Source organism: Podarcis gaigeae (genome assembly GCF_964106915.1).
Source record: "Podarcis gaigeae genome assembly, chromosome: 4".
Classification (NCBI taxonomy): domain Eukaryota; kingdom Metazoa; phylum Chordata; class Lepidosauria; order Squamata; family Lacertidae; genus Podarcis; species Podarcis gaigeae.
Window position 1 is genome coordinate 66856448 of NC_139677.1, and position 61298 is coordinate 66917745.

Consider the following 61298-nt stretch of genomic DNA (forward strand, 5'->3'; position numbering starts at 1 on the left):
CAAAACCACTTTACCTTATTGTTTTGTCCATTATCTTATTATATCAAAGAGATTTGGGGGAGGGGGTTGACCAATCTAGCCAAATACATTTGACTCCTGTTTTACCAAAGGACTAAATAAGCAATTTCTAACATCAATAGTTATACTGTGAATTAAACTTTTTGAAAATTTTAGTATGATTCACCCTTTAAAAATGTATCCCATTCATACACCACTTACAGTTATGCTTGTTGGATTTACACTGCATTTGATGCAATTACAGCAGACTAAACCTTAGTACTCTGATATACAACAGTCACTGTCTAATCCTACACATAAGCATGACATACCAAGTCACTGATTTCCATGAAATATTTATTTGGTTGTAGTTCATTCACACTGTGGGAGGCAGTGGAAGACAGGAGTGCCTGGCGTGCTTTGGTCCATGGGGTCACGAAGAGTCGGACACAACTAAACGACTAAACAACAACAACAAGTTCATTCACATCCAAGCCAAAAAGAAACTTACCTTGAAGAACAAGTATATAAACCATTGACAGGACAGGAAAAATAGAAAATGCTTGAGAGTTCATTTTGGTAGGATGCTGTAGCAGGTACATCAGAACACAATATCCTCAGAAACATCCCTACTGTAACAGATCTTCCATAGCATTGCCTAGAAAAAATAAAGGGCTGTTCTATCTTGATTTTAAACTCTTCCTCCTAGGTTCAGTGTAATTTGTCAAAACAGAGAAGCATGGGAAAGTCAGTTCTTCAAAACAGAAGCAAGGTGGTTTCAACCACTGTAAGAAATACTCATGCAAATTGTTGGTAAATGTGTTACTCACATGTCTGAATGTACAGAAATAGTACCTTGTAAGGCAAATGCATGCAAGAGCAAAAAATAGAGATCAAAGATAAGAGCTACAAAGAGCAGAGAGATGTGGACGACCAGTCCATGATTCAGAGTGGGGAACCTGAGGCAAGTGTTGAGTTGGGGTATAATATTTAATGAGACTTTAGTAATTAAAGTTACAGCCACAGCAGAGCTTTTTTACAGCAAATCCCATACATGCCTATATAGAAGTAAGTCCCACTGAGTTCAATGGGGGTTATTTCTAGGTAAGTAGACATAGCATTGATTATATAGATTCAAACTCCAGTGCATTGTACCCCAAACTTGTTGACCAAACTGGAATGGTGATGTGTGAAACAGCAACCATATTGAGATAGCTAGAAAATAATGCAATGTACCCAAGAGTAGATTCAAATATTAGTTTTCTAATACAGTCACTGACTCCGAGCAGACCATTTATTTAATATATATTGAACTCTTCCTTCCACATAACCAAATTCCAGGCAATGTACAGCTATTAAAACATATTCTATTATAAAGCCCTATATGGCTTAGGTCCAAGCTATCTGAAATACCACATTCCCTCATATGAAGCTGCCTGGGTTTTGAGATCTTCAGGGCAGGTCCTTCTCTTGGCCCCATCACCCTCATAGGCACACTTGGTGGGAATGAACAAAAGGGCATTCTCGGTGGCTGCTCCCAGACTCTGGAGAGTCTTCCTCCCTGGAGAATACAGACTGGCTTCCTCCTTGTTGTGCTTCCGCCATCAGGCTTTTGGGAATTGACTGCTCTAATAAAGGGGCTGGTGCTGTGCTGTTTCTATTGCAATTGTTTGTAGTATTTTAAACAAAATTTGATTATTTTAATGTTTGATTGTTTTTTAATGACTGCCCCCCCCCCAATGTTTCTACGTTTTTACAGATTTCTTGTTTTTATGTATAAGCTGCCTTGAGTCCTGTCAGGGGGAAAAGGCGGGGTATGTGTATCTAACTAACTAAATAAATAAATATTAAATAAATAAGCAGTAGTAGTAGTAGTAGTAGTAGTAGTAGTAGTAGTAGTAGTACAGTGATACCTCGGGTTACAGACCCTTCAGGTTGCAGATGCTTCAGGTTACAGACTCTGCTAACCCAGAAATAGTACCTCGGGTTAAGAACTTTGCTTCAGGATGAGAACAGAAATCGTGCTCCGGTGGTATGGCAGCAGCAGGAGGCCCCATTAGCTAAAGTGGTGCTTCAGGTTAAGAACAGTTTCACGTTAAGAAGAGACCTCCAGAACGAATTAAGTACTTAACCCGAGGTACCACTGTAGTAGTAAACAATTACAGTAAGAGGACCATTCAACAAGAAGAACAGGTTAGACAACCCTAATTATGAACAAATTCCTTGATATTCGAATCTTTAAAATACAGACTTCCATACTTCCAGCAATAAACTAACCAGTTGCAATCCTGTACCCACGAGAATAAGCCCCACTGAACTCAATGGAACTTATTTCTGACTGGACATGCAGTGGGTTGCACTATAAATCTAATACTGTGTAAGAACCCGGACAAACAAGAAAACCTATGAGAAGAGAATAGCTTAAATTAACCTAGGGATATATGAATGATGGTAAGATATGTTTACATGGTTGCCATCTAGAGGCCAGAAGGCAAAAGTGTGGTTTTTTTGAGGAAAAAGTTGGCACTGAGCATGCTCAAGGCCTGTGTTCTTGGGAGCGGTTCCAAGATGGATGCCAGTGTAAAAACTGTATAAAATAAACCAAGAAATAAAAGCAGCTCTAGTTCATCTTATCACTGTAGCTTGCATTCACTGTTCTGCCCTGCTGTCCATTTTGGCATACTGTTGTGGCTGTCTTCAGGGAAGCCTTTAGCGCTCCCTGGCTTCCTCTTGGAATTGCCCCACTTCTGCCCAAACTATCACTGTAGCATTTGCTGACGCAATTGATTCCTGCCCTGTGTTCATATTATTATGAATGCAGCGCTTGCATCTTACTGGCGGTGCTTGGAACGAAATCTAATTTAGCTAAAGCTTAATTCTGAGCGTCCCCTGGGGAACCAACAGTAACTGTGTGTGTCTGTTACAAATGGAACTTTCCCCCTTACTTCGTTACTCGTTGCAAAGAAGTACAGGACAGGCTGCCATATTTTTCTCAGCATGTAGGGCACCGTGAGGTAGATTCAGGGGTAGATCAGTCTCGGTAGTGAAGTAAACACTGAACATCTTAAATACACTTGTGAGATTAAGAAATAAAGGAAAAAATACAAGCAAGGGTGTGCCTCAAACTCAGTCTGGAAAGTCCCCATGAGCTGCGTACACAGGATAAAGAAATCCAAGGGGCGTAGGCCCATATCTGATAATAGATGAAGTGGTTAGTGTAGAGTGGACAATGTATTAGAAATGTGTTGAACTCTGATAAGTAGATTGTAAGCCAAGCCTCTGAAAGAGGGGCGGCAGCTGTAGGGATAAAACTGCTGCGCTTATGCCTGATCGAGGCTCTTCGTATCTACGGGTACGGAGGGTCCGCCTTTGCAAACGCGACTAATAAAAGGGTTAACCTTATATTGAAGTCCTTTGTCTGTTTGTTTCCACGAACGACTTCTCACAATTCTGGCGCCCAACGTGGGGCCCTTGACGGGTGGCTCGAGCGATACTCGGACCCCGGGCAGGCGCCCCTCCATCCTTTCGGAGTGGCTCGGGGCGGGATTTGTTCATAGCAATCCACAAGGGCTAAGACAGGACTCAATATAGGTGGGAGAGACAGTCTCGATTATCAGCGGTCAGGGACCGCGAGAGCCCAGCGGGGACGCCCGCCTGTTCACTAGTCGTGAGAAGCGGCGCTGGACTGTATTGGGTGAGTAGACGTGAGAATTTTTGTAAACTGTGTTACGGGGCGGGGGTGAGAGACTCGTCTCTTGAGTGAAAGAGAGGTTCCATATGGACGCGTGAGTGTGGATCAGGGCTCTGCCCTGACGAGAGGATTAGCTTGCGGTTCCGTCTATCCCGCGAGGGAAGCGGCCAGGCGATTCCGTGTGATTGTGATAGAAAGTGAAGTTGGAGACATTGTAAACCATGGGTAAGGGTCAGAGTAAGAGACAGAAGGAGATAAATGTGAAGGGTCCTATAGACCCTAATAGTCCATTAGGGCAAGTATTAATACAATGGAATGAGGATTATATGAGACAATATACAGCTGGTTTGTCAAAAGTGACTATGATTAACTTCTGTAGGGTGATTTGGCCAAAATACCCTATAGGGTCGGACAAAATGTACAACTGGAACCCTGAGGGGGAGACTGAAAGGTATTGGATGACACAATTGAAAAAGTACCTTATAGAAAATAAGAGAAAGAAAAAGAAAAAGAAGTGAGGCAGGATTCTATAAGATTATTGAACTGGTTGGGAAAATTAGGAGTAAAAGTGTCAAAGGAAAAACTGCAGTTCGTGCAAAAGAAAGTAAAATATTTAGGGCATCTGTTGGAGGGAGGAACAAGAAAACTAGACCCAGAGAGAGTCAAGGGAATTTTGGAACTGCAACCCCCAAGAAATAAAACAGACGTGAGGAGGATGTTAGGACTACTGGGATATTGTAGATTGTGGATAGACCAATATGCAAAATTGGTTCAATTTTTAAATCAAAAACTCATTGGGGACGAAAAGGTAACATGGGAACAGGAGGATGGATTAAAATGGGAAGAAATAAAAAGGACTCTGATCGGGGCCCCGGTCTTAGCACTGCCCAATCTTCAGCAACCGTTCCACTTGTATGTAACGATCGGTTCCCAGACTGCTGTAGGGGTCTTGGCCCAAAAGAGAGGGGGGCGATATCAGCCAGTTGCATATCTTAGCAAAACCTTGGAACCAGTAGTACGGGCATGGCCCACCTGCATCCAGGCGGTGGCAGCAGCGGCTGTATTGGTGGTTGAGAGTAGAAAATTGACTTTTGGTGGGGCCCTAATAGTTCATAGCCCACATCAAATATCTACTGTGATGACGGGGGCAGCCTCCACCTGGATGACGGACGGTCGCTTAGTAAAATATGAAACTATTTTGAGGACAAGCCCCAATATTACTCTGGGAACCGACCGAAATTTAAATCCAGCTGAGTTTCTGATCGGGGAAAGAAAAGAGTGGGAGCCAGATGAACATGACTGTATGAGTACTATACAATTAATGTCAAAAGTCCGGGAAGATTTGTCAGAAGTGCCCCTGGCGGAAGGAGAAAGATGGTACACTGATGGTTCTAGTTATGTTGAAGACCTCCACACACCATGGCATCCTGAAAGCAGTGGGAAGGTAGAAAGGGCGAACGCAGAAATTAAAAAAACACTTAACTAAATTATACTTGGAAAATGGGCTACCCTGGACGAAAAACCTTCCCCTGGCTTTGTTAAGAATACGAATAGCACCAAGAAAGGACCTGGGAATCTCCCCCTTCGAATTGGTGATGGGAAGACCATACCTAGCCCAGCTGGGTCAGCCCCTGGTAGAATTTAAAGATTTGTTCCTAAGAAAATATTTGCGGTCACTCTCCCAGTCTTTGTTGTCTCTTCATAGACGTGGCGTTTTGGTCCAGCGTCCTCCACTATTGGAACATCAGCACACATTTCAGCCTGGTGACCGGGTCCTGATAAAAGCGTGGAAGGCGGAGAAACTACAACCTGCTTGGGAAGGTCCGTTCCAGGTACTGCTTACCACCGAATCTGCAGTAAGGACCAGAGAGCACGGGTGGACTCACTATCATAGGGTCAAGAAAGCTCCGCAAGATTGGAGGGTATCTGTTGATTCAGACAACCCACTAAAGGTGACGCTTACCAATCAGGGAACCAGGAACCAGAGAGGACTCAAACGCTGACCTTAATGTGCCTATTCTGTGATTGCAAGTGCTTCTATGAATGTTGTTGTTGTGTCCATTGTGAGTGTTGTGTATTATGCGTGCATTGTACAAGGTTATGTAACATAATCTTCATAGAGGACATAATTATCCAATATTGCACAATCACCTTAGAAGGAGAGGTCCATTGTAGTCTGACTAGAACCCCTACAGTGGTGCAAGCAGTGGACCAATTAAGACAGAAACAATGACAAGGGAGGGAGTAAAGAAAGTAGTGATGGGAATTGGCCTGTTGATTATGTTAAGGGGTGTCACGGCCAAAGAAATTCAGAATTGTGACCAGTGCATCCAGACAACTAAGACTGGGACTATGATTACACGAACTCTAATGTATTACAACGTTGCTCCAGAATGTGTGAAAAAATTAGATCCCTGTGTCCATAATCAGACCCAATATTTTAGATGCAAAACTAGAGAAAATAAGACAGAATGTTACGAGCCCCTAGCAATGGGACCCATTACGTCCAGCATATATGTATATGGATATAAAGGGGGAAATGCAACCCTGTATGTTTATGGGCTAAGGAACGTCCTTCCACTAGCCCCAAATATATTCATTTTGGTTTAGGGATAGATGGAACCGGAAGGGATCCTTATGGGTATCTGGTCATAAAAATACATACCACAAGAGTTAGCAAAAAGCCCATTTCAGTATATGAGAGTTTCGAGGAAGAAATACAGCAGTTAAACAACTTACCCCTACCCTCAAGAGCCCATAACATGTTTTTAAGCCTGGCTGAGACCATCGCCAAAGAGTTAACTGTGAGGAATTGTTTCGTGTGTGGAGGGACAAACATGGGAGACCAATGGCCTTGGGTGGCTCACGAGGTAAATTACACTGAGGTCTGGAGAAATGAAAAGAAATACACATACCATCATCCAGGCAATGAGGTCTGGCAAATATCAAATAACCTGGTGGGAATGGAATGCTTTGTCAGGAACGCGCCAAGTACACAGGGGAGCACCAAGGTGGGAGATACCCCTTGTGTGGGACAGTGGAATGATAAGCAATGGTGGAGTTCAGATAACAATACCAGAGAATGGCCACCTGCATTAGCTAACATGATTAACATGACCTTTCTCCAGGACCCCCAAAACACCTCGAAGGAATGGACAACCCCAGATGGATTTTATTGGGCATGTGGGGGGTATGCATATAACAGGCTGCCTCTAAATTGGGTAGGGTCCTGTGTATTGACCACCCTTCGACCCAGCTTCTTCTTACTCCCTTTAGAGACGAAAGCTAAGCTGGGTATGCCTGTATATGAAGAAATTGGGCCCAGGAGAAAGAGGGCGATTCACATAGGGACATGGCAGGATAATGAGTGGCCCCCCGAAAGAATAATTCAATATTATGGTCCCGCGACTTGGGCTAATGATGGAACAGTGGGATCTTTTGGGAGGGACCCAATTTATCTATTAAATCGTATTATTCGCTTACAAGCTGTAGTAGAAATTATAACTAATGAAACCGCTGCCGCTTTAACAAAACTCGCTAAGGAAAGTGCAAAAAGCCGTACCTATATTATGCAAAACAGATTAGCGTTCGATTATTTATTAGCGAAAGAAGGCGGGGTTTGTGGAAAATTTAATCTAACAAATTGTTGCATTGAAATAGATGATAGCGGAAGGGTAGTAAAAAAATATAGCTGACCGAATGATAAAGTTAGCACATGTTCCTGTGCAAACATGGGAAGGCCTTAACTTCAAGGAATTATTCAGCTCATGGTTTCCAAAATTACCTGGATTACAAGCCATTGTAGCTTTAATTGGGTTAATAGCCGCTGGATGCGTACTAATCCCCTGTGTATTGCCCATTTTCGTTAAGACTATTAACAACTCACTCTCCCTAATAGCCCAGCGGCATGTAACCACTCAACTAATGGCAATGAGATACGAACCCATACCGACAGATGAGGAGGAGAGAAATCACTGGGAGCAGCTACGTGAGTTTGAGGCAAGGTATCAAAGAGAGGGGGGATTGTGAGATTAAGAAATAAAGGAAAAATTACAAGCAAGGGTGTGCCTCAAACTCAGTCTGGAAAGTCCCCATGAGCTGCGTACACAGGATAAAGAAATCCAAGGGGCGTAGGCCCATATCTGATAATAGATGAAGTGGTTAGTGTAGAGTGGACAATGTATTAGAAATGTGTTGAACTCTGATAAGTAGATTGTAAGCCAAGCCTCTGAAAGAGGGGCGGCAGCTGTAGGGATAAAACTGCTGCGCTTATGCCTGATCGAGGCTCTTCGTATCTATGGGTACGGAGGGTCCGCCTTTGCAAACGCGACTAATAAAAGGGTTAACCTTATATTGAAGTCCTTTGTCTGTTTGTTTCCACGAACGACTTCTCACACACTGGACTAAAGTTGAGCCACTAAACACCAGGGACTGAGCTCTTGTGCCTCACCACTAGGATGGGGAATCCACATCCTAATCTCATCTGTCCTACAGAACTGTTAAAAAAATACTGCGTTCACACTGTGCACACACGTAGCTATGTGTATTTGGGGGGGCAGTTTCTCTTTACTTTGGGAGGGGAGCAATGCAGGGCTGGGCTTTTTTTCTTGGCAGCAACAGCTCCCTGTCTTTTTGTGGCTGTATGGTTCAAAATACTCAGGATTAAATATGTCTTGATTCTTTATTGGCCAGGAGGTGTTGGTGCAAATAAAATAACTCTTCAGTAGGGAGCCTCTGAATGTAGAAAGGGTTGTGCTACTTGGCATGATTGAAAATATTTCACTGGCTCCAAATCTGGACAGTACCTACACAAACCAACTGAACTCTGTGTTGCACCTGTGTGACATCTCTTCAGAGACAGGATTCAGCCTGTCCACTTGCTTGGGGAAAGGTCTTTGTTAAGTTGTGCGTGAACATATCAGACGACACAGCGATTCTTCAAACAGTTCTTGTTTATTCACAGGCCAGAACAGAACAGAACTGAAGGGTTCAGCCAGCCTGCTTATATGGAGCTCCACTACAGCGCAAAAGTAACCACTTTCTGTAACTATCCAATCACTGAACGTCACTTTCAATCCCCTATTTGCATATGTGGACCTGAGTGAAAACTATCTACAGTATCCCCTGCTGGCCCAGGGTGAGAACTTCAGTACATAACACCCTTGAGAAAACCTAAGCAGGAGCAGTGTCCCAGGAGACATCCAGAGTCTGTATGTTCTGAATGTGACAAGAGCTTTAAGTTGGAGCATCTGGCTTAGTCCTGCACCGGAGGATGCATTCTGGAGAAAAACTCTTTAAGTGTATTGAGAGCTCACATCTCACTCGGCCCCTGAGAATTCACACTGGACAGAAACCATATATGTGTCATGAGTGTGGGCATAGCTTCAATCAGAGATCCAATCTTACCAAACATTGGAGAATACATATGGGCCACAAGCCCTGTGCATGTGCAATGTGTGGAGAAATATTCAGCGCCAGCTCTGCCTGTAGCAAAGGATGCACACAGGAGAGAAGCCATAAAAGTGTCCAGAATGTGGGAAGAGCTTCAGCCAACCATCTCATGTCACTCATCACCAATGGATCCACAGTGGGGGAAAAGCCCTAAATGTGTGTGGAGTGTGGGGAAAGCTTTGAGCAGGGCTCAGATCTCATAAACCATAGAAGAACCCACACTGGTGAGAAACCCTATAGCTGCAACCAGCTATACCTCAGTGGGTATTCCAGCCTCATTAAATGCCAGAGAATTCATACAGGAGAACATTCGTATATGTGTGATGATGCAGGAAATGTTTCTGGTTCCAGCCCAAGCTTCTGTGACATCAGAAACACTATGCTTGACATAATTAAATCTGAATGACAAATGCCCTTTGGTGGTGGGCAAGGGGTGCTCAGGCAGTATACAAAAACTAGAACTGAAACATAATCCAGACAAGGTGGAGTTGATCATGCTGGGTAGCCTAAATACCTATAAAGGGATGGAAATGCCTGTGTTGAATGACTCCTCCACCACCACTAATAGATCGAGTTTGTAGCTTGTGAACATTCCTGGATCTAGGCCTCATGGATGAGCAAGTCAAGGCAGTTTTATCAGCTTTGGCTGATTTACCATCTGTACCCTTTTCTGGGACAGAGGGCCCTGCATACTGTTGGGGGCATGCCCTGCTAATTTACCAACTGGAGTAACATGATGTCCTCTATATGTGACTGCCTTTGAAAGCTGTGCAATTAGTTCAGAATGCGGCAGCCAGATCAATCATGCTGTTAAAACTGCATGTAGCACTCCAGTTCTGCAATATGCTGAGATATGACTGAACATAGCACATCTGTGATCTGAAACCTTTCTTGCAGAAGAAAACAGGTGGACTAACACTGGGAAGAAACAGCAGGTCAGGCAGACTCACCATACTGATCAGCTGTAACAAAAAGCTGGGTTTGTTTCTTCATGCTAATGTGCTAAGTTCTAAAGCTGTGGCATGGAATAGAAAAATGAAGGTGAAGCTCATCACCAGGGTTGCTCTTAATATTGTAAATAACAGTACGGGGGCGGGGGATTGCATTATAACTACTTAGCAAAACTCTTTGAAGTACAGTGGTACCTCGGGTTAAGTACTTAATTCGTTCCAGAGGTCCGTTCTTAACCTGAAACTGTTCTTAACCTGAAGCACCACTTTAGCTAATGGGGCCTCCTGCTGCCGCCGGAGCACGATTTCTGTTCTCATCCTGAAGCAAAGGTAATATTTCTGGGTTAGCGGAGTCTGTAACCTGAAGCGTATGTAACCTGAAGTGTATGTAACCCGAGGTACCACTGTAAAGCTGTTATGTACTGAGCTGAATCCTAGAACAATAGGATCCAGAATGCAGCAGTCTGATTGGTCCGCAGGAGCCACCCAATCCAGCTCCAGGTAAAAGTGAATCAGTGATCTGATGGGCCTGCAGGAGCAGCCAATCAGGCTTCTGGAGGAGGTAAATCTGCAACCTGATTGGCCTACAGGAGCAGCCTGGAATTAGCCAATCACACAGGGCCCATTGTGTAAATAATGTATAACTACCTGTAGCTAGATGTTTTGGGGAAAAGATTCATTCATTGCTACTATGAGCTGAATAAAGAGCATGAAATTCACACTCGACTCCAAGTATATTTCACTGGCGACGAAGGTAGGATTCCGCTGAGCTGACTGCCACACACAGCACTGCAGCACCACCGCCTGCCACGCTGCTGCCTCGCACCGTGTATCCAGGCTTCAGCTCCGGGACCCAAGGAACTCAGAATGGCAACCGACAGCAGCTTCTTGCCGTTCAACCCAGCATCAGGAGACTGGGAAGGTACGCCACCTGTTTCAACTTCCTCCTAGAAGCTAAAGAGGTCACCAATGACGCCAAGAAGAAGGCAACATTCCTCAGCGTCTGTGAAGAGGAGGCATTCGAAATTGCCCGGGCTCTCCTTGCACCGGAAGACGTCGCTACTGTTTCTTACAAAACAATAATGGAATGGCTGAAGGGGCACTTCTCGCCGCAGCCCTCGGTGGTAGCTTGCCGAAATGCCTTCTACGCAAAGCGGCAAGCCCCTGGGGAAACCATAACCGGGTTTCCATTTGATAAGAGAATTATGGCTTCGAGACAGAAGGCCTTTTCATTCATCTCTTCTCCTGCAATGTGTAGAGATGGACTGGCATCGCACCCACTGACTTGCACCTTACCGTGAGTTCAGGATCAGTGAGAAAGGCTGCAGACTTCATTCAATGTGTGTTCTTAATTTAGGTCTCTCAATCAATTTCTAAAGGTTCTGTGATAAAGGCTTTCAAGCACCAAGAGAAACAGGAAAGGAGGGCGGGAGGTGGGCAAGACCCCTATCCACATCACAAACACTGGATATCAATGCCCCTTATTTTTCACCTGGGAATTCTTTCTAAAACTACCATAGTAGTAATTTAGCTCAACCCTAGGACAAAATGCTTCTGCACTGCATTGTCCGGTACTGGCTTTTAAGCCACTCTAGACGCATGTAGCAATTTCCCCAGCACTTACACCAATCTTCAGAGCCATGGTTAGCGTTTCTAAGCAACAAATGTCAGGAAATGGTAACTTATTTTACAGCTGCCCCTCTTAAAAGCAATGAAAAATGCTGGCGTGATCCAAACTATATATTTACTTATAGGAATGCCGTATTGATTTCAATGCAACTTACTCTTAAGTAAGTAGACTTAGGATTGCAACCTGAATACTCTGTCTGTCACACTAGAAGCAATGTTAAGATGCCTCATGTCCACAAGATGGTGGTGTTATCTCAAGAATGTATTCCAACTGTGTGTGATAGTCAAGGCTACACAGGAAGCAAAAAGCTTCTCGTGGTCACTGGAGAGAATATAGCCAACATACCTAAGGCATTTGTTGCAGTATTGGATAAATACTTCCCCCCCCCCCAATGAAACATCTTTCTGGTGAACATTGTAAGCATAGTGTTGCAGTTAACGTGAAATATGATCGCCTGCAACATGGCAGGATCTGCCATACCCCACATATTCTATCAGTTTATGACAAAACCAAATCAATCTGTGGCACAAAAAAGAGGACAAGAGCTCAGTCAGGAATAGAAGTGGCAGTACACAACTGTGTTGTGAGCAGGCTCTTCAGGAGCCTGCACAAATAGCCCAGCTATTTTTGTAACATTAGGTTTTGGCAGGATTGAGAAGCTGCTGGAACAGAAACAACAAATGCATTTTTATATATTTGTTTTAGATATTCTGCCTTCCTTCCACAAGCACTTTCAAAACAGCATACATAGGTTTTAAATGGTAATATCTTATTAAAGCACTGAACAGACCCAGACCTATTTAGCTTCAGCAAGGTTCCTGTATTGTGTGCTTTCAGCCTATGCCCTAAGGCTAGAATGATAGCACCAGAAACATAAAATGCAACCAAAGGAACCTCCCAAATACTCCCAGACTAAATTGTTGACTAACCTGCCTTTCCTGCCTCTTATTGTAGTCGCCTAAACTAAGGTTGTAGTCCACTAAAAAGGGGTCGCAGGTGGGAATATTTGTTTGCAGGAAGCAGACCAAGTGTTTTAAGTATTCCTTTTCATGCTGCTGCTGGCCTGAGCAATGCCACTTGGGACTGGCCAGCTTCAAGGAAGTATGAAATACCCAGTTCAGTTTTGGCTTCACTGCTTCCTCAGAAGTGCTAGAGCCCAGGCAATGGTTACAGCAGTCAGACATCACACTCAATTTTGACTACTTAGCCCAAGCATAAAACAAGTTCTTGAGGATCATGTGCCACTTCTGAACTAGATCTGCCTTCCCAGCATTGTGGCAGATTCTTGGGCTATTGATGCTTTAGAAGAACAAATTGTGAACAATGAAGTAACTTTCAAAGCTGGTGTTTCACCCAACCTATTTATTGTTCAAATTTTCTGTTGCCTTATTGAATGGCCGTAGCCAATTACCAGAAAAGGAGCAATATTGGTCCTTGTAGAAGTATAAAAGCAATGGCTATTTTCCCCTCTTTTGCACCCTGATTTTCTCATTCTAGGTCTGTTGTTGTCTACTAGTTGGCTTTATTAAGAAGAAAAAATCTTTGTCAGCAGAACCCAAGCTTGAGCTCTGCTTATGAAAGGACCAATCAGCAGAACTAGCTGAAGCCTTTTATGGCTATAGTTCAGCTGTAAGGCAATGCTGATACATCATATCAGACAACAGTGAAATAACATGGCACATTCTCATTACACCAAAATCTACTAAGTTTCACTTTCAAAACAAAACATTAATCTCACTGGTGGCTCCCATTCCTGAATGAGAAGGACATTTAAAAAAAAAATTTTACAGGAACTCCAATATGTTCCTCAATATTACCCTGTCCTCCTTAGTGCAGTGCCCTAGATCTCAGTTTGGGATCATTTCCAGATAGGTGTAAAATTCATTTTGCAGTATTTCTTGAAAATGCCATTTCAAGAAGTCTCAGCATGGGAAGAAAGAGCAAATGGTAAGAGCCCCTTGAACCTGTGGCAACTTTCCCTGTCAAATCTAGGATGTAGAGCAGTACAAGTGAGAAGTCAGTCATATTGGGGAGGGAATATATATCATACAAGAAAGCAGCTCCCATAATACTGTGGGTTCAAAGATGACTGAGGATAAAAATATGGAGACACCATCTTTGCTGGGAGATCAGAAGATGAGCTTGGCAAAAGAAATCTTCTCCATGTTTCATTTCCTTGTCAACTGAGCTTCCCATTTCCAAGGGGTTGACTGGATGAGAGCAACTGGTTGGAACTAGCTTCTGCAGAAGATCTCTATTCACATGATGAAACAGACAAGAGTCTGAATATTATCAGGTGAGAACACACATCTTGGAAGCCTGTGTGACTCAGCAGTATCACTGTTTCTGTTTTCCAAGTCCATTAACACAACTCTTCTGCAACAGCATCACACCACGAGGGACATCCTTGTTGGGAACTCATTCTGAGGGGGAAAAGAGAGGCAAACACTGTGAAACACTAAATCACATCTCTCATAACATGAAGAAAAAAATGTATCCTCAGCAAGGAACAAAAACTGGGTGCTTGGCTTCTGCATTCAGAAGCTTTAAGGTAGCCTCTTACAGTGGGGCTTCCCTACATGCTAACTAGCTTCATGGTGGCATTTATCAAATCTTTCTATCTTTAACCACCTGCCCACCAATCTCACAACCTCAATATGAAGGGGCCAATTCGTACCTTCTGAAAGCCTGCTGGAAGACCCCTTGTTTTCATTCCTGGTTCAAACCATGTCCAGGGTAATTGTTCATTTAAGTGCTTCATCATGAGCTCAGGGTGCAGTTTCTCAAGGCTCCACACAACCTTTTTGTGGCATTGTCTATATTCAAAATTAACTGCTCATCCAGATTTCCTTTTGTGCTGTACTTTCCATGCACAGGTCCACACTTTAAAGCTCTGTGTCCAAGTGGTGTGGGTTTTTTTGGGGGGGGGCGGTGTCCCAGTGCTTTCCCTGGGAAAACCCACATTTACCACTGAATTGACACAAACAGCAATCTGCGAAAAACCTGGTTGCCATTTGCTTCAATTCAGTTGTAAAACACAAGTTGTTCTGGGGAAAGGACTGGGTCAAAAGAAAAACCGCTAGGACCTGGACCTGGAAAGCCAGGACCTGTACCCAGAAACGTGGCACAAAAGGGAGTCTGGATGAATCTAGATAAAAACCAAAAATCTCACCACAAGTACAAGGGTCACAGCAGCTCCTTGTAAGCTGCCAGATGGCACTTGGACCTTCCTTTCTCCATCACCCAAGCCAACATAATTGCACTAACTGATCTTCCTCAGATCAATAATTCTCTAGTTATACATGTGTTCTCTCAGTACTTCTTTATGTCCAGAGCTGCCATGAATGTGCTTCCTTTAACTGAGTGATCAGTGGGCAATTTTCTGACCGGTCAATCACAAACTGCACCAGGCAGCCTTCTAAATTAATTTGGAACATCAGTGGATTATCAGCTAGTGCGAATACACTTTTAACTACTCAACAAGTTATAAGCAACAAGTTATTAAGAATGAAATATATAGGTTTTCAACTTTCCCATCCAAACACCAGTAGACAGATAGTTAACTGTTCCAACTGCTCAAAAAATAAGGTGAACAGATGCCACTTCCAAATGTTGTCTAGACTCTGAACTTTGGAAACTTTTAAAAGAAGTGCCTTTCTACTCAGGTCACTAGGATCAAATCAAGCAACTATTGCTTTCACCCATCATCAGTGACCCAGAATTCATTTACGATTTACTAAAATTAGATTATTTTGCTTCCTTTCTTATTATCAACCCCTAACCTGCCACCTTCTGCTCAAGATATTCCTCTTTGTACTCCTCAGTTCTCTGAATCAAGGCAGATTTTTTTATAATGCATTTTGTACTCAGATTCCAAGGCCTAAGACTGAAACATGAAAGTGGCCACGATTTTCAGGCTCTCCCTGCAACAGGTGTGCAAGCAGGGCTGAGATCTTTCCCCAGTTGCAACTTAAGTAACAGAACCAGAGTACAAAAAGATTGACTACGAAGCGGCCCTAAGTTGTTGCCCCATCAGCCCAGAACCTAGCCACCCTGCCTGGTGATTCTTGCTCAGCCCATTTGGATCAGGAGTGTCAGACATGGCCTCACTGTTTTCTTGGGTTCTTTCTTCCTTTTCTTATCTGAGTTATTCAGGCTTGGTTGTTCTCTGCTTCTGTATGAAGGGCCTCGGCTCAACTCCCTTTCGCTGTATGGCGGCAGAGTGTCTTCCCCTTCCTCTTGCTGTGGAGGTTGTTGTTGTTGCTGCTGCTGCTGCTGCCCTGGTTTGTAAGTGGATGGTGGCGACCAAGCATAGTATGTCCCTCCTCTCTGGCTGGATTGCGAGCTAAACTTTGAAGGTGTCCCACCATGATCACCACCTTCATCATAGCTTCGTGATTTCCTCTCAAGGGCACTGGTAAGGTAGGAGTGGTCGTACTTCTGACTCCCTCCCGGTGTCCGACACACTAGCCTAGGCAAGTGTTTCTCTTCGTGGGCACGTCTCCTGGGTGGGCTATACGTCCAGCCCCGATCCGAATCTGTCAATGGCTCACGGTTTCCTGCCCTGTGCTTGCCATAATACTCATCGGATGAGTTTTCTGGGTGTTGTACTGCACCTCCACGTACTCCTCTGGATCCTGTCCTCTCAAAGCGCCGGGGCTCCTGAGGGCCTTCTGTCCGACAGACGTGCTGACTGTAGGACTCGGCGAAGGCTGCAAGTTCATCCATGGAGACAGCCGGCACTCCCATGGAGAAACTCTTCCTTGAGAGCATTTCTGACTTGCATCTCTGCTGGCTGAAAGAGACGGGAAATGGTTCATCTTTTCTGTTTCAAATCAGTAAGCCAGTCTTGTAACTAGACTTGCCTGCTCACCTAGGGTGAACAAGCAATAAACCCCAAGCGAAGCACCTGAATGACATATGCCAGCAGTCTAATATCCTTCTGCCTAGCAAAGGATACACACACACACATATATATATATATATAGAATTGCTATCCCACCCTTTCTGCCAAAGGAGCTTAGGAGAACAAATAATGGAGTAGTAAAAAGAATACAATTAAAATAAAGTAAAACATATTTAAAACATTTAAGAACAATGAAGAATATTTTAAAGCACGTAAAAACAGTCATATAACCTCACAACAACTAATAATTCCAAGGTTGTTGCAAATAGGATCTTTCACCCGAGAGGTGTTTGGGTGAACAGGCATTTTCAAAAATTCCTTTTCAATGTTTATAATGAGGGAGTGGGGAAAGAGAGAGAAATCTCACCAGGGAGGGCCTTCCCTGGTTTGTTTTAATTCATGCTGGGAGAAAGTTGGGATAGAAAGAAAATAAATAAAGGAAATTCCACAAATGGGAAACTACTACTAAGAAGGCCTTGCTGTGGGTCAGCACCAAGAAGGCAACATCCAGCGGCGACAGCATCAACCAGGGCTCCCCGTTGATCGAAGGACATTTTCAATCACCTTTTATATTAATCTCTTCTCTGGACGTAAACACACCCAGGTCCTTCAGCCTTTATTCACAGGATTTTTTCTCAAAGCTCCTCACCATCTTTGTCACTTTTGATTCTTACTCTCTTCATTGTCATTCAAGCACCTCCCCCTGCCCCCTCCTAAAAAAATTGGACCGCAATAATTAGAAAGGAAAAGGAGGGAAATCAGGAGAGCAAAAGGCATTCTCCCTCCCTTCCTTTTTTTCCCCTTCTCCCAGGAGCTGCACTCACCTGAGCCTCAGGCTGCCCCTCTCTGCCCTGTAATCAGAGCATGTCTGTGGCCTAGATGTGCCACCTCCACTGATGACTCCTGCCCAGTATTCTGCATCACCATCCATGTCTCCTGAAGGGGGAAGCGGCTTCCTGCGCACCTGGCGGTAAGATTGGCGGAAGTTGGCATCTTCCTCATGCAAGGAGCTGAGCTCTGAGATGGTGTTATTGTCTGGGATGAAAGAAGGCACAGAAATGCTGGAAACCATGGAGATGATAAAAATAACTCAGAAGACATTAGGAAAAATAGCAATCTAACACTCATGGATTTTTGGAGAGCCTTCACATACCGGAACAGAATTAATTCCTCAAGAGACACTAGATGTTGTATAGAATATCTAAATATTGTATAACAGATCCATCCTTTCTGGGTGGATGATTACCTGTAGAATTTTTTCTTTTATGAAAGTAAACATTGTGTGAATGGGTGAGAGAGAACTATAAAAATGGTGAGGGGGCTATTGGGTTGTTGGTTTTATTTTTATTATGTATTTGTGTAGTTTTATATTTTGATTTTATTCTGTGAACCGCCCTGAGACCCCAGGTATAGGCCTGTATATAAATTCAATAAATATAATAATAATAATAATAATAGTGGTGGAGTAAGACTTGTCCCTGTTAAACCAACCTTATCAGAAATGTGGATTTAGTTATCAAAAGCAATGCTAAAACTGTTTTTCCTTTACCCTTTTTTAATTAAAAAATATAAACCAATAAAAAAAATCAAAGCAGTGCACATACAATAATTATCAATGCTACACAGATAAAATCTGCAATTTTAAAAAATGAGGATACATGACTAAATTATTTTTCATTTCTGGGTAGGTTTGCTGAAATAAAGGCACTAAAAAGCTGTAATCTAAAACAGTATAGTGAGGGCATCTGCCTAATAGGCGGGCAGTTCCAAAGCATAAGTGCTGCCACAGAACAAGATAGACTACAGAACAAACATTAAATGGCACTTGTAAAAGCACCAATTCAGGAAAACATGAGAAAAAAGTGGATCCAAAGAAGGCAAAAAGGGAAAGGGAAAGGACCCCTGGATGGTTAAGTCCAGTCAAAGGCGACTATGGGTTTATGGAGCAAATCTCGCTTTTCAGGCCAAGGGAGCCAGTGTTTGTGTACAGACCAGCATGATTAAACTGCTACTGGCACATGGAGGACCGTGACACGAGCAACGCCATTTACCTTCCCGCCACAGCAGTACCTATTTATCTACTCGCACTGGCGTGCTTTTGAACTGCTAGATTGGCAGAAGCTGGTATAGAGCAATGGGAGCTCACCCCGTCACACAGATTCGAACTGCCGACCTTCCAATCAGCAAGCTCAAGAGGCTCAGTGGCTTAGACCACAGCGCCACCTGCTCCCTTACAGATCCAAAGAACCACAAGGCTACCTCTATGTGTCAGTGAGAGATATAGTACTGTCTCTCACCATCAACAGTCTTTCATGTAAGAAAGTAAGAAGGTCTTGGAAAAGCATTTCTAACTTGGCGTGAGGGTCTGCTGCTCAAAAGGAAAAACGTACAGGGAATCAACAGGACATGTTCCAGCCCCTGAGTGCAGCCAAGTAGTTTTTTTGGATTCTTAAAGCAAAACCAATGTAAACATTGTATTGCTCATAAAGATTTCCATATGCATTTTTTCACAGGTACTCCTCCATAGCAATAAAACATAGGAGAAGCACCCTACTGTGTGTCAGAATTATATGCATTCTGTCTCACTCTTTCTGGAGTGGGAGATAGACCGGCTCTGTGTGATTCACCAAACTTAGCTTTTTAAAATGACACGCTCTTTCCCTCCCATCACCCCCATTGCCTAACCCACTGCACATAGTGACATCTGGATCCTAGGCACCCCAATCTGGAGGAAACCTTTTTATAGTATTTCTTGTGGGTGGAAATGGCAGCATGTTCAGTGATGACTGCTTGAGTACACCATGTAATTTTTTAGTTTTTTTCCCTCAAAGCTGTGATTAAAGTCATTCCTTGAGTCTGTCAAGTGATTGAGGCAGCTTGTGTATCTCTGACAGCCAGGACCAAGTGGCACTAATGGGCTGAATCTATTGAATGTGTATGCTAAAAATAGAGGGCAGCATTTTTATCGGTTGGTGTTTTTTTTTAAAAAAAAAACTGTATTAGACGTATCTGAATGGACTTGATGAGTCAGTGACTTGGACCACCTCAGTGTGTAGCAATTTATTTCCTGCCGTCTTTTGCTAGAAATGATGGATGTGTACAGACATACATAATGTGGGGGTGAGCCCTATGTGGAAATGCACGCACTGTGTTTTTCTCTCCCGGACTGAACTCAGAAGAAACCATTTCTGTGTCTTTACAGCAGAAGGCAATTGTTCACCCTGCTGGTTGGTGGAAACTGATGGCATTACTAACTCACATTCCACCCCTTTCCTGAAGCACTTTTTTCCAATATTTTAAAAACTGTTTCCAACTTTTAAAAAAATGGCAGGGAGGGAGATGAATGTGCATGTGGTGCAATTAAGAAAGGTGGATGCCTTGTTGAAGAAACGTGTTACTTTGCATCCGGTTAGTACCCCAGTCTTCTGCATTAACATTCCATTCTATTTTGAATGAAACATTGTTGGGTTTTACTAGAAATAGCTGAACAAGTTCCATCTCTTACATCTCTCTCGCATCCTCCTCGATGGGTCAAACTGAGCCAATTCTTTCTCAACATAGTACAGCACCTTCATAGAATCTCTCTCTTTGTCAGCCTGGATTCGGTAGCCTTTCCGCACTATTGGAGAAGTAGTAAATAACTGGTCAGTATGAATTCTTTCCAAAAAATAACTTTCAAGTCCTCCTAAACTAAGAATCAAATCAGGATGCCTAACTAGTTCCTGATTGCAGGGGAGAACAGAATCTTATGTGTTCGTTAACTCAAAAGCCATAGGGAAATTCACGAACAATTACACACTTCCAAACCCTGAAGATTTTAGTGGAAAAGTCAACACATTCTTCTCTGGCACTGAAATAAGTGGACCTTTAAAATATGGAACTATAAAGTGTGGGATCATGCCTAATTTGAATAACAGCAGTGAATGCCAGTTTCCTCAAACATTGTGTTTATTGCCTCTTCCCAACAAGACTGTCTATGACGTGGTGCTTCTTCCAATATGAATGTCTCTTTATTATTACGATAAAACTTTATTCATCTTATCCATTTATGGAAGTGACTTTTTAACTGCTAGTGACCTTGATGGAAATTAGAGTGGCATTATACAGTCATCATCTCTTGTAGACCCAGAGGTTATTTTGGCCTTTGGATATCTATTTGGGTAGCTTGCATAATTTCTGTAATTGACAGGGAAATTAGTCATCCTTCCCCCCCCCCCCCCAATTGCAGCTGTGTAGTAGGAAAAATTTATACCCTATTTTGTGGAATGTAGATATATTAATATCAGAGTGAGTTTAGATCTGTTGACTGATCCCAAACAATTAAGGAACACACTCCTATAATAAAAAATGAGCTTAATGGGACTTACTCCCAAGTAAGTGCAACATATTTGCAACCTTAAAGAAATGTCTAGTGTGGTCAGTAAAGTTCTTGTGAGTCATCCAGTCAGGATTTGATTCCATTAGCTATTCCATATACATCAGAGATGATTATAGTAACCCATGCAACAGTATTTATAACAATTGCCCATGCCTGGTACCTGAGAAGTGAGAGGGTGGGAAGGATTTAAGGTAAAGGTAAAGGTACCCCTGCCCGTACAGGCCAGTCATGTCCGACTCTAGGGTTGTGCGCCCATCTCACTTAAGAGGCCAGGGCCAGCGCTGTCCGGAGACACTTCCGGGTCACGTGGCCAGCGTGACAAAGCTGCTCTGGCGAGCCAGCACCAGCGCAGCACACGGAAACGCCGTTTACCTTCCCGCTATAAAGCGGTACCTATTTATCTACTTGCACTTAGGGGTGCTTTCGAACTGCTAGGTGGGCAGGAGCTGGGACCGAAAGACGGGAGCTCACCCCGCCGTGGGGATTCGAACCGCTGACCATGTGATCGGCAAGCCCTAGGTGCTGAGGTTTTACCCACAGCACCACCCGCGTCCCGGGGAAGGATTTAGCTGTGCTTTATAATGTATGCAACCAATTTAAAGTACCGTATTTTTCGCCCTATAGGACGTACTTTTTCCCTTCTAAAAATGAAGGGGAAATCTGTGTGTGTCCTATGGGGCGAATGCAGGCTTTCGCTGAAGCTTGGAGAGCGAGAGGGGTCGGTGCGCACCGACCCCTCTTGCTCTCCAGGCTTCAGGAAGCTATCAGCAAGCCTGGGGAGCCCACGGGAGTTCCCGCAGGGCTCCCTAGGCTGCGGATAGCAGCCTGCTGCCCAGAGTGTGCTGAAGCAGAGCGCCCCGCGCTTCGGGCAGATATCCGCAAGCCTGGGGAGCCTGCAGGAGTTCCCATAGGGCTCCCTAGGCTCCGGATAGCAGCCTGCTGCCCAGAGCGTGGGGTGCGCTGAAGCCGTGGCTGGGGGGGGGAATAACTTTTTTCCCCTTTATTTCCCCCCCAAAAAACTAGGTGCGTCTTATGGGCTGGTGCGTCCTATAGGGCGAAAAATACGGTAGTTTCAGAGAAGCAGACCCAACACCATGTCCGATACCAATGAAATGAAAAATGCAGTGGGTTGTTGGTTTGTTTTTCAAAGTATGTGTCGATTGAGCATCCTAGTTCAGTACAGCCATTTCTGTGCAGTGACATTTAAAGCACACACACAACATGTTGGGTTGTTTATGATACTTTTCAGTTCAGTATAATTCTGCTTTTGGTCAAGTACTGATTTATCACTCCTGAATCTGCTCCAGATCTTTTTGTTAATAATGAAAGAATGTTTTAACAGTTCCCCTTAACTCATCCATTCTTATTTTCAGTGGAGGAGAGCAGAAATGCACAGATTATTTAAACCCTTTTTTCCAATGACTTTTCCAATGATCCCTCAAAAGGTCAGCACACTAGTACAAGGACACAGGAGCTTTATTGCCAGCATTTGGTCATCAATTGCTTTTTCAGGAATGTCATCTTAGTGCAGTGCTGCTATTACCAATTAGATTCTTCCTTCCGAAATGCCACATGCCGTTTCAAGAGCTAGTAGTACAAGCATTTGATCCTAAAGTATTGCACAGGACTGTTGATAAAGAACACCTGCCATTTTCTTTGGCTGCCTATCACTGATAAGCAAAAAGGCATGTAGCGCTATCCTAAGCACGTTCCACTACGTTCAGCAGAACTTGCTGCTGGCCTATGTCCATAGGATTGCACAAAGTTTTTCTCTGTCTCTTAATCACAGATCAGTACTGATTCAAGGCATGTGTGACATAACCAAAAGCACATGGAAATATGCACTGGGCATGCTGCCACCACACTGAACACTTGAAATGGGGCGTGGGTTTCTTCTAAAAAGTTCTAGGCAAAATATGTGGTGGAAAAATATATATAATACCATAAATTTTTGCTCATGAGTGGTAGACATGAAGCAGAGGTGCAAAAAGGATTTGTGTTTTTACTTTGCATGATTATGCAAACTCGCACATTTCTTAATTTTGATATACAACTGTCCATCAAAAAACATACAAAGAAGTTTGTACCTTATTTTTCAGGAAAAGTCACCCTTTCCTAATCTCGAAACTTTCCTAGTTAGAATGAGGATATCCCTTGTTTTTGTTAATTTAATTCCATGTGAATACACTTGTATACATTTTCCTCCCATTCTGCTTCATTTGAGGGCCCTGCTGATATATTCTGACAAAGACCCAGAAAGCATCCAGATTACCACTTTGTCCTCCTGCGCTGGATTCACTTGCTGCCAAGGGAGGAAGGTGTGACTTCTCCATCAGGACAGCATGAGATGGGACTCCAGCCGCAGAGTGGACAGAGGGAATATAATAAGGCCCAGGGATTGATGTAACAGTTGAAGGATATCCAGCCTTCGCAGCCTTTCCTGCTTCATACACTGGAAAAAAAGGTAATAATTAAAAATGAAGCATTCACCCTGTAGTGCTTCCCATTTAACAGTTTGTAACTGCTTTTGATTTTAGCAACAGAAATTGCAACAGCCAATTGATTCTTCCAAGATCTTTTAAATGAGATGATACTGAACCCATTTTAAACAAACAAGCTCATCAAGTGTCATCAGAAATGTTTTCATGTTTCAGAGATACTACGGTCTATATATCTTCAGCAGCAAAATCAGGTTCAGGTCATAACAAGACTTTCTATCAAGTATATTTCTGCAAAATAATCAGAGGATTTGTTTATTTAAAAAGGGGGTTAATTAAAAATAATTAAACCACCGAGTAAACAAATGCAGAACCTAAATGAAATTTGAGGGAAATTACCCAGAAGCCTAATTAGCAAAGAGCATTCACCATGTAAATAGATTCTGTTTAATTTATCTTATAGCGTCATAGCAGTTCACCTTTAATACTACAGGAAGCCTCAAGCATGTATTAAAAGCCTGCAACTAGTTGGCCAAAGATTCCAACTTATATCAGAATGGGATTTGGCTTCTCACAGCAGACACAGGTGTGCACTGAGCATTCATGTGACTGATATTTCTTTCCACACAGTCACCCTGATCCAGCAAGATCTGTGTGTGGAAGAAAGCTTCTGTGCATGCCACCAGATGGATTTAAGATGCACACCTGGCTGCTCATTTACATCTGCATTGCTATGGACATCCAGTCACCATTCAGCTGACTGGTCCATCTTTAGATTTATTTAACATATGTACATTTGGCTTCTGCTGTTGACTGAAGTCACTCACAAACATCAAGGAGACATCAAAATTCATCAGTAATTATGCAGTCACTTTTTAAAAAAAAAACAAACCACCTTTTCAAAGTTAACAGTAAAAACAATGGGTTGCTTCCATTGCTGGCTTTTGAAAATCCCCCTATCTACTGTATCTCTCCACATTATTTTCCTTCTGTTCAGAGGGTTCACCAACCCTCATGAAGTGTTTCCCAGAAGGAAAAAGCAGCTGCAGTAGAAGATAAGACCAAAATTGAGTGCCCCAGTTTGCACAGGTGTATTTGCTTACTACTGATGGAAAGCCACCATTAGATGCAAGAGACCCAAGGAAGCTGCCTTATACCGTGTTGGACCATTGGTCCATCTAGTTCAGTATTGTCTACACTAACTGACAGCAGCTCTATAGGATTTAAGAAAGGGTTCTTTCCCAGTCCTACCTGGGCGTGCCAGAGTTTGAAACTGGGACATTTGGCATGCAAAACAGATGCTCTACTATAGAGCCCAACCCTATACAGATACATACTCCTCTCATCCAAACCACTGAAAGCCTGAACAAACAGATGGGCCTTCATGGGTTTTTCAAAAGGCTAGCAGGAAGGAATACTGATAATCCTCTTTCCAAGGGGCTGTTCAAAGGGTGTTTTAAAGCCTCATAAGAACTAGCTGCTCAACGCCACCCAGAACCCACAAGTTGAACATAGCTGCGGCTGGATTAGAGCCAATCTATTTTGCAGTCACCCCATGGATGATTGACATCCATATGAAACTCTGCTCTGTGAAAGGTCAACCAATACACGTTTGGCTTCTCAGTTCCCAAGGCAATTCGTCAGCCTGATTTTAATGAGCAACAATACTTTAGGGCTGACAGCTGGATCCTTCAGTTCTGTGAGAAGCACAGGAGGAGAAATATCATTTTAGCAATGAATACGGCAAGGAAGATAGTGTATCTACATGAAAAAGTGCTTCACAATTTCATCCACATTGTGAACAAGTCACTCACGTGCCCGTGGACAGCAGCAGGTATCTGGGCAGCAGGGGCAGCGGACATAGCAACAGCAGCTATGAGGACAGCACTGGCACCAGCAGATCCCAACCAGGAGGAAGAAGAGGAAGACGCCCAGGATCACCAAGCCCACAAACACCCACTCTAGAAAGAGAGAGATGCAAATGTGTCAAAATGTTAGGACTATTTAGATTAATTCACTCTGTGTGTGTGTGTGTGTGTGTGTGTGTGTGTTTACATAAACCTCGGAATGAGTGTCTTTGGGGAATACTAAAGGACATGTAAATCAATTGAATTTGATAAATGAAAACATCTATTAATGCTTAGAAGGAAAGGCCACCTTCAATATTTTTCACTCCATACAGGCAACCCCCTATTTATGCACGTTCAATAAGTATGCAACCACGCACACACACATCATACAGAACCTGGAAATGACCCGAAAACGTCACGAAAACATCACCAAAAGTGCAGAATGGGGCAGGGGCCCAGCCCCCTCATAAAAAACTGCCTCGGCTCCTAGGTGTCAACACCTATGCTATGATCTATAGATTGCTTCCATTATACCTAATGTTTACCTAGAGACCCAAATAAAGCTATAATTATCCAAAGATTGTACTGCCCCAAGAAAAGTGCTTTTGCCCATCTCTCATAGCAAAAGCCAAAAAAGCAATGGGTAGGCACAGACAGCAATCTACTAAGTGGTAACTGGCGGTGATTTTAAGAAAATAGCAGTTCCTCCATATAGTGCTGTACAGTTGTATTGTGTTCAGTTGTATGTGCAAGTTAGGATTTTCCCAGTAGTAGCAGTCTCCAGCTACACCAACATAGGGATACACACAACAGCTTTATATAAACAACACTGGAGTATCCATTGCAGCAGTAGATTGAATAATACCCTAAATCTATCTTGCCTGTAGGGTTTTTAAAATACCAACCCTCAAATACTACCAAACCGCCTATCCATGTATGTCTGGGTAGCTTTAGCTGTGGGACGCTGCTGAACAAAAAACTTAATTACTTACCAAAGCTGCTTCTAGACTGTCACTAATTTGCGGGTAGAATGCAACATAGCAGCTAATACAGAATGTGGCAGCTAGACTGGTGACTGGGAGTGGCCGCTGAGACCACATAACACCTGTCTTGAAAGACCTACACTGGTTCCCAGTACGTTTCCGAGCACAATTCAAAGTGTTGATGCTGACCTTTAAAGCCCTAAACGGCCTTGGTCCAGTAAACCTGAAGGGTCGTCTCCATCCCCATCGTTCTACCCGGACACTGAGGCCCAGAACCGAGGGCCTTCTGGTGGTTCCCACACTGCGAGAAGCAAAGCTACGGGGAACCAGGCAGAGGGCCTTCTCGGTAGTGGCACCCACCCTGTGGAACGCCCTCCCACCAGATGTCAAAGAGAAAAACAACTACCCAGACTTTTAGAAGACATCTGAAGGCAGCCCTGTTTAGGGAAGCTTTTAATGTTTAATAGACTATTGTATTTTAATACAGTGGTACCTCAGGTTAAGTACTTAATTCGCTCCTGAGGTCCGTACTTAACCTGAAACTGTTCTTAACCTGAAGCACCACTTTAGCTAATGGGGCCTCCCGCTGCCGCTGCGCCGCTGGAGCATGATTTCTGTTCTCATCCTGAAGCAAAGTTCTTAACCTGAAGCCCTATTTCTGGGTTAGCGGAGTCTGTAACCTGAAGCATATGTAACCTGAAACATATGTAACCCAAGGTACCACTGTATTCTGTTGAAAGCTGCCCAGATGGGCAGGATATAAATTATTATTATTATTATTATTATTATTATTATTATTATTATTATTAATTATTGATGCAACATCATACAAACAAATCAGAAAGAATACTCAATAAACAGCAGGCATCATAGAATCTCCCTGCAAACTTTGTAAAAACAAATCTGGATGAATGCTTGATGGACAAGTTGGTATGGAAGTGACCCAAGTGAATGGTCCCATGACTAACAACAAAGTCACCATTGTCTTAGCATGCTCTATGCCACTTGCTAAAGCCCCGGTTGTTCTCCCCAATTGCTAGTTGCAAGCAGTTGCAAGCAGTTATGGAAAAGACGGGGAATCAAGGGCACATGCACAAGCAGATGAATGCACAAGATGCTGTGGTTGAATGGGAAGATGAAGTAGAGGAAGAATGGATAAAGTGTTAGATGACGGAGTACCTGGCATAATCTCCACAGCAAAACTGGGCAGGAGATCAGCAAGCAGCCCTGTCCTGCCTAGAAAAGACAGAGGAGGGGAAAGAAGGAGAGAGGTTAGTGCAGGGAAATCACTCCTTTGCCTCAGCATGAAGCCTGCTCTTATGTTATGATGAGGTCTCTATGCTAGGGATGGGGGAGACATTTGATTCAGTTTCACATTTAGAAGTGAATTCAAACTTCCAAAACAGTACAAGAACAAACCCACAGCCATCCCGCAAAATTCGCATTATTCTAAATTTTGCAATGGACTTTGCCTACCAAGTAACGTGTAAAAAAAGATGTACCTGCTCGAGTAAAGTGTGCATAAAAATGCATACAATAGTGAAAATAACATACAAAATTTATTCTGTTACAGAAAAGTACTACCAAAAAGGGTTTATTAGGTGAGATTACGTACAAAAATATTATTAAGAGAAATTCACGCTAAAATGCTGATGAATTTTCATGAGGACTTCCTTTTTTAAAAAAGAAATGTGATATGTAAATGTGGATAACTGAATTTAAGATTAGAAAAATGAGGAACTACCGTATTTTTCATCCCATAGGACGCTCCGTCCCATAGGACGCACCTAGTTTTTTTGGAGGGGGAATAAAGGGGGGGAATTCCTTTCTCCCCCCCCCAATCAGGTCGGGGAAACCAAACCAGGTCGGGGAACAGCGGGATGGCGGCGCTGCACCTCCCCGCTATCCCCCGAGCTTGTGGGGCTGGCCGATGTCTGCCCCTGCAGCAGGCTGCTATCTGCAGCCTAGGGAGCCCTGCGGGAATTCCCGCAGGGCTCCCCAGGCTGCCGATGTCTGCCCGGCACGCGGGGCGCTCTGCTTCAGGGCGCCCCACACGCCAGGTGGCAGGCTGCTATCCGCGGGCTCCCCAGGCTTGCTGATAGCTTCCTGAATCCTGGAGAGCGAGAGGGGTCAGTGCGCACCGATGCCTCTCGCTCTCCAAGCTTCAGCGAAAGCCTGTATTCGCCCCATAGGACGCACACAGATTTCCCCTTCATTTTTGGAGGGGAAAAAGTGCATCCTATAGGGCGAAAAATACGGTAGTATGATTTATGTGTGGTTTCTCCCCTTTCTTATTTCTCAGTGAACTGTACAGGAATGGATGCAGTTCCCATTCTCCACATCTTTAAACTGATACTGATTTAAAATAGGTAAAGGGTAGATATAGGAAATAGCTGCAGGAAGCACTGCTTCACAGGAGAAATAGTAACTATACATATTACATTGTTTAGCTTCATGCATACATATGTCTCTTAATGAAACAAGACCAAAAAAATCATTTTGGCCACACTTTCAGTATATATGGCCTATTCCTTTTGAGACTTTATTATAGGTAGCAGTCATAAATTCTGCATTGAGCCTGCATAGATTGCTTCCAGTTGACATGGAAACAACCTGGTTCAGCGGTGCTTTACAGAAAGGAAAGGCTTGACATTGTAAAACATACTCCACACTTGTGTTAGTAGCAACTTGGGTCATTCCAACCTTGACTGCCTCTGGTAGTTTTAGAGATGTCTGGTAAAAACCCAGAGATGCAGGGAGTTAGGGATAAGGTCTCTTAAAGAAAACTGATATTCCTAAAATTAGCATTGTAATCTGGATTTTTTGTTGCCATTAAAGCACTGATAAAATCTCAGTTAAAATGGAAAATGCAAAGAGCTGAATGATTTCCACCATCAATCCTGGCTCTTGTGAATACCCCAGCTATACAAAACATTGGCCCAATTTCAAGGAAAATGTAATTTTATCAGCATGGTAAGTAGTAACCTGTACAAAGTTTAACATATTCACCTTCTACATTTATGCATCTATATTTTGTTACAGCTCTTGATTAAATGGATGCAATCGAACATTTTCATATCCAATTTAAGAGCCAGCTCATTAGCATGATTAGATATCATCCTAAGACCTGCAGGTTTCTTAATTGGTCAAAATGTTAATCACCACAAGGAGCCATCCCAGTGTCAAAATAATCCACAAAATTACTGTGGATGACCTACAGTAGGATGTTCAGACAGAAATGTGTATGAATTAAGTCTCTTGGCACTCAGAAGCTCCACAAGCGCACCATGAAATGGCAAGAAAAGGTGAGTCATCTTGAATACAGTGTTATGTTGCATCTTGCTCTTAGTAGACATATACTGCAATCCTAATGCATCTTCATTTAGCAGTGCTATTGGATTCAATGGGACTTAATCCCATGTGACAGGATTACAGTCCAAATAAACTGCATGGACCATAAGATCAGTCCATTTTGCTTTACTGTATTTATTTAGAATCCATTCATGAGAAAGGGCAATATTTTACCTTCAGGAAGATAGCCACTGGCTACAGGATTCTAGATACAAACTTGTCTCCACATCAGTCAGCCAGTTCTGCATTAAGCAAAATTTAGACTAAGATCACCAACTGGAATTCAATTCTTTCCTACTTCTAGTTTTCCCCACTGAATAAAAAAGAGGGCTATACTTATTAAGACTACAGTATATGTTTCTGGTCCCCTAACCATGAGGCTATTCTCAAAGCAACAATAAAAGCACTCTAAAGTCTAGTAATGCTTTGCCACCTGTTGCATTTCATCAAAGCTGCTGTTATATCACCACTGTAACATCATCAATCATGAGTGGCTCTTGGAGCCATAGTGGAACGCAAAACTGATTCTGCAGATAATGTGCTCACATTTCCTTATAACAATAATTGTTTCTATCACCAATAGTTTTCTTGCAACTATCTTTGGGCTGAACTATATGTTACACACATAACAAAAGGCCAGAAACTCATTTTCCTGGGGGAAAGCAGTTTGCACTGGAGAAGCAACGTAACAGGGAAGGGATCTTTAACTCTTACTATTCAGAGTGCTTCTTCCTACCAAATCCTGCTCTTTTCTACTGCTATCCCTACAAGGTCCCAAATCCAAGGTTTAAGACACCTGGTGAGGATACGAGCACTGTTATGATGGAAAAGGGTGCTACTCCTTCACAGTGTAGCATTTTCTTGATCTAACTGTGCCCCTCCAAAGTTCCTATTTTCCTTGCTGTGGGTAAACATATGAAAGGTACCAATCAGGAAAATGGCATGGGCAAAATGCTTCTAAACAACATGGCAGTCCTGATTCAATTCTCCCCTTCCCTTTAAAGAGAAACTAAACATTGGGAGATCCCATCACAAATCTCCCACATTTCCTCTAGTTCGACCCTGAATGTAACACTGTACCTATTCCTTCATACACATTTAAAACAGCAACTGAACTAAACACTAGTCTCAGTTGCATGTATGTTTATGACTTTCAGTCACAAAAAGCAAATATGTAGGGAGAGAAAACTTCTAAACAAGTCTTTTCTGGTGCCCTCCAAATTATTATTTTTTTTCTTTGCTAAACCCATTGTCCCTGACCATTGACCATTTTGGCTGGGGCTGATAGCTGTGGGCCAAAACTATCAGAGGCTACCAGGTAGGAGAAGCCTGCCGATACCTGGAGTGTTGGGTCATGTTTTCTAGTTAGGGAATTGTTTGAGGCCAAGTGTGAATGCCTAAAGATCTGGAGAATTGAACATCCCAAGCACTCTCAAACTGTGATCTGGCCTCCAAAACAAAACAGATGTGGTAGCCAACCTGCCAACCCCTGTATTCCAGCACATCCTGTCAAAACAGTCAGATCAGCCTCGATTGCCAGGGGCCATGCTGCACCCTCCACACTCCCACAGAACGGTTTACAGCCAGATTCCAGAATACAGCATACAATTCAGACAAAGCACACACACCCGCCCAAAGACTGTGTGTTTTGTTCTCGTCTCACAGATTTCTTCTCGCCCTTCCCTCCTGCCCACCACCCTGTCTAATGTGAAGAATTCAATCTCTAAAGGAATTCACTAAGCTCTCTCCTTGGGGGCTAGTTCAAAGCACGGGGGTGAGGTGGAGGCAGGGCAGAGGCCATGCCTAGATCTGAACCTGATGACTTGAATATTCCAACAGAAATTAAACAGCACTAAATAACTGTGCCATTGCCCACCTTTCAGCATTTTGATTCCCCCCTCCTTTTACACAAGCTGCATTAATTCAAAGATAACCGCTCTTCCCAATGCTGCGTAATTCCACCCCCCTTCACAGAACCTCCCCCTGATCCTAGTTTTTAATACCGGCTGTTAAGTAGGCTGCTGAAAAACACTACAGCTGACCCAGCCGCTCTTGTTCATACCAGTGGTAACCACAGCAACGGTAGGGGGGAGGTAACACATGGGCTTGTCATGAATGCTCGCTAATTGAAGGCCAACTTTCCTCCCACAGGGATGAGCAACAAGTGAACCAAAAATATATAACGAACGAGGACAAAAGAACACACTGGGTGAGGAAGGAAGAGGTCTGAATACCTCTTGGAAATTTTCAGGCAGAAAATTGAGACATTTTGCACATTTAGAAATTTGATAATCCAGGCGCAAGGCAGATGTGAAACAAAAGGTTATTTTTATGGGACTATATTTTTGGGGGGGAATAGAAATTTGAAGGGTACAGTCAACAAATACACAAGGGCTGCCAGGATGCAGCTGTAATATTCTTAAAGGTTTTGGTTTTAGCAATCTGCTTGAGGAAACACACAAGTCTATTCCACTGCCAACATTCAGTTGCTATTTGCTTCCCAGCCACAGTGATGCAGAATGAGAGCATGAGCATTCAGGCTTCCAGTCAAGGGGCAACCAGCATTTTTGGGTATGTCCAGGGGTCTCTCTCTTTTCTTCCCCTGCCCCCAAACTGTGTGAGAGCAGAAACTGACATTGGTGCAATTAAAAGAAGCTTGGGGTGGTTGTACCTTACTCCAAAAGAGGCAGTCAAACCCTCCCCTCATGACCATCTTCTTTAAGAGATAACTTCCTCAGGTTAAATGGTGACCTGAGCTAACCTTCGTTCCTGTACAAAGGTAAGCAAGGACATTTATTCACCTCTTCTCGTAATTGTACACTGGGAATAGATCTGAGTCTGGCACTTAGTGGAGGTGCCAAACTCAATTCAAAATCAAAAGCAGGAGAGTACGGAGAAGGAACAAGCTGGCAGGGGAAAATAGCACATTAAGCGATCCAGATAACAGACCATCCATCTTGGCGTCCTGTTTATTATTGCTATTTCTTGCTGGAAAGGGAACTGCAGACATTTGATAAATCAATTGCAACAGTAGCATAGATTTCAGTGTATTTCACCTCCCCATAAACATATTTTTATCGGTGCGGGCTCCAAGCCCTCCTGTTTTCATGTGTCAGTAACTCAGAGCAACTATCCTACTGCTAGGCTGACTAGATGGCCCAGTTTATTAGGATTGTCCCAGATGGTTATTTCCAAATGGCAAATTTGTCCTTGTTTCAATAATAAAAAGAAAATCTAGGACATGCTGTCATTGTCTCTATTCCCGCTGCACTGCTGATTATACCTTTTGTATAAGTACATCCAGCAGCTGCCTCTCTGCCGTTTCCCTAAATGCACCTGCTGCCTCTTAAACCATCAGTGGAAGTTTGAGCCAGACACATAATCAAGTTGCAAGGAGTGGGCAGCAAAGTCTACAGAGAAGGAGCAGGCACTGATTTGGCATAGCATGTACAAAGCAGAGAAAAGAGCAGATACGGGGAAGTGAGTTACAGTGTTAAAGCAAAGGAAAGATATACTGATCCAAATGGCAGGGGAATAAATCAGAAGGGCAAACTCAAATATGGGGAAGGATGAAGAGAAGTTGTAAAATTTTGACAAAGGAAAAATAAATAAATGAGACAAGAGGTAAGTAGGTAATGGAAAAAGGGAAACATCCTATGAGACAAGACACACAAAAAAGGTTGAAAAAACACCATGGATGGTCAATGTGAGGGGGTGAAAACATGCAAATGTAAACACAGAAAAATAGCAAGTGCAGCTAAGCACAGAATAGGAATTTATGATAACATTGTTTTTGGACATATTGGATTACAGCAGTCTGGTTCTGCAGCTCTCTAATGGGAAAAAGGAACTATTGTTCTTCTAGCGGTGGCAACGTGTGGCTATTTGGCAAAACCGTAGCACTCGTTGGGCCTCGACATTTAGACATGATCCCATAACAGCATAAAAACGATGTAGAGAGGAAACACGTCTCTTGTAAATCAGAGGGCATCCAGGAAGCCACTGAGAGATTTATTGGGAGAGTGTGACCCTGTAATGAATTCCTCTTTCCTCCCTCTGCTAGAAATAAACTTCTTCTTTTCTGCCCATCCCTCTCTTTCTTGTTTTGTCAATCAAGGGAAGAACAGCAGCAGCTATTTGCAGAGATCAAAGTTTTAACAGGCAACAGAGACCGCCAAGCAGCCTGTTACCATAGAAACCTTAGTAACAGAGGCCTTTGAATTGTGCCGGTATCCTTTGTTAGCAGCATGTGGCCGAGGCTGGCGAGTGAGAAGGAATGATGGGGAAATCTTTGGACAACAAGCACCACTTCTAAATAGCATTAAAGGAGGGGAGCAGGACTGGGCAGAGGAGACTCAAAGGCTGCTAACAGTGCCATGTGGGCTTGAGGCAGAAAGGCTGGGGGGGCGAGGAGTTACAGCACACTGAAGATGCAGACGGGAACTACCACTCCATCAGAAACAGGCATTCACAGATCATGACAAAAAATAAATAAGGAGTTACTTTGTTCTACCCTTTTCATATTACTACTATGTGTGCTATTCTGTTAAGTTTTACTCAGAGCAGGTCCATTGAAATTAATCAACATGGCAAAGTTAGGTCCATTAATTTTAATACCACCCAATGAATACCACCCACTGTTTGCTTACTGATTTGTTTATAGGTGTCAGGAGTCAAGCCTGCAGCAGGATGGTGGGACCTTAGTCCCTCATATAAAGCAGAGATTTAGGCTGTGTGTCACACCATGCTCTTGCCAAAGAGCCAGAGTCCTTTGTTCTGAATTGGCCAAACTAATGAAACTCTGAGAAACACATGAGCAGTCTCCCAATGGCTTTTTATTGTTACTGAAAGGCAATAAGGGGTCAGGGATTAGGTATCTGACTGGAGAAGAAGCAGAGGAAGGAGTGCCTAACCCTTTCCCCTCAGGCCATTTTTCTCTATATACTACATTTGCACTTTCTGTCATCATGCTGCTGAACAAATAAACAACGAAGAAAAGAGCAGGCCGACAGGTGGCCCAGGCAGGCCTTTCCATGCACTTCCGGCCAGACTGGGGTAGGAAGAAGAGGGAGGGCAGACAGACACCACAGGGAGGCAGGGTGAGCAAACAGACCAGGCAGGTGGCCCAGGAAGTTCTTCCCAGATTCCTCCTGTTGTTGCTGCCATCACCACTGGTATGGGGAGGGGAGGGGAATGAAGGGAAGAAAGTTGCTCTCCACTTTGTCCTGCTGCCATCACTACCTTGTCAACTTTCTCTCCTTCATCCCCCCCCCCCCCACAGTGGCAACAGTGACAGAAGCAAAGAAGGGATGGGGTTAGGGAGTGGCAAGGGGTTGAGAGGGTTTTTGGTGGCAAGCTGTGTGGGAGGGGGTTTGGGACCAATTGCGAGGCAGGTGCTGGCAGTCTGTATGTTTGCGATCAACACAAGCAGCCTCAGAAGTCCCTAGTGCAAGTGAAAGAACGGGCAGGGAGAAGCCATGCCATGAGAAGAAACCTTCTTTGCATACATCCTTCCTGCTTGGACAGCTCCTTTATCAGTGAGTGTGTGATGACACCACTTTTGAATGGCAGACAAACTCAGCTCCCATCCACAGTGGCTGCCCTCCATCTTAACTTCCCCCAAGTGCAATGCCTGTCCCTTGCCTATTGAGATTGGACAGCCAAGTTCAGCTTCCATTCAAGAGTAGTACTGCTCTCTGCTCTCTGCTATTTGGCCACCAAAGGAACCAGCAGCAGGCAGCAGGGTTAGGCCAATGAAGGACCCTACTGAGCCCCTGGGGCACTCAGCCAATGTCTGACCTGGCTGGCTGTTGGTGCTACGCCTGCTATTCATCACTAATCTCCCAGTCAGGATCAACATGAAGCAATAATATGGGCAGGACCTGCAAACAAGGCACTTTTAATTATAGGCAGGGGAGCCCCCAAAAGCTTCAATAGCACTTTGCCTGTTCACACTAGAACAGCTGGTGCTGCAGTTACATTACTAAAAAGGGAAAGAAGCCCACCGCCACAAATCAAGTCTGAAAGGAATACGGGAGGGTAGACAACAAAGAAAATATTTGACTGCATTTATTTAGCAACATCATCTGGAATTCTCTATAAAAAGCAAATGGGTAGAGGATGGCAGTTCCACAGAAAAGAGTCTGTGTAGAAGCGACCTCAGACGCTATTCATTGCAGCTGCTTGAAACGCAGTTTCTTCACCCAGTCTTACTTCCTCTGTCTGATCATACTCAGACCACCACTATTGATTTGGCAACCACAGGATCAGATAATAGACCTATAACTCTGAGGGAGTAGGCAACAAGAGTGTCTGCTGTGAAGCCTTCTTCCCCAAACTACCACTTCCTCCACACAAGTCTTCACTTCTGCTTTGGTGACAGGGGATGTGATAAGACATCTACTCTCCAGAGAGTGCCAGTTGCTAATCTGCAGTTTAGCATTTCAGTGGACTATGTTGTGGGATAACAGCATCCCACAACATATCAAAGATACCAACACCTGTTTTAATCACAAGTACAGTGGTACCTCAGGTTAAGAACTTAATTAGTTCTTGAGGTCCGTTCTTAACCTGAAACTGTTCTTAACCTGAGGTACCACTTTAACAAATGGGGCCTCCTGCGCTTCTGCCGTGCGATTTATGTTCTCATCCTGAAGCAAAGTTCTTAACCCAAGGTAATATTTCTGGGCTAGTGGAGTCTGTAACCTGAAGCGTATGTAATCTGAAGCGTCTGTAACCCAAGGTTTTGGCAGCTTTTCAGCAAAACAATATAAAATCAGTGGTTCTTTTAACTATCATATCTTTATCATATTTTAAGTAGAAATTCACTTGAAGGATTCCTCTAACGTTCGCATCCATATCACCTTGTCTAATGCATTTTTGCTGAGGCAGAAGAGATCACTAAAACTGACCTAAAGTAGCATGTCATCCAGCAGGGCCCTCACCTCGCGTGGAGTCAGACTTTCCTCTCCACAGAGGCTTTTCACCCACTCTGCTTGCAGTTATTTTATTCTATCCTGTTCTGTTAAATATGTATAGGGTTGTCACATGGAAGATGGAGCAAGTTTGTTTTTTCCTGCTCTGGAGGCAGGAAACCAATGGATTCAAAGTTACAAGAAAGGAGATTCTGGATAAATATCAGGAAGAACTTTCTGACAGTACGAGCTCTTCAACAGTGGAGCAGGCTTCCATGAGAGGCAGTGGGCTCTCTTTCCTTGGAGGTTTTTAAGCAGAAGTTGGATGGCCATCTGTCATGTATGATTTAGTTGAAAATACTGCATTGCAGGGGGCTGGACTAGATGACCCTCAGTGTCCTTTCCAACAATGTGATTGTAAACGTATCCCATCAACACACACACAGACAGGAGGCATGAACTGATAAAGTAAGAAGGTGTATTTCCATAGCTGGTGATGACAAAACGATCCTTTCTGAAATTTGATGGTAGGGAATCTTCCCATTTCTTGTCCTAAGGGGGGGGGGGGGGAGATAATCTAGCCACCTCCAAACTGTCAGTATTTTGCAGGAAGGATTTAAATAACATGCCAGAAATTTAGGTTTCTGCAATTAAAATGGATTAAAGCATCCTGTCACAACATATCTACTTTATAAAACAAAAAACAAGACTTCTGGGATAGGAAAGTGACAGGTAAATGTACTTAATTGTGTCAGATATTTGATAAAATACGTACAGTATTACCACCACACGCAAGCCGTGTGATGCCAGTGAGCAACCTTTTGATAAAGTCGTGGTTTTCTACAAATGCACTTATGAAAAATCTTGTGAAACTGAATGCTCACTTTTATATATCTAAATCAGAATATATGTGTTTCCTGCCTCAATCAGAAAGATTCAGATGTTGCTCTGTCTGTATGATTAGTTAATTTCTACTTCTACAGTTTTAAGAAATATTGCACAGAATGAGCAAATAAAACTTTTGAAATAAATTTGTCAACAGGCTAGTGAAGTAGGAATGTTTTAAGTTATCTCAGTTATGTAGGATGACCCATAAACATCTATTTGCTCTTAAATAACCCATATTTCATGATTTTCAAGAGCTTTACTCTTGCCGCATAAAAAGCTACCCTTCTCACATAAGTCCAGGGGATAAGGCAGCCCCCAAGGTGTTGCATAATTTATAGGCAGCCCCTAATCCCTTTCCTGTTCTCGTTTTGCATCCCCCTCTAAGGGAATAAGCCTCCCATCTGAATATCAGCAAACAGAAAAACAAAAGCCTCTCACTCTGACTCTCCAAGAACTAAGATATTTTATCTCAGCATTTTCTACAGTTCATTAATAGTGGGATGGGGTTTAAATGTCCCAAGAAGCTACAGAACCTCGAACAAATAGTTGTTTCTAAGTGTTTGTCTTCTCCTTTGAATAATGACAAGAATGCTAAGCATTGGCAATGAAATACTACTGGGTGTGCAAAAAATAAATAAATGCATTTTTATAATGTATTATGCACACACACAAGAATATAAGTAGTATATGTTTCTGGTCTTGGATCAGACCAAGTTGGAGCCAATCATTTGCTTCTGAGAAGCCCAAAGCAGGGCATAGAGACACCTGATGCCGCCCTCCCCCAGTGGCGTAGCGTGGGGGGTGCAGGGGGGGCCGGCCACACCGGGCGCAACATCTGGGGGTTAGGGTTAGGGGGCGCAAATCCACGGGTTAGGGGGCGCAAATTACTTGCCTTGCCCGGGGTGCTGACAACCCACGCTACGCCACTGCCCTCCCCTATAACAACTGGTGTTTAAACTGCTTCTGAAGTGGAAGTACCAATTATACACAATCCTATGCATGTAGAAATAAGCCCAACTGAATTTAGTTGTACTTGGCCCCGGGACTGCAGTCTTAGCCATTATGACTAACATCCTTTGATAGCCCTACTCACTCCTACTACACTGATATCTAGGTAAGGTAAAGGTAAAGGTACCCCTGCCCATAGGGGCCAGTCTTGACAGACTCTAGGGTTGTGCGCTCATCTCACTCTAGAGGCTGGGAGCCAGCGCTGTCCGCAGACACTTCCGGGTCACATGGCCAGCATGACAAAGCTGCTCTGGCGAGCCAGCGCAGCACACACGGAAATGCCGTTTACCTTCCCGCTAGAAAGCGGTCCCTATTTATCTATTTGCACCCGGAGGTGCTTTCGAACTGCTAGGTTGGCAGACGCTGGGACCGAGCAACGGGAGCGCACCCCGCCGCGGGGATTCGAACCGCCGACCATGCGATCGGCAAGTCCTAGGCACTGAGGTTTTACCCACGCCGCCACCCGCGTCCCGATATCTAGGTAATCCCATCTAAACCCAAGGCCATTACCACACTTTATATACATTGTGTGTGACATGCGCTACATCTTCTGCCAACTGATTTCATTGAGCAACCTCAGGTTTTAGGATTGTGAGAGCAGAAGCAGAGGGGAACCTCCTATCAACTAACATGACCAATTTGGGATTTCTGGAGGGCGCCTGTGCAAATGGGTACAAAGAGCATACATGCTAAATGAACATGCTTGAGGAGGGAGTCAGTATTGGCACGGCAGATTTTGTCTCATTGGGGGTGCCAGAAACAGGAAACTTTCAATAAATAGGAAAACCCTCAGAGGCCTAGCCAGCTTCTTATTTTGGAGTATGGGATCCTTCTCTCTCCCTCCCTCCCTTTCTCTCTCAACAGAGTCCAAGACTTTGTTCATCACAGGGTATCACTAAGTGACACAAAAGTAATCTCTCTTCATCATCATAATCTCCCAGATAACCCCTCAAGTCCCTCAACTAGTTTCCCCTCTTTCCTGAACTCCAGTGTGGCTCAGCACTGGGCTGAACCTGACCTTTCTTCCTTCTTTCTGAATATAGCAGGGCCTCTTTGAACCTTGCCTTTGCCTTCTCTGAGACATGCTCCTACTCTTCCTCTTTTGCTGCTCTCCTTTTCCCCTGCCGGCCACCCAGTGGGACAAACGGAAGCGCATCAGATGTCCAAACACCACAGCACTTCAGGTCCACCCATGTTTACATCCGGTTATTTATGACCTCCCACATGATGGTTTAAAATAGAGCTGAGCCAAAATTATCTGCAGACGTATTAACAGTAGTCTGTGAAGTGGATCTAATGGAGACTGTGGAATCCAAAAGTTACCCTTCCGCTCATGAAACAGAAGGACTCCTTGCAGCAGAAGGTGACATTTGGGTCCTACAAGTGACTTGTGGCTGATAGAACCAACATATGACATCCACAGTGAATCTGCTGAAAACATCTGGGAACTGATCAGGCACCACTGAAGTTGGATTTGCACAGTTCATGCTGTAAAAATTTGCCCCAAAGTTCTCTTCTGCTGCTTCCAGGGCTGCCATTTTGCATTGTAGTTTGAAGAAAAGGGGAATAGGATACCTGGCAAACCATTTACACCAATCCCACCATTTCAGGAAGGGGTGTTATTGTTTTTTAATTGTTTTTTGAACAATTGTTATTTCTCTGCCCAATTTTTCTAAGAATTTTAGACAGCTGTTTAAATTTTGAAAACAATGCAAAAGCTGTGTTTTTAACTTGTAGGCTATATTAATGAAATTCATTGTGCATGTTGGCACTGCAACGTTTAGTGTAAAAGTATTTTAAATTATGCACTTCTTATTTTTGTTTTAATGTGAGCCATCTGGAGTTTCAAAGAAAACAGGATCTGATCATTTAAGTAAACACTGATCTTGGAATACTGCTTCAGTGGAACTTTATCATTTAAATTTAGGGGGAAAGAATCTGGCACTCTCCATCCTTTGTTACATGTTGCATTACAACAGTGCGTAGTGATTGCAAAACAATACTGACTTGTATCTCTTTAGATCAGCTTCACTCTGACACAAAGCAACAATGCAAGGAACAGAAAGAACAGAGAAGGACACCCAGGAAATGTTGCAAATCTTTTCACGTATAGACTAATGTCATGCATTTAAAAACAATTCCCAGAGTGGTTTACCAATACAGTGGGACCTCGGGTTAAGCAATTAATTCATTCGGGAGGTCCATTCTTAACCTGAAATTGTTCTTAACCTGAAGCACCACTTTAGCTAATGGGGCCTCCTGCTGCTGCCGCGCCGCCGGAGCACAATTTCTGTTCTCATCCTGAAGCAAAGTTCTTAACCCAAGGTACTATTTCTGGGTTAGCAGAGTCTGTAACCTGAAGCATATGTAACCCGAGGTACCACTGTAACTCTCTCTTCCCAGAGAACTCTGGCAATTGTAGCTCTACAAGGGGAATAGGGGATCTCCTAACAACTCTCAGCACCCTTAACAAACTACACTTCCCAGGACTCTTTGGTAGGAACCAGATGGTATAACAGTGCTTTAAATGTATGGCGTGGATGTGACCTTAGATAAGTACATAGAAATTAGTAGAGAAGTAGGCTGTGTTGAATGGAAAAGTAAGCTGAGAACATAGCTCACCCAGAACAAGCAGCTCCACTGACTCTTCCGTCTTGCCCTCCACATCATCAGGTGTGATAATGAGGCAGTAATACAACCCACTGTCTCCCCACATCAGTTTTCCAATGTGGAGGTCTGCATCTGAAAAACAATGTAAGAGAAATAGTAGAGTCAGAAACACAGAGAAAAGGTGAAGGACTAAAAACAAGGCTTTCACTAAGAGTTGTTACTGGCAGGAGTGCATTTTTCTTCCTTAGAGAAATAAGCACACTCCAGTGAGCCACAGTGCACTCCAGAAAGCCAGCAAACTCTGCTGGACACTGATTTGGATCCAGGAGACCAAATTCCTATTTATTGAGGAACACACCAGATTGTCTTTTCCACAATGAAAGTAGGACACATGTAAACCTATCTCACAATGCCATTTGTTCCCATGCCCTTCAACACGGAAGCAAGGTATAGGCCCATTCACATCACAGGCTCCTGCCCCAATCCATATATACAACACAAACATCTGTAGGGAGGGGGGCCTTCACATATAGTTGAACATGCAATGGCTTCTTTGGACTCCAGGATCTGGGTGATTAGGGTGCCAGATCACAAGAAAGCCTTCATGCAGTGCAAAGTGATTGTGAATAATTTTTATTTCTATAGGAAGGGACATTCACCTCAACAACACACACGAAGAAAAAGATATTCTATTTTACCAAGGTTTTTACAACTTAATTTTTGCTTAGTGTTTTACACTGCGACTAGATGTTTTTATATCTAAGATCTCTCTGCCTTGTCAGGTTTTTATGTTTTATTGAAATTCGTACTTTAACTGTTTCGCAGGTTTTTTAAATGTAAACTGCCCTGGGAATATGACAAGAGTTGAATATACATGCCTATAATATATAGTGTTAAATAAGCACACTGATCCTCATAAGAGAGATCCAAAACACTGATGTAATTTTCTACCATTCATAATAGCCAAAGAAGCTTTCCCATAATTAATAAACTGCAAGGCAGGCAGTTACCATGGAGAATGGTGACATCTCTTCCCTTGTAGAATTCTCCAACTGTGACCGACGGGCCTTGCTTGGAAGCCACAATGCGGACCGTTCTTCTGCTGTCCACGCAGTCCAAGTATGGATCCCATTCCAGGTTCCTCTTGCTCACAGCCTGTAAGCCTGCAGAGACCACTCCCAGAGCTTCTCCCATGCGGTCTTGGCAATATGATTTGAACTTCCACTGCACCACAGCTGGTTGTGTGGAGGAAGTTGAAAAGTGGCATCGAAGCACGACAGACTGAAAGAGCATGGCCACCTTTTTCTTTTCCGGCACCATGACCTGAAGCCCTTCAGTCACAGCTACAAGACAGAAAGTATGAACGTTATTGATTTGTGAGGTATCAACCATCTGTTTAGTGGTTCTGATCAAGACAGAATGTTATACGGGAGATTGCCATCTGCTTTTGGTGCTAAGAAGAAAATGTGCTGGAGAAATACTGGCAGCAAGGCAATAGTGCTATTTAATGCATCAAAACAATACAGTGGTACCTCAGGTTAATAACTTAATTTGTTCTGGAGGTCCGTTCTTAACCTGAAACTGTTCTTAACCTGAAGCACCACTTTAGCTAATGAGGCCTCCCACAGCTGCCACACAGCCACTGCACGATTTCTGTTCTCATCCTGAAGCAAAGTTCTTAGCCCGAGGTAATATTTCTGGGTTAGCAGAGTCTGTAACCTGAAGCGTATGTCACCTGAAGCGTATGTAACCCGAGGTACCACTGTACTGAGCTGGTTCAGACATCAAGGGAAACTGCAGTTTATCATGACAGGAACAAGCTGCAACCAAACTTGGCCTCACGTGCTCTCCAGTTCACCTCTGCTGCAGCCACAGGAACATCAAAAGCTTTCACTAGGGATGGTTGAAAATGTCACTTTGAATTTCTGGTTATCATCTTTCCAATCTTACCTAAGTTTAGTTCTCCATGTGAGTTTGCATTCTTTTTTAAGCCCACATGAAAATTCACCAGCATTTTAGTGCAAACTTATCCTAAGGTACAAATTTTTGCACGGCAATTTTCCCTAATACAGTGCATTTTTGTCTGTTATTTTCACTTATATGTGCACTTTTTTACACCCCCTTCCCTAGTATATGTATTTTGGACACTTTTATTGGCTGAAGAACTACCTTGCAGTTCAGACTTTGATTTTGCTAAATTTCCAAGGTTGTTGTAAATAGCTATGCTGGAAAAACTTACATATTTATTATGGGGAAAGGTATTACAAGCTTCCAAGGAACTAAAAAGCCTGATCCATACACTATTTCCAAAGTAGTTAACATGTTTATTCTCACTTAAATAAATGGGATAAAATGCTGAAGCCTTTGAATAATAATGAAAATTGTGTGGAATACGGTCATAAATGAAGTTAATAAATAAATAAAAAGTCTAAACCTAACTCTACAGGCTTGGGGAAATTTCACACCCTAGATTGTGTTCAATCATAATCCTACTGAGTGGACCCACTTAAAGTGATGAACACAACTAGTTTAGCTCCATTAATTGCAAGGGGTCTCCCCTGAGTAGAACTTTTTGGGATACTACCCTTTATATTTAATCCTAGCATAACTAGCTGCTGAATATCATAGCATATTTATATGCTTATATTTATATTCTGCCTCTTAATTTCAGAGATCCCCAAAGATAAAGAATTTTTTTTTAAAAAAAAGAAATCTCTATACAATCACAAAACCCAGTTAATGTTTCAAAAGTGGCAGCAGTGTCAAACCACACTGAAAACTGAAACAGGTTGTGGGGGCAGGTGCTGTCAAAACTGCTACTAATAGCCTGTGAACTAACCAAAAATCATCCCAGGTGGAAGGATGAGAGGAAGGGAGAAAGGAACAAGTTGTTCAGCCATTAGCAATCAGTTGAAATAAACATTTCTGATAATCTAACAATACATTTTCTCCAAGTGATAGAACAGCTGCATTCTATGCTGGCACAGTAGACCCCAAAGATAATGTATGGGAATTAATTACACGAATGGAACTCCATCAACAGCTTCCACATTATCCCTCTTTATTATAGGGCAAATTTTCACAATGCAAAAAGTGCTGGTTGAAAGACAATGTGTTGCTCTTACATACATCTAAGGGAACAGCTGGACAATGCAAGCAATATCACTTGAGCCACCTCCACATTAATCTGCACCATTGGCAAAGCTATGGCTTTAAAAGCATCTAAGGCACCACTAATGCATACATGACTTTTCACAAATGAGCCCTCTGTTCCTGAAATATTTACAAGTCTAAATAAGGCAACGCAAAGAACAAGCTCACAGTTCAGAAGAAGAAAGGTGAGATTCCTCCTCATGGTGAGAAGGGATGAGGAATTGCTTGCAGAGATTGTAGGAGTAGATTTGAAATAAAGAAAGAAAAACCAATTATATATTAGTATGAACAGAGTGTGTTCAGGAACTGACAAAATACAGGAGGGAAGTTAATACAAAAAGTAGAACTGGGGAACTGATGTGAGCAAAGAAAACAAGAGCTCAAGTGAAGATTCAGTGGGCCTACAAAGTTTTTAAATGTCATGTTCATGTTAGTCTCTTTAAAGGCTAACCTTTCATTTACTGATGACTACTACCTGCATTCACTGAATTCCTGAGGTGAACAAACATATAATGGAAGCTTCAAAACACCAGACTCTTAACATGATAATTGTAACAATCAGAGGAGAACCTGACTGCATGCATCCACTCTAAACCGATGAAGATAAGAGGAATTAAATTTAGGAAAAAATAAGCTGTTGGCTTTGGCAACAGCAGTTTCTGTGCAATGGAGAAAACAGAAATCAGTGCACAGGATAGGAGCAAGAGTAAAATGCACATTAGTCATAGCTTTTTAAGCCCTTATTTTGCCCATAGAAGCGTTGCCCTTTTCTTAATGAGGCTGTACAAGTTTATATTGAAAACTTCCAACTCCTAGAGATGCCGAAATCAGAAAACTAAAAAGCAAAGCCTGCACCTGATACCAATGACATGAAGCACCATACCATATTTGTATGTTATGTTAGGGTGTCTTTTTTCACTAGGGAGCAATTACTTTAGACTAGCGGTGTTCAACTGGCGTGCCTTGAATGATGGTTAGGGATACCGCGGGCAACAGTGGTCTCCTTCCCTCTTTTCTCCCCCCTCCCCATGCCCCCTCGTGTCTTAGCCGCTCAAAGGTTTGTGTGGCTGTTTGTTGCAGCGGCCCTGACTACAAGCTCCTCAGACCAATGGTGTCTTTGGGGCTGGCCAGGGGGTGCTAGTTGCCAGGAGCTGAAGCAGCCTCGGAGTAAGCAAGCGAGTCGGCGTGAGGAGGCATCTTTCTTTGGGGCAGGAGGGTGGCTGCTCGGAGGACTCCTCAGGAAAGAGAAGGGGAGAGGAGGCCGAGGGAACACTCCACAAAGGACGGTGTTTGAAAAGGGGTGAGGGGCTGCCGGCTCTGCAGGCAAGGGGCAACATAACTGGGCTTCTCAGGCTTGGAGCATGTTTCCTCACAGGGGAGCCACAGGAAGAATGTAGTTGGTCAATGGAGCCTTTCAAAAAGGTTGAAAACCTCTGCTTTAGACTGATGAGCTATCTGTAAGCTAGAACAGGCCTACCACTCTAAACAAGGATAATCGTTTTGAATGGGCTATGGACCCAAGATGGTGTACTGGGAAAGCTGAGACCTACAGAAGACAATACATGGTGTTCTGTTAATTTTTCTGGGGGGACGTTCCTGCAATAGGTGGCTCAGAAATGTTAGTTTTGCCTATCTAATCTGCTTCTTGACTTCCCCAGCTAAGAATTATTTTTGAAGAAAGACAGAGCTAAATTTTGCAAGTGTTGGTCTCTGTTTGAAACAAACACTTTAGGCCCTGCCTGCAGACAATGCAGCATGTGATATGTTGTAGATGGAAACTAGAACCTTGCAGGAATGCACAGAGGTGAATTAGTTTCTTGGTTTAAGGTGGTGCTTATATGTCCCTTGCATGACTGGACTGAACTGTACAGTACAGGATTATCCAGAGAGCAGCAAATTGGGCAACTACCCTGGGATCTGTCCCCCACATACCAATGGCCACCACTGACAGCCCCACTGCCTGGCCAGCCCTGCCAGCTTCTGCCCACACAACAAAGCTCTCTACTTCCACCCTTCATAGAACAAGACATGGAGAGAGTAGATGAGAGGCACAGAGCCACATTGGTACTGTCACTGCCAAAGGGGCAGCAAAAACAACAATAAACAACACAATAAACAACACAAACCTCGTAGAGAAGAGCGAGGGGGCAGAGGGGAGATTAAGGCTGGAGCAGATCACAGTGTGCTTTGCCCTAGCCCCTACAAACCCCAAAGGGCATTCCTGGTACTGCAAACCCAGGAAAAGAACCTCCTGCATGAAGTGTTCCAGGCTTAAGTTAATGGGGAGGAGGAAATTACTGAATGGAATTGTGAAATTTCTCAAAAGCTTTCTTCCTATGTGGGTGCAGACACTGAAAATGTTCCCAATAGAAGCTCTGTAGAGGAGCCGATGGTAGGAAACTTTGTTCTAAACCAGCCATTAAAATGTTGGCAATATTACTGATCTAAATCAAGGCTCCTGTGGTGTTTCTGAATAGATTTACTCCTGCACCTCTATAGGAAATTTATTCAGTACTTTGGGGAAATTCCTCAGTGGGGCCCAAGGATAATGGCAGGGCTTATTAAATGTGGTGTTGGAAAGCTGGCTCTCAGGCTCCCATATGTCATATGACTTGTTCATGGTGACCACAACGAAATATTCTTTATAGGTCAGCATTGTTTTTGAGGCTGTAGGCAGCATTATCTTCTGCAGGGCCTGAGATCATACAGCAGGTGAGGCTTGCAGACATTCTCACCCTGATGAAATAACTCCGTAAAGAAACGCACTCTGGTGCTGCAATCATCAGGAGGAGTCCTCACACAATTTGTGAAATGACTCTTAAGTTTCTCTGTTGGTTGCCTCAACTTTCTCTGCCTCCCCCTCCCCACAATTTGCCTTCTCTGATTTCATATCATGTCCCTCTATTGCCCTCTTCAGCTCCACTGTACTAGTTGTAGGTTTTGACAACTTTGAAGTAGAGTAGCCATATAAAATAACATTTACACAAATTGTAATGCAATAAAATAATAACATTGCTCCCTATCAAATTTTATAAATTTATTTATATTTTAATCTTTCATCTATGTTTTGGGTCAAATGCACACCTTACAGTGCTGAAAAATTCATAAACTATCTGCCAACCTTCTACAATCCTATGTTCCAGGTATTCCTCAATCATGATAAAGTGTGAATTGCCCTGCTGCATAGCAGGGACCCGCTTCCTGAGCCTAATGAAAAATATTATGTTTTATTCTTACAGCTTTTGAGAATAATTCTACTCCTTTTGGAATGACTGAGAAAATATTTTACATAAAATAAAACTGTCAATTATAGAATAAAACTGTCAACTGTTCTTTTGGTGTTATGTGCTTCACATTGTGGGGTATTACACACCCCAATAACCTCTTTGCAACTATATCATTTTACTGAAAAAGGAAAGCTCTTAGGGATGGTGTAAAAAAAATTATGTGCAAACAGTGTCATGCTTAACACCATTCCCTCAGGTTTTTTGTTTTTATGGCTGTCCCGGCACACATCTGACCCCAAAGCTGACTTGATGCAGTAAGTGTTTCTTATCACCAAGGGTTTAAAAAGACTCATTCAATTACTAACTGTGTGAACAACATCACGTCTAGTTTGGTTCCAACACTGAAATGAAAGAGAACGCTAGAGACCACATGCAAGAAAAGTCTCCCTCCCAGAAACATAGAAAGCTGCCTTAAACCAAATCGGACCCTCTGGTTCATCTAGCTCAATGTTGTCTACATTGAATGTCAGCATCTCTCCAGTGTTTCAGGGAGGAAGCCTTTCCCAGCCCTACCTGGAGATGCCAGGGATTGAACCTGCGACCTTCTGCGTGCAAGGCAAGCACACTACCACTAAGCTATAGCCCTCTCCCTAAATGACCTCTCTGCAGAAGCAGCAAGGTGGGCAACGTTATGTTGTATGCCTGAATCAGAGAACCAGAGAATTGTAGAGCTGGAAGGGACAAGAGTCATCTAGTCCAACCTCCTGCAATGCAGGAATCTTTTGCCCAATGTGGGGCTTGAACCCACAACCCAGAGATTAAGAGTTTCGTGCTCTACCAACTGAGCTATCCCAGTCTGGTTTTGTTTATCCACAGAAAAGCCATAAACCCACCTCCCTCCCGCCTTTCTTAATAGGGTGCAAGAAAGAACCATTCTTAGAATGGGTTGCTGGCTGTTGTGCATACAAAAGTGAGTAGGAACAGTCAAATCCCTCAAGCTTGCTTCCTGTGCTTCTTTCCATAGCCCATTTGTGCAAATTCAATACTGCAAAGAGGCAATTCCTAGAATCTTCTGTAGCTTAGCACCAAGGCAACATCCTCCTCAGTACCTTGTAAAAGTGAACTGATGACACTCATAGAAATACTCATCTGACACATATTCCTGGGATTTCCCTCCCCTCTCCCCATTCATACATTAGCAGAGGATTACCTGAGGGCATCTTCATACAGGGCACCATTTCTGCATGGATGAAGGAAAGCAACTGTATATGTTTGCATACACCGTCATGTGTGAAAATTATGCAAGTATCTATTTTACTGTAGGTAACCATAAATATGGAAGTCTTTGCACACTGCCTTGAATACAATAAATTTCCACAGAAAACAACCTGGAGAAAGAGATATGCGAGAAGCAAAGCTAGCTGCTGCCAAAATAACCTTACAGGAAATAGCAGCAATTAATTCTTTTTTTCTGAGGAAGTTCTCCTGACCAAAGTAAGTAACTACTTTTCCATGAAGAGGAAATGACACTCTTTTCCCCTGAGCAAGCAGAACTGCTAATCCAACCAATACAATCTGTGTTTTCCAATGGCAAAACATCATCTTAGCCTTTTAACTTAGGCTAGACCACAGCACGCACATACACAATCTCTGGGGCTGGCCTGTTCTCCCAAAATTTTAATAGACATGATGGGCATTATTAACAGTCAGCAAAACTGGGCATTTCCTTGTGACCAAAGAGAGGCTTAAGAACCCACATGAGTGCCACCACCATAACCTGCTGGTCAACACACAGACAGCCCCATCATCACCCATAACTTCTGCCTGATTTTTGCAGGAAGCAAAAACAGCATCCTGACTCCAGCCAGCCTAGTTCATGCATATGCTGTGCTGTGCTGTGCTGTGTTGTGCAATACCAGGGGCAGGATCCATGGTGACTAGTAAGCTACTCAGTGCTTGCTTTAGTGCCCCAATTATTGGTATACCTTGGTGCAGGCTATCCTTGTGGTCTGAAAACTCAAGCAAGGCCTCTTTGGCTCCAGCTGGCATGCTGACATTGCAGCAATCCAGAAATGGGATGGCTGGGTTAATGAGCTGCAGTGGCTCAGGAAAGGCAAGGTGTGGAAGTGAGCCCAGAATGGTTAGTAAACCAGCAAACTTCAGGCCCCAAATGATGGAGATGAAGGATTTGGGCTCTGTTTTCAGTACAGCAGGCAGATATGCTAGAAAGGAAGAAACAGAAAACTCTTCTACATAGGGCACGTTTAGGATTCAGACCGGGGTGGGTAGCAAGCTTGTGGGGCGGGTGGTATTAGCAAGCTCAAGGGGGGGGGATAGCCACATAGCTCCCTAGACTAGAAACCTCAGTTGAACAAATTCTCTGCAAGCAACTCTGCTGGGGGAAATGGTGGCCTGGGACCCTCCAGGACCTAAGGAACTGGGGGTGGGGGGAGCTAGAAAAATGAGCATCATAAGCTGAGGGTTATTTGGGTGCTTTTTCTACACACACACCCAGCTACAGAAGTGGTCCTGGGGGCATGTTTGGCACATGTGGCCAGAGAAGCGTTTCTATCACTTGATGGGAAAGCTGCCCATTTAACCCTATCAATCTATGGAAAAAGAGAAGAACACCCCCTCCAAAAAAATAATAATGCATGTGTATGAGTGAAATTGGGACATTAATCAGTTAGTGTGTCAGAACCGAAGAGAGTACAGTACTATAATAATGACTCTGCCTTAATTATCAATCTGTCTGTGCAGGACATCTGCAAGCAGAGAGCTTTGCCTGGGAGCCACAAAAACCTGCAGCATACCTTGCCAATTCCGATGCCCCAATACATTTCCAAAAGATGCTTTCCCCCACATTCAACTAACTCCAAAGAAATCCAGGGGTGGCACCCTGGGGGGAAAGACAGCCACGCTAAAAACCCACACCCAGACTGAGCTCGCCTGCTTCTGAATCAGATCAGGACGAAAGAGATTTGGGAAGGAAAGTGGGGGCGGGGGGTAAAGTAAAGATCATTTTTCTCCTTTAGAAAGAGATACGCTGCGGGGGTGTGGAGCAGTTTAGTGCCTGCAACACCGACAACGGGCACCTCAATCAAACATGCTGTTTACTATTTGTTCGACATTTCTAAACCCCCTCCCTTCCGAGCCTCCCACTTGCTGAACAAGCTTGAAACCTGCTGCAACACGACACACACAGAGCGGTGGGGGGGGGAGGGAGAGAAGGCAGGCAACTCCTTTGGGAATCCAAAAAAGTTATTGATCTCCATGAAATCCCTTACCTGTTAGCCACAGCAAAGCAGTCCAGCCTAGTAAGACTCCATCCATCTTCGTGGTCTGTCCCTCCAGAAAGGAAAAGGAAAGGAAGGGGAGAGAGGGGGAGAAACTGGAGCCAGGAAAGTAAAAAATGAGGCTCCCCGCTAGGAAGCGGCTGGCACCTCAAGTGTTCTTTCCCGTTATCTGCGGGTCTTCCGCCACATAACTCAGCGTGTGAATAGACAGAGAGTTCTGAATGGGAGCTACCACTCTGCTAGGGGGAGGGGGGCTGCACTGCCCTCCTTCGGGAATTCTGCTCCCTGCGTCGTAATTTATGCATCTCAGGCAAGACGGTGGCGGGGGAAACACCGTTAGTCATCTGTAGTCCTCAAACCAAGCTCGGATTGACAATGGGCTGAAAACTTCCAAGGTTTTAAGTCTTCTCCTCCCCCGCCCCCCGCAACCAGAATTCCGAGGCTGCAGGAGTTTCTAAATCACATGGCTGCCCATTGAAGCTGTCCAGGAACTGGGGAGAGTTCATCACACTGGGCAGCCTTCGTGTTTAAGGACTAAGTGGTGTAACTGAAAGACTAGTGAGAACAAGCAGCCGGATCTAAGAATGTGTACCAACGAAGCTGAGGGGAAAGAAGGGGCATGTGGTCCCAAACCTGAAAAGTGAAAAGGGATCTTCCTATGCATGCAGAGAAAACACATATAAATGCTCGGCACCGGGTGCATTAATCCTTCACTGGTGCAGATATAAACTGTATATCCATCCACAAGTGCAGGGACAAGATAGCCAAACACCATTAGTTAAAACTCCTCTTCCAATAAATAGTTTCTTATGTATAGTTTCTTGCAGTTTTCACATTATAGCTAGCAATAGAACAGTGCAGGCTTTTATCCCCCTGTTCTGTCTTATCTTATCTCTTATACCCCCCTCCCTTATCTCATTTCACTGAAGCTAATGGCAAAATCTCTTTGTGTTATTGCAAAATTTAGCAGGAGTGGTTTTGGTATGCATTCAAATAACTATTTATATATCAATGATTTTATATTTACACAATTCGGTACGCCGGCTCCCTTGGCCAATAAAGCAAGATGAGCGCTGCAACCCCAGAGTCGGCCACGACTGGACCTAATGGTTACCTTTACCTTTTTAAAGAAGATAGTGCACAAATATAAAATATATATGATTTGAACTTTCTGGACTATTCCAGCAGCGATCAAGCCACACGAAATACTTGCACAGAACACCTTTCCCATTCTAAATGCCATTGCACTTATCAACTACAAAATAGGAATGGCAATAGTTACTTCAACCTAAAAGTCTGAGTTAAATTGATTTTTTTCTAGGCACAAACAGGTATTACCACTAACAATTAAATTATCAGGCTTGGATCCAGCCTTAGAATAATAGAATTGTAGGGACCACAAGGATCATCTAGTCCAACCCCCTGCAGTGCAGGGATCTTTCACCCAATGTGAGGCTTGAACCCACAACCCTGAGATTAAGAGTCTCATGCTCTACCAACTGCTATTTGATCATACTTAAGTTGCTAACTTAATTCCTTTGATTTCAATGGGTTTACTTGATGCATGATTAAGTCTGGATTCAACCCACAGAAAATTTCTGGCTCACTGAATAACAATTAAATGATAGATTGGGGGGTTGCTAAATCATGTGTTACTTAAAGCTGCTGTTGCCATGCACTTTACTAAAGGGCTTCAACCATAGATTTTTGCCTTCCTTGCTCTTCCCCAAATCACCGCCCTTTTCTGCCTTCATTCCCCCTCTGCTGGCAGAACAGAGATACACCCACAAAGCTTCTGCGACTAAAACATATTTCTATAACAATGTATTTAAAAGAAAAGTGTCAAAGAAGTGGTCCATTGATGGTCTACATCCAACTTGTTTTGGATCTAAGGCATGTGGTATAAAATCCCATCTTAGTAATGGATTGTTTATGTGGCCTGCCTTGAGTTCAGCCTCCATTCCTTCCCTATAAAAGGTATGCAACTGTGACCTACCTTGTGGATTTACTCTGAGGATGCACAAGGTATAAACTATGAAAGATTTTCCATGAATTGTTAATCGCAATATCTGCAAATGTTCAACATGAAAGTGCTGTATTAAACTTTCATCTTTTGTAGCATCTGTCAAGTAAGCGGTGGAATGAGACAGCTGTCATTGTAGAAGAGAAAGAGTAACAGAAATCAGTCAGCTTTACCTTTACCTTTTTAACTGTGTTAAATTAAATTATTTATTTATTAAATTATTTATTATTACTATTAAATTATTGTTATTTAAAGAAACTTGGCACTTAAAATTAAAGTAAAAATGTCCAGAACCCTGGAATATATATACATATTAAATACATATTAAATACATCAAAGTAGCACACAATTAAAAAAATAATTAGAATTTCATAGTAAAATAACAATAAGCAAAAACTGATCAATATGTGATCAAAAAAATCTGCAGTCAGGGAAAGCTTCTCTAAACAGAAAGGTTTTCAGTTGCCTCTTGAAATCACAGTTAATATATCCCCAATTTCCCAAGTGTGTATTTCAGATGTTAGGTGCCACAACATAGAAGACCCTCTTTCGTGATGACACAGACACCCCACTGATTTCAGTACAGCCAGCAGGACCTCCTTTGAAGATTGTAAGGATCTGCTGGCACAAAGGCACAAATCATTAGGCTGCGGCTTACGTTTTCAAATCAGATGGAAGCTGGTTTGAGGAAAAGTCCATCAATCAACAGGATTTCTCAAGGAGCTACAGGATACATGAATTGTGGCTAACGTCATGTGTACTTGGCTTCAGACAGTGGGTGTTGCACTGGAGCCAGAGTAAACAGTACTGTGATGTGTATGCAGCCTAAAGCTAAACTCTGCTGTTCTCCAAACACATCAGCCTTGCCCTTTCTTTGCCATTCCTCCCAGATCCATTTTATGCCTTTAACTACAAATTCCACTATGCAGTTCACCTACCACAATACCACATGTATGCAACCCCTTCACTTTCTCAGCAGAGGCATGAATCATGGCACCACAGTAACACATATCATGATAAGAATGGAGTTAGACTGATTTGTACCAGCTGAGGACTGATTCCTTATTTTATGCATAAAATATTATCTGTGAAGTTCTGTATAGAACAGAGTCAAGTCTTCACAACACAAAGATACGGAATTAGATATTCCTTTTTTCTGCTTATTTCAACTATTTGTTAAACAGCAAAATCTAACTCGTAGCTCCTTGTTGGAATAAATCTGCAGATGTTTTCCCAAATTATAAACACAAGTATTTGGTTAATGTTTTCTGTATTTATTTTTTCCCTCCAGTACTGGCAAGCACACTTGGCAAAGACCACCTTTCTTGAAAATAAAGTTTGACTCATCGCTCAGGAAAGATATTCTCAATTCAAGGAAGTGGTATTGTTCTGTGTGCAATGCTGATTTATTCTCACTTTAAAATACCCCTGTGTTCTGAGTTTATTATTAGTCAGGCTCTGTGTGCTAAGCACAACAAACAATTTAATTCTCCTAGTAGCTCAAACCACAGAACAGACTAGACCTTTGTCCTCCTTCTCCTCCTTTCTGACATTCATGCTGATTGCTCAGCTTAAAAATTAATTTGAAAACCAGAGTTCCATAAGCCTCCCTATGGAGGTATGAACCTGTCATTTTTGTGGGGAACAGAACAAGCACCTTCCTGACACACCATTTCCCCCAGTCCTGTTGTTTTGGTTCCTGACTTAGGAGTGCTAACCTGTCTCATAGCTCTACTTCCCAGCCAACAGCTGTCATCACCTGTTTATTTGTATGTCTGTTTATCTGTATACTTGTGTGCCTTCCCATTGTTTGAAAAAGCATTTGAATGGGCCAATGGAAGAGCATTACCATATTGCATACTTTTTGCTTCTGTATGGCCCCATTCTATGGACCTTCAGTGATACTGCAGAACAGAGATTATTTTCTGTTGATCTGATAGGACTCTGTCCCAAGACGAGGGTGAAATCTACCAGACAAACACTCTTATGTTTGTACTGTCTCAGTTACACTCCAGGCAACTCAAACAATATTTTTCTTAAATTAAGGAGTGTTTAAGTGTTTTCCCCCTCTTTACAGTGATATATTTCTTCTTCTTTTTAATTTTCAGTAGGGAAAAAACATGTTGTTGTAAAACCTCTATCTCAGTTACTGGCCAATTATTTAGTAGTGCACGTATAATCCACTATTGGGCCAAGAAGAACAGTTTTGCATTATTCAGCACAAACCTGCATTGTATAATGGAGTTTAATTTTGAATCTCTCTGATCCCATCCCAGTCACCAATTGCAGTTCTTAACTGACTTTAAAGGATTTATATTTGGCTGATACAGGAAAGGGCATGATTGTTCTGGTGTGTAACACATTCCAATTAAACACTTATAATTTTTAGTAAACAAACTTCTGTTAGTCCAATAAAATATATAAATCAACTGTTGGAAATACCTTAGTCTAGCCTTTGCCAACTTGGTGCCTTTTAGATGTTTTGGACTACAACTCCCATCAGGCCCAGCTACTACCATTGAGGTGGCCAAAGCTAATGGAAATTGTAGTCCAAAACTTCTGGAAGCCACCAAGCTGGTGAAGGTTGTCTTAGAATGAGTTGAGAAAGAATACCACACTAAATTCAATACCAAAACAAAACTGGGACTTCTGTGAACAAATGGTTTTGAACTGGTGATGCCCTTTTTTAAATAGTGTCCTAGCAATCTGCAAGTACACAAGAGACAACTCTACACATGGACATCACCAGATGGGCAACATCGAAATCAGATTGATAATATTCTCTGCAGCCAAAGATGGAGAAGTCAGCAAAAACAAGACCTGGAGCTGACTGTGGCTCAGATCATCAGCTTCTTATAGCAAAATTCCAGCTTAAACTGAAGAAAGCAGGAAAAACCACTGGGCCGGTAAGATACAATCTAAACCAAATCCCTTATGAATACACAGTGGAAGTGAGGAACAGGTTTAAGGATTTAGATTTGGTGGACAGAGTGCCTGAAGAACTATGGGTGGAGGCTCGCAACATTATACAGGAGGCAGCAACTAAAACCATCCCAATGAAAAAGAAATGCAAGGAAGCAAAGTGGCTGTCCAATGAGGCCTTACAAATAGCGGGGGAGATAAGGCAAGCAAAATGCGAGGGAGATAGTGAAAGATACAGGAAATTGAATGCAGATTTCCAAAAAATAGCAAGGAGAGACAAGAAGGCCTTCTTAAACGAGCATTGCAAAGAAATAGAGGAAAACAATAGAATGGGAAAAACCAGAGATCTGTTCAAGAAAATTGGAGATATGAAAGGAACATTTCGTACAAAGATTACCATAATAAAGGACAAAAGTGGTAAGGACCTAACAGAAGCAGAAGACATCAAGAAGAGGTGGCAAGAACACACAGAGGAATTATACCAGAAAGATATGGATGTCTCGTACACCCCAGGTAGTGTGGTTGCTGACCTTGAGCCAGACATCCTGGAGAGTGAAGTCAAATGGGCCTTAGAAAGCACTGCAAATAACAAGCCAGTGAAAGTGATGGTATTCCAGCTGAACTATTTAAAATTTTAAAAGATGATGCTGTTAAGGTGCTACACTCAATATGCCAGCAAGTTTGGAAAACTCAGCAGTGGCCAGAGGATTGGAGAAGATCAGTCTACATCCCAATCCCAAAGAAGTGCCGTGCCAAAAGAATGCTCCAACTACCGCACAATTTCACTGATTTCACACGCTAGCAAGGTTATGCTTAAAATTCTACAAGGAAGGCTCAAGCAGTATGTGGACCGAGAACTCCCAGAAGTGCAAGCTGGATTTAGAAGAGGCAGAGGAACCAGAGACCAAATTGCAAACATGCGCTGGATTATGGAGAAAGCTAGAGAGTTCCAGAAAGACATCTACTTCTGCTTCATTGACTATGCAAAAGCCTTTGACTGTGTCGACCACAGCAAACTATGGCAAGTTCTTAAAGAAATGGGAGTGCCTGATCACCTCATCTGTCTCCTGAGAAATCTCTATGTGGGACAAGAAGCTACAGTTAGAACTGGATATGGAACAACTGATTGGTTCAAAATTGGGAAAGGAGTACGACAAGGCTGTATATTGTCTCCCTGCTTATTTAACTTGTATGCAGAATTCATCATGCAAAAGGCTGGGCTGGATGAATCCGAAGCCGGAATTAAGATTGCCGGAAGAAATATCAACAACCTCAGATATGCAGATGACACAACCTTGATGGCAGAAAGTGAGGAGGAATTAAAGAACCTTTTATTGAGGGTGAAAGAGGAGAGCGCAAAATATGGTCTGAAGCTCAACATCAAAAAAATGGAGATCATGGCCACTGGTCCCATCACCTCCTGGCAAATAGAAGGGGAAGAAATGGAGGCAGTAAGAGATTTTACTTTCTTGGGCTCCATGATCACTGCAGATGGTGACAGCAGTCACAAAATTAAAAGACGCCTGCTTCTTGGGAGAAGAGCAATGACAAACCTAGACAGCATCTTAAAAACTAGAGACATCACCTTGCCAACAAAGGTCCGTATAGTAAAAGCTATGGTTTTCCCAGTAGTGATGTATGGAAGTGAGAGCTGGACCATAAAGAAGGCTGATCGCCGAAGAATTGATGCTTTTGAATTATGGTGCTGGAGGAGACTCTTGAGAGTCCCATGGACTGCAAGAAGATCAAACGTATTCATTCTTAAGGAAATCAGCCCTGAGTGCTCACTGGAAGGACAGATCCTGAAGCTGAGGCTCCAATACTTTGGCCACCTCATGAGAAGAGAAGAATCCCTGGAAAAGACCCTGATGTTGGGAAAGATGGAGGGCACAAGGAGAAGGGGACGACAGAGGATGAGATGGTTGGATGGTGTTCTTGAAGCTTCCAGCATGAGTTTGATCAAACTGCGGGAGGCAGTGGAGGACAGAAGTGCCTGGCGTGCTCTGGTCCATGGGGTCACGAAGAGTCGGACACGACTAAACGACTAAACAACAACAACAATCTGCAAGAGCAAGAGTAATACAATGCTATCAAAGTGATGCTGCAGACCATAAAAGCTGCTCTTCTGCCCAGTTATTCTTCCTTTCCCCCTAATTTACCAGCTTTAATCTCTATCTCTAATTTCTTCTCACTATAGTCATGTTTCTCTCTCCCCCCCCCCACCTCTCTCAACATGCTGCTGACTCCTGACATCTTTACATGGACATCCTCTATCTGCATAATCAGGCTTCCATATAAGCTGTCTCCGTATGTTGCACTTTCCTTTTCTAAAGTTCCCACATGGAAGGAAGCTAAAAAGAAGGGTGCAAGGCATCTAAGAATGCCATTCTAAACGTGGGGGAATGATGGCACAGAGTGGCCCAGCATCAACACTTCACCTGCATGTCTGCAAATATTAGGAGCATAGGGGCACAAGCAACTTGTCCTTGGCTACGCTCTGTCAGGTATAAGAAAATGGCAGCTTGAGCTGCAAGAAAATGGTAGGGTATACATCCCCTTACTTAAAATCTTCCCCTTGAATCTTTATTTGATTCACTATTTCTTTGTCTTCGTCTGCACATCCCTACAGCTCACACTCTGGATTTACCTTGTAGCAATTTCCATAGAAACTGTGATTTCTATAGCTTTTTGAGACGTGAGGCAGCATTCAACAAATAGTTGCTGCTAAATTGCTTAATTATATTTGCTAAAGGCCAGCATGTCACAAAAAGCACCATTTAATACTGCAGTGACTTCATACTGTTCAGTCAGTTTCTTTAAGACTGCCATACACTATAAAAGCTTTCCTCTGCTAGTACTCCACATTGGCATCTCTCTTTCATCACTAGCACATTCACAACAAATTGCTGCTGAAGCACTTACGGTACTTACTTTGCCTCATGACAAATATTTTTGTTCTTGGCTGAATCTAGTCAATTTATAGTCTGCAGCCTTTCCTTTCCATAAGGCTCAGGAAAGTGGGTACAATCTGTCTGCATGTGTTCAGGTGTGCCTGCATGTCTTTTTCCTTCAGGGTTCTTAACGTGCTGCTGAGGTAATGAGTCGTAGAGGTGCTTCTGAAAAAGGACAGCTTAATACTGACTACCATCTACTGGTGCAATCCAGGGCTCAGTGGTAGCCATTCTGAGAGCATGGATAGCATCCTTCTCCTGGCAGAGATGCACAGCCTGATAATATTTTCAGAATAGCTGTCACTGTTATGGAGGGCACAGCAAGCTTTCAAATTTAGATTATCTATTTTAACACCTCAATATACAGGATAGGGTTATAAGTGTTCAATCTCTGCTCCTATCTATCTTCATAATATCTGGTTTTGTTATACTTGTATTGATAAGACACCATCAATGTGCACTGCACTTTACAGACCTATTAACAGTAGGTCCTGCCTCCAGAATATTGCAGTCTAAATATAAGCAATATAGGGTATGATGGGAAACAGCAGAGAAAGAGAAGAGAGGGAGGGATGTGTTGGAATAATAAGGTATAAACTTGAGCAAATGCAGCCCACTATGCATTCTTGGACTTCATTTAATTTAGGGGTGAGTCCTACTGTGCCCAATTCAAATGGGAAACTGCAGAGATATGCATTGGGGGCAGTATGTATGACAATTACATTGGCAAATGACGAAGAATTAAGAAAACTCATCTGTAACATACCTAGCACAGGTTTTGCATGATGGCCAAAAATATCCTTAGTAAGTGACTCATACCCGGTCTTGCCTCTGTTGTATTTTGTTCTACATAACAGCTTTGTATGACGCCATTACATTGCACCTAACAATTATGGCTTCAGCTTGCACTTTTCTGATGCGCTGAGGCAACTAGCAATGCTAATGCACAACAAGAGATTCTGCAGCATTGGTACAGCGTGAGCCCAACTTGTTAACATTCACGGTAAAAAACTGCTGGAAATTCTGACTACGGTGTTCACTATGCAAAGCCCATCTGTACTGTGTGGGTACTGGGCAGTGGCGTAGCGTGGGGGGTGCAGGGGGGGCGGCCGCACCGGGCGCAACATCTGGGGGTTAGGGTTAGGGGGCGCAAATCCACGGGTTAGGGGGGCAAATCCACGGGTTAGGGGGCGCAAATTACTTGCCTTGCCCCGGGTGCTGACAACCCACGCTACGCCTCTGGTACTGGGTTACAGATTAAAAATAAAAACAAGAAAGTCAGACTAACAGATGTATTGCTGCATAAATTTGCATTGACTAGACTTCCTCCTCACCAGAGACATGAAAGGTTACTTTCAGATATATAGAGAGAAATAGATATAGATATAGACATAGCTATAGATATAGACACACACACACACACACACACACACACACACACAGCTAAAGAATGGAGGGGACGAGTGTAACTAATGGGGCCAAACAGTCCTGAAATTCAAGAGTCTGGAGCATTTATGTGCAGAGCCAAAACAACAAAATGACCAATGCACAGCAAGAGACCCAGGTAATACTACACTATTTTTTTTCCTGTCTGCAGTTTGCTAAGTGAATATCTAGAGTCCCAATTAAAACCAAACTGAATATACTCAAGTTGAAGTTTCTGTTACTGTTGAAGTGTGGTTTAAACAAAAGATAACATTGAAGCTCTATTGGCAATCCCAACAGCTTTTTCCTTTCTTAAAGAGTAGCCATGGGATCCCCAGTTTAGATCAGGGATTCAAATATTCCCTCCCTGAAGCTATAGGAGTCTTCCCCACACTATGGCTGATTGCAGCTTCAGGAGGGGGGCAATAAACATTATTTGCATGGGGGCAAAGAACTAAACTCCCGTTCTGGTATCTAAATGTTCTTGTATCACAATATAACAGAGTTTTATCCAGCATAGAGATGAATTGATAGGAAAAGCTTGTCCAGTTAAAAGTACAAGGAGCCCTCTCACAAAACAGGGTTGCGATCTTGAAATATAGTTTGCAGGTTCAAACCCAATGACCCAAGATGACTTTGAAATAAGAAAGGGTGGGAGGTTACCCTCCAATACCAATAGTTCATTCCAGGGACTGTGAATGCATCAGCCCAAATGCGTACCTCTCTCTTTTTGTGTGTGTTTAATCTTTATTTGAATGGGGGTGTATTCTTATTTTTCATTTGACCTCCCCCCCCACCACCATTGTGGGGACGCAGGTGGCGCTGTGGGTTAAAGCCTCAGCGCCTAGGACTTGCCGATCGAAAGCTCGGCGGTTTGAATCCCTGCGGCGGGGTGCGCTCCCGCTGCTCGGTCCCAGCGCCTGCCAACCTAGCAGTTCGAAAGCACCTCCGGGTGCAAGTAGATAAATAGGGACCGCTTACCAGCGGGAAGGTAAACGGCGTTTCCGTGTGCAGCTCTGGCCAGAGCAGCGATATCACGCTGGCCACGTGACCCGGAAGTGTCTCCGGACAGCGCTGACCCCCGGCCTCTTGAGTGAGATGGGCGCACAACCCCAGAGTCTGGCAAGACTGGCCCGTACGGGCAGGGGTACCTTTACCTTTACCTTACCACCACCATTTGCCAGTTTCATAATATGTTTCGCTCAAGATAAATATATAGGCGGGGCGTGCCAGGTCAAACTTAGAAAGCCAAGAAG

General features: G+C 43.2%; 1 protein-coding gene and 1 long non-coding RNA gene across 6 annotated transcripts in view; both read right to left on the reverse strand.

The window, feature by feature from the left end:
- The window catches only part of LOC310843909, a 3938-nt gene extending 2067 nt beyond the window's left edge, over positions 1-1871 (reverse strand). Inside the window, exon 1 of the long non-coding RNA XR_014563771.1 lies at positions 509-1871. This is a non-coding gene — a long non-coding RNA (uncharacterized lncRNA). The remainder of the gene's footprint in view (positions 1-508) is intronic.
- Positions 1872-13048: 11177 nt separating this feature from the next.
- ILDR2 (immunoglobulin like domain containing receptor 2) lies at positions 13049-51245 on the reverse strand. Of its 5 annotated transcripts, XM_083736732.1 has the most exons (11): positions 50713-51234; positions 44367-44422; positions 42056-42388; positions 41058-41177; positions 27454-27510; positions 25256-25402; positions 23276-23455; positions 20131-20244; positions 17450-17660; positions 15777-16514; positions 13049-14142 (listed from the first exon to the last, which is right to left on the reverse strand). In XM_083736732.1, exons 2-10 carry the CDS (start codon positions 44398-44400, stop codon positions 15791-15793), a joined length of 1920 nt encoding a protein of 639 aa, XP_083592858.1. In that variant the 5' UTR covers positions 44401-44422; positions 50713-51234; the 3' UTR covers positions 13049-14142; positions 15777-15790. The 5 variants fall into 5 exon arrangements, with proteins under 5 accessions (XP_083592858.1, XP_083592857.1, XP_083592856.1 ...); XM_083736731.1 differs by lacking the exon at positions 44367-44422 and having other exon boundaries at positions 15830-16514; positions 50713-51245; XM_083736730.1 differs by lacking the exon at positions 44367-44422 and having other exon boundaries at positions 50713-51245.
- Positions 51246-61298: the final 10053 nt, after the last annotated feature.

Bases quoted from the DNA above. Each gene is read 5' to 3' on its own strand.
- ILDR2 (XM_083736730.1), bottom strand. From the start codon at position 50,758: ATGGATGGAGTCTTACTAGGCTGGACTGCTTTGCTGTGGCTAACAG. The intron at 41,178-42,055 runs GTAACTGCCTGC...ATTGTTTTTCAG, and splicing joins AGATGTCACCATTCTCCATG to ATGCAGACCTCCACATTGGA. The intron at 16,515-17,449 runs GTGAGTGCAGCT...CGTCTCTTTCAG, and splicing joins AGGGGCAGCCTGAGGCTCAG to CCAGCAGAGATGCAAGTCAG.